The 72089-nt window shown below is 35.9% G+C and overlaps 2 protein-coding genes across 2 annotated transcripts; both read right to left on the bottom strand.

Moving 5' to 3' along the window:
* Positions 1-42845: 42845 nt before the first annotated feature.
* Positions 42846-46346, bottom strand: LOC132704348 (uncharacterized). Its single transcript, XM_060674292.1, has 6 exons — positions 46281-46346; positions 43746-43829; positions 43517-43688; positions 43303-43469; positions 42993-43247; positions 42846-42941 (listed from the first exon to the last, which is right to left on the bottom strand). Exons 1-6 carry the CDS (start codon positions 46344-46346, stop codon positions 42846-42848), a joined length of 840 nt encoding a protein of 279 aa, XP_060530275.1.
* A 17365-nt stretch (positions 46347-63711) lies between these two features.
* LOC132704347 (estradiol 17 beta-dehydrogenase 5-like) lies at positions 63712-67190 on the bottom strand. Its single transcript, XM_060674291.1, has 6 exons — positions 67106-67190; positions 66258-66418; positions 64367-64507; positions 64169-64303; positions 63859-64113; positions 63712-63807 (listed from the first exon to the last, which is right to left on the bottom strand). Exons 1-6 carry the CDS (start codon positions 67188-67190, stop codon positions 63712-63714), a joined length of 873 nt encoding a protein of 290 aa, XP_060530274.1.
* Positions 67191-72089: the final 4899 nt, after the last annotated feature.

Below are 72089 nucleotides of genomic sequence, written 5' to 3'. Positions count from 1 at the left end.
TCGGTTAAGGCGTCTGACTAGAAATCAGATTCTCTATTACAGCGTAGTTTCGAAACTTACCTGCTGCAAACGACCATTATTTTGCTTGAAATATAATTTTTGTAATTAACAGCTCAGCCAAGAAAATTTTGTCAATTATGGGGATTGACTGCATAAATTTATAACAATATAATGCCCTTATATTTCAAATGGCACATCACCAGAAATAGTTTGACTTTAAAACAGATTTAGCCCTGGTTCGGTTAAGGCATCTGACTAGAAATCAGATTCTCCATGGCAGCGTAGGTTCGAAACCTACCTGCTTCAAACCACCATTGTTTTGCTTGAAATATAATTTTTGTAATTAGCAGCTCAGCCCAGAAAATTTTGTCAATTATGGGGATTGAGTGCATAAATTTAAAACAATATAATGCCCTTATATTTCAAATGGCACATCGCCGGAAATAGTTCTACTTTCAAACAGATTTAGCCCTGGTCTGTCGGTTAAGGCGTCTGACTAGAAATCAGATTCTCTATGGCAGCGTATGTTCGAAACCTATCTAGTGCAAACGGCCATTGTTTTGCTTAAAATATATATTTTTTAATTAACAGCTCAGCCCAGAAACTTTTCTCAAATATGGGGATTGACTACATAAATTTAAAACAATATAATGCCCTTATATTTCAAATGGCACATCGCCGGAAATAGTTCTACTTTCAAGCAGATTTAGCCCTGGTCTGTCGGTTAAGGCGTCTGACTAGAAATCAGATTCTCTATGGCAGCTTATGTTCGAAACCTACCTACGGCAAACGGCCATTGTTTTGCTTGAAATATATATTTTTTAATTAACAGCTCAGCCCAGAAACTTTTCTCAAATATGGGGATTGACTACATAAATTTAAAACAATATAATGGCCTTATATTTCAACGCATGGCACATCAACAGAAATAGTTCGAGTTTCAAACAGATTTAGCCTTGGTCTCTCGGTTAAGGCGTCTGACTAGAAATCAGATTCTCCATCAGCATAGTTTCGCTACTGCAAAGGACCATTGTTTTGCTTGAAATATAATTTTCGTAAATAGCAGCTTTTCCCAGAAAATTTTGTCAATTATGGGGATTGAGTTCATAAATTTAAAACAATATAATGCCCTTATATTTCAAATAACACATCGCCGCAAATAGTTCTACTTTCAAACAGATTTAGCCCTGGTCTGTCGGTTAAGGCGTCTGACTAGAAATCAGATTCTCTATGGCAGCGTATGTTCGAAACCTACCTACTGCAAACGCCCATTGTTTTGCTTGAAATATATATTTTTTAATTAGCAGCTCAGCCAAGAAAATTTTGTCAATCATGTTTATTGAGTTCATAAATTTAAAACAATATAATGCCCTTATATTTCAAATGGCACATCACCGGAAATAGTTCCAGTTTCAAACAGATTTAGTCCTGGTCTATCGCTTAAGGCGTCTGACTAGAAATCAGATTCTCCATGGCAGCGTAGGTTCAAGACATACCTGCTGCAAACGACCATTTGTTTTGCTTGAAATATAATTTTTGTAATTAGCAGCTCAGTCCAGAAAATTTTGTCAATTATGGGGATTGAGTGCATACATTTAAAACAATATAATGCCATTATATTTCAAATTGCACATCACCAGAAATAGTTCCACTTTCAAACAGATTTAGTCCTGGTCTGTCGATTAAGGCGTCTGACTAGAAATCAGATTCTAAATGGCAGCGTACGTCCGAAACCTACCCACTGCAAACGGCCATTGTTTTGCTGTAAATATATATTTTTTAATTAACAGCTCAGCCCAGAAACTTTTCTCAAATATGTGGATTGAGTACATAATTTTATAAAAATATAATGGCCTTATATTTCAACGCATGGCACATCACCAGAAATAGTTCGACTTTCAAACAAATTTAGCCTTGGTCTGTCGGTTAAGGCGTCTGACTAGAAATCAGATTCTCTATCAGCATAGGTTCGCTACTGCAAACGACCATTGTTTTGCTTGAAATATAATTTTCGTAAATAGCAGCTTATCCCAGAAAATTTTGTCAATTATGTGGATTGAGTTCATAAATTTAAAACAATATAATGCCCTTATATTTCAAATGGCACATCACCCGAAATAGTTCGACTTTCAAACAGATTTAGCCTTGGTCTGTCGGTAAAGGCGTCTGACTAGAAATCAGATTCTCTGTGGCAGCGAAGGTTCGAAACCTACCTGCTGCAAACGACCATTGTTTTGCTTGAAATATAATTTATGTAATTAGCAGCTCAGCCAAGAAAATTTTGTCAATTATGTTTATTGAGTTCATAAATTTAAAACAATATAATGCCCTTATATTTCAAATGGCACATCGCCGGAAATAGTTCTACTTTCAAACAGATTTAGCCCTGGTCTGTCGGTTAAGGGGTCTGACTAGAAATCAGATTCTCTATGGCAGCGTATGTTCGAAACCTATCTACTGCAAATGGCCATTGTTTTGCTTAAAATATATATTTTTTAATTAACAGCTAAGCCCAGAAACTTTTCTCAAATATGGGGATTGACTACATAAATTTAAAACAATATAATGGCCTTATATTTCAACGCATGGCACATCACCACAAATAGTTCGACTTTCAAACAGATTTAGCCTTGGTCTGTCGGTTAAGGCGTCTGACTAGAAATCAGATTCTCTATCAGCATAGGTTCGCTACTGCAAACGACCATTGTTTTGCTTTAAATACAATTTTCGTAAATAGCAGCTTATCCCAGAAAATTTTGTCAATTATGGGGATTGAGTTCATAAATTTAAAACAATATAATGCCCTTATATTTCAAGTGGCACATCACCGGAAATAATTCGACTTTCAAACAGATTTAGCCCTGGTCTGTCGGTAAAGGCGTCTGACTAGAAATCAGATTCTCCATGGCAGCGTAGATTCGAAACCTACCTGCTGCAAACGACCATTGTTTTGCTTGAAATATAATTTTTGTAATTAGCAGCTCAGCCAAGAAAATTTTGTCAATCATGTTTATTGAGTTCATAAATTTAAAACAATATAATGCCCTTATATTTCAAATGGCACATCACCGGAAATAGTTCCACTTTCAAACAGATTTAGTCCTGGTCTATCGCTTAAGGCGTCTGACTAGAAATCAGATTCTCCATGGCAGCATAGGTTCAAGACATACCTGCTGCAAACGACCATTTGTTTTGCTTGAAATATAATTTTTGTAATTAGCAGCTCAGTCCAGAAAATTTTGTCAATTTTGGGGATTGAGTGCATACATTTAAAACAATATAATGCCATTATATCTCAAATTGCACATCACCAGAAATAGTTCCACTTTCAAACAGATTTAGTCCTGGTCTGTCGATTAAGGCGTCTGACTAGAAATCAGATTCTAAATGGCAGCGTACGTCCGAAACCTACCCACTGCAAACGGCCATTGTTTTGCTGTAAATATATATTTTTTAATTAACAGCTCAGCCCAGAAACTTTTCTCAAATATGGGGATTGACTACATAAAGTTAAAAAAATATAATGGCCTTATATTTCAACGCATGGCACATCACCAGAAATAGTTCGACTTTCAAACAGATTTAGCCTTGGTCTGTCGGTTAAGGCGTCTGACTAGAAATCAGATTCTCTATCAGCGTAGGTTCGCTACTGCAAACGACTATTGTTTTGCTTGAAATATAATTTTCGTAATTAGCAGCTCAGTCCAGAAAAATTTGTCAATTATGGGGATAGAGTGCATACATTTAAAACAATATAATGCCCTTATATTTCAAATGGCACATCAAAAGAAATAGTTCTACTTTCAAACAGATTTAGCCCTGGTCTGTGGGTTAAGGTGTCTGACTACAAATTAGATTCTCCATGGCAGCGTAGGTTCGAAACCTACCTGCTGCAAACGACCATTTGTTTTGCTTGAAATATAATTTTTGTAATTAGCAGCTCAGTCCAGAAAATTTTGTCAATTATGGGGATTGAGTGCATACATTTAAAACAATATAATGCCCTTATATTTCAAATGGCACATCAAAAGAAATAGTTCTACTTTCAAACAGATTTAGCCCTGGTCTGTCAATTAAGGCGTCTGACGAGAAATCAGATTCTCCATGGCAGCGTAGGTTCGAAACCTACCTACTGCAAACGGCCATTTGTTTTGCTTGTAATATAATTTTTATAATTAGCAGCTCAGTCCAGAAAATTTTGTCAAATATGGGGATTAAGTACATAAATTTATAAACATATAATGGTGTTATATTTCAACGCATGGCACATCACCAGAAATAGTTCGACTTTCAAACAGATTTAGCCCTGGTCTGTCGGTTAAGGCGTATGACTAGAAATTAGATTCTCTATGGCAGCGTAGGTTCGAAACCTAACTGCTGCAAACGACCATTATTTTGCTTGAAATATATTTTTTGTAATTAACAGCTCAGCCAAGAAAATTTTGTCAATTATGGGGATTGAGTGAATAAATTTATAACAATATAATGCCCTTATATTTCAAATGGCACATCACCAGAAATAGTTTGACTTTAAAACAGATTTAGCCCTGCTTCGGTTAAGGCATCTGACTAGAGATCAGATTCTCTATCAGCATAAGTTCGCTACTGCAAACGACCATTGTTTTGCTTGAAATATAATATTCGTAAATAGCAGCTTATCCCAGAAAATTTTGTCAATTATGGGGATTGACTTCATAGATTTAAAACAATATAATGCCCTTACATTTCAAATGGCGCATCACAGGAAATAGTTTTACTTTCAAACAGATGTAGCCCTGGTTTTTCGGTTAAGGCGTCTAAGTAGATATCAGATTCTCTATGGCAGCGTAGCTTCGAAACCTCCCTGCTGCAAGCGACCATTGTTTTGCTTGAAATATAATTTTTGTAATTAGCAGCTCAGCCAAGAAAATTTTGTCAATTATGAAAATTGAGTGCATAAATTTATAAGAATGTAATGCCCTTATATTTCAAATGGCACATCACCAGAAATAGTTTTCCTTTCAAACAGATTTAGCCCTGGTCTGTTGGCTGAGGCATCTGACTAGAAATCAGATTCTTCATGGCAGCGTAGGTTCGAAACCTACCTGCTGCAAACCACCATTGTTTTGCATGAAATATAATTTCTGTAATTAGCAGCTCAGCCCAGAAAATTTTGTCAATTATGGGGATTGAGTGCATAAATTTAAAACAATATAATGCCCTTATATTTCAAATGGCACATCACCAGAAGTAGTTCTACTTTCAAACAGATTTAGCGCTTGTCTGTCGGTTAAGGCGTCTGACTAGAATTCAGATTCTCTATGGCAGCGTATGTTCGAAACCTACCTACTGCAAACGCCAATGTTTTGCTTGAAATATATATTTTTTAATTAACAGCTTAGCCCAGAAGCTCTTCTCAAATATGGGGATTGACTACATTAATTTAAAAAAATATAATGGCCTTATATTTCAACGCATGGCACATCACCAGAAATAGTTCGACTTTCAAACAGATTTAGCCTTGGTCTGTCGGTTTAGGCGTCTGACTAGAAATCAGATTCTCTATCAGCATAGGTTCGCTACTGCAAACGACCATTGTTTTGCTTGAAATATAATTTTCGTAAATAGCAGCTTATCCCAGAAAATTTTGTCAATTATGGGGATTGAGTTCATAAATTTAAAACAATATAATGCCCTTATATTTCAAATGGCACATCACCGGAAATAGTTCTACTTTCAAACAGATTTAGCCCTGGTCTGTCGGTTAAGGCGTCTGACTAGAAATCAGATTCTCTATGGCAGCGTAAGTTCGAAGCCTACCTACTGCAAACGGCCATTATTTTGCTTGAAATATATATTTTTTAATTAACAGCTAAGTCCAGAAACTTTTCGCAAATATGGGGATTGACTACATAAATTAAAAAAAATATAATGGCCTTATATTTCAACGCATGGCACATCACCAGAAATAGTTCGACTTTCAAACAGATATAGCTTTGGTGTGTCGGTTAAGGCGTCTGTCTAGAAATCAGATTCTCTATCAGCATAGGTTCGAAACCTACCTACTGCAATCGACCATTTGTTTTGCTTGAAATATAATTTTTGTAATTAACAGCTTAGCCCAGAAAATTTTATCAATTATGGGGATTCAGTGCATAAATTTAAAACAATATAATGCCCTTATATTTCAAATGGCACATCACCAGAAATAGTCCTACTTTCAAACAGATTTAGCCCTGGTCTGTCGGTTAAGGCGTCTGACTAGAAATCAGATTCTCTATGGCAGCGTAGGTTCGAAACCTACCTACTGCAAACGGCCATTATTTTGCTTGAAATATATATTTTTTAATTAACAGCTAAGCCCAGAAACTTTTCGCTAATATGGGGATTGACTACATAAATTAAAAAAAATATAATGACCTTATATATCAACGCATGGCACATCACCAGAAATAGTTCGACTTTCAAACAGATTTAGCCCTGGTCTGTCGGTTAAGTCGTCTGACTAGAAATCAGAATCTCTGTGGCAGCGTAGGTTCGAAACCTACCTGCTGCAAACGACCATTGTTTTGCTTGAAATATAATTTTTGTAATTAGCAGCTCAGCCAAGAAAACTTTGTCAATTATGGGAATTGAGTGCATACATTTATTGTTGAACATGTGTTCGGCTACACTTGATTTATCTAGTCTACCAAATTTTAAATGAGCTAAATGTTCCTTAAATCTAACATTAATTGATCTTTTGGTTTGCCCTACATATGACTTGTCACAATCGTTACAACATATTTCGTAAATTTCCGACTTTTTTTTTTTTAAAAAAAAAAAAAAAAAAAAAAAAAAAAAAAAAAAAAAAAAAAAAAAAAAAAAAAAAAAAAAACGAAGACCTGCGGCCCTGAAGACTCTATCAAGTACACCTGTATATTGGGGAGAGAAAGGAATTGAGACTACTTTTAAATTTTCCTTATCAGCTTGAAAAGTCATTGATTTTTGCAGGATTCCAGTCGGAGTTCAACGAGCGAACGGATGATATCCCGGAATATAGTGTCATCATACATATATATATATATATATATATATATATATATATATATATATATATATATATATATATATATATATATATATATATATATATATATATATATTTTCGGAAATCATACATTCCTGAACCTTCGATAGTAAAACTTATTAACAAACCTGAACCACGTTGACAATCCTGAACCTGTATATTGGATCAGGATTGTTTTCTTGTCATATTTCACGTAAACTTTGATATTTTTAGATATAATACAAACTAGAATTAGAGGCGCCATCGGGTCGCAAAAGTGGCTAACTTTTGTTTCAGTGGCTCAATTGGAACCTTATAGAAATCTATTTTTATGGTGGTTCAGGATCGTATGGTATATCTAGTATTTTAGTTCAACTCTTTGGCCGTTTTTGGCGCTGCAGACAATTTCAAAATTATACACGTTTCTCTGTGTATATCTTACCATTAGTCCAATCCTGATCCACACTACATGGCAACACTGTTAGTTATTTTTTTGAGGCAGTGAGATGGCAAACTAAGTTTTATAGAATTGGAATTTTGTATACCGTGGTTCAGGTTTGTCATCGTTCTTGCGTCGGCCTCGCGTCGGTCGTCGGTTTGAAAATGAATAATAGCGGCCGTTGCAAATTAATGGTTGATTTGTGTTTAGCGAAAGGTAAGTTATTGTCTCTTTCTCCTTTTTCTCTTTCTACACAAAAAGTATTTTTTCGAGGATCCACTTTAAAACAATAAAATTTTTAGAAAAGAAAACGACAGAAGTTAGTGATAATTGTTCGAATATTTCCGAAAATTATTTGTCACGACCTCCATCAGAAATAAATAAATTAAATAAAGATTCGCCTTTAAATGTGAAATCTCATTCTTCAAATTCAAATATTTGTTTTCAAAATGATGAAAATGTAAAAGAAGAGGATGGAAGTTCTGTAATTGATCAAGTTGTGGCTGATGTGTATTTAATGAATAGGAATAGTAAGTACTTATTCAAATCTTTCATATTATCGATTTATTCATGGAATAAGTTTGTTTATTTTTCCCATCCTACTAGAAAAAAAGTTGCACCTAACACGTGTGTAAAGTGCATATTCGCACTTAATTGCTGTCTGAACTGCGCTTCACGTAGTACGGCCATGTGCAATCGTGTGCGGAAAAGGAGAACTTTCTACACGTGTTAGGTACAACTTTTTTGGTACGAGTGGTGCAATAATCCAAAGACTTCTAAATGGCAAACAATATATATTCGCGATAAAATATTGTTATTGTATGTATTTTTAGATCAGAAAATAAGAAGCTCTGATACTGCTTGCTGTAATACTCACAAAAATAATTTATCACCTGCAAAAATACAGATCATTGAAGATTGGCTTTTGGGTGTAAAGCCTAAATGTATATATTCAAAACTTTCTTCTCAAAATGATCAGTCAGGTATAGAAGAGGATCACGAAAACGAAAAAAAAAGAAACCGAAAACATAACGGTGATGTCAGATCTACAGATGATCAAACTAAAGGATTACCAGATGAACGGGAGTCCTGTGTGAATAGTGCTGATATTGAAAATGACGACGATTCTGTAGAAGATCCTGATTATATTCCAGATGATTACCCAGCTAAAAAAAAAAGGGTGCGCTATTCGCTTAATTCTTTTTGAATTTGATTAAGCTTTAAAATTGCAGTTTTTCAATTTAAAAAAGCTACCAAAAAACCTCTTAGCCACTGATTGTCAACCACGGATACTTGGAGAATTGCAAGATGAAAGCAGAAGCGATAATGTAGCTCAACAAATTTCAGATCTTGCTCTAGAAAATGAGGTAACCTACTATTTTTACGTAATGTAGGTAAAAAATAATTTCGCTACTAAAATGTTTGTTAATTAAACAATTTCGTCGGAAAAGAAAAAATTTCAGTTACAACTGTCCTATAATACAAAAAGGAATAAATATTGCTTCATCCCTTATTTAGGAATACAAGTTAAAGAAAGCAGATAGTTTAACTATGTTATTGTCATAGCTCTATTGAAAGGTTGCAGTTTAATTGAAAATCATTTTGTTGACGATGTTTTGTCTGCATTTAAGATTAAGATTATACTTAAATTTTATTTAAAATTTGAAACAAACATTTTTCGATCTATACAACTCTAGTAATTAAATTTGTGACTATTTCTAAGTTTTCACCATTTCTTTCAGCCAATGGTGGAAAAAGCATTAAGAAAGAACTACAAAGATCGGAGAGATTTTTGCCTCTATTGCGAAAAAGATGTATCGCATTTTGCTAGACATGTTTCTAAATGGCACTCCGAGGAGATTGATGTAGTCAGACTACTTTGTCATCATGTTAATTCAAAGGAGAGGCGACTGGCTTTATCAAACTTAAAAAAAAAGGAAATTTTATCAAAAATAGGGCAGATACTGTAGTAAGACCTGTCAAGAGATTAAAAATTACTGAAAAATTTTCAACCTCAGACGAGTATCTTCCCTGCAAATATTGTTTAGGTTACTATAAAAAAAAAAGTTTATATAGGCACACCAAAATATGTCCATCTAATTATGATAAAGAAAACAAAAGAAGACAAACTTCCCAAAGCGATGGACAAACTGCTTTACTTTTACAAGATTTTAAACAAGACGATTTATTGAAAACTAAAATTTTCTGTAGAATGCGCGCAGACGACATAAGCCTTATAGCTAAAAAAGATACTTTAATTTGTCAATATGCATTTTCCTATATAAAGGGCCGCCAAAGTAAAGGTAATATTGACTTGGTAAGACAAAATATGCGAAGACTTGCAAAACTTTTGCGGTGTGCTAGAAAAGAGAATTCCGACGTTCAGAATCTTATAGATATTCTCCGACCAAAGCACTTTAAACTAATAATATCTGGAGTTAATAAAATTGCAAAATATAATACGCAAACAGAAAATTATGAATCTCCAACTTTGGCTATTAATTTTGGAACACTTATAACAAAATGTTGTGACCTCGCATATATTAATCTCGTTCAAATGGAAAACACAAGCGATCAACGAAAAGATCTTAAAATATTAAAGAACCTAATAGAATCTCAATGGTGTAATGAAGTTTCTGCGCAAGCATGTACTAATTTAAATGAAAGTAAATGGAACAAAGAAGAATTATTGCCTCTTACTAGCGACCTAAAGAGGTTTAATATTTTTTTGCAAAATGCTGCAGAGCAATCATTTAACAGTTTGAAATCAAATGAACACGATTTCAAAGCCTATAATTCATTAAAAGAAATATTGTATTCCCAAGTTATTCTTCTTAACAGAAGGCGACCAGCTGAGGTAGCTCAGCTAAAAGTCCAAACTTTTAAATCAATTAATTTAGAAAGTGATTCCAATAACGAATTTGAAAAATGTTTAACAGAATCCGAAAAGATTTTATTAAAAACCTACAGTCGTTTAGTTATAAGAGGAAAGCATGGAAGAGGGGTACCCATATTATTCTCACCAATAATGAAAACGCATTTCGAATGTATTTTGCAAACTAGAGATAACTTTGCAATTCAAAGTGATTTTGTGTTTCACACAACTGGTCGAGGGTTTGTTGATGGAACTAAAATTATTCACAAATATGCCAAGAAATGCCAACTGGAGAAAGCTGCCAATATAACAGCAACAAAACTTCGAAAGCATTTAGCTACCATCACTCAACTTCTTCAGTTTTCAAATAACGATATGGAGCAATTAAGCAAATTCATGGGTCACACATTACAAACTCATTCAAACTTTTACCGTATGTCCGATAAAGTGTATCAAACAGCTAAAATTTCAAAACTTTTACTTTTAATGATGGAAGGCGGAGCCGACAAATACAAATCTAAAACACTAGATGAAATTGATATTGATTTATCCCCTGTTTTTGATAATGAAGAAATGGAAACAATCTATGCAAGTAACAATAATCTGAACATTGACTGCGAGATGCCATCCACTTCAAATAATTCTGAAATACCAACAAAAGCGATAAAACCAAAAAAGCCAATCCCCATTAACGAACGACAATCATGGACAAACTTACAAAAAACAAAAATTTCGGAATATTTTTCTAATCATATTAAAAAAAGAAAAACTCCGAATCGGCAGGAAGTTACTGAATTCTCTAATCAATATCCTGAATTATTTAAAGACAGAAAATGGACAAGCATAAAAGCTGTAGTTTATAATATGTACAGTGGAAAACTTAAATATTAAGACGTTGAGATGTTAAATTTTATTTTTTACGCTCTATTTCTAGAATCTTTTATATATTTGATTCATTACTTTGTATTCTTGAGCTGATTTTGTTTTTAGTTTAGTATTAAGCCAACTTAGTTTTTAAAATACATATTTTTTACTTATGTTTTATTTTAACTTCACAATAAAAGTGTATCATGTAACTTCTAAATTATGTTTCACAAATAGGCTGTTATTTTGTCTTTCTCAAGAGATACGCTTTATTATTACTTGATTTGTATGAATAACTTTACGTCAGTTTTGTTTTTAACAATAAATTAATAACGGTACCCTGGCAGTGCATTTTTTGAAAATTTAACCACGGAACAATAACATGAACTTGGCCGGTTCTATAGGATTTAAGCAAAGAATTCTCTAAAATACTCACTTATTCACCGCTATAAACGCCACTTTTGCTATCTACAGCTGCAGGCCAATTCCGACATTTTAAGTTATATTGGTCCCGGGTTTGATGATTTCGGAGATAATAGGATTGGTTAGTCTTTTGTCGGTTGTCAGTTTTAACGGTCCCTAAGTAAATGTATTCGTATTGTATGCAACAAGTTCCATAAATTTCTTTACTCACTCGATCATTGCACTTGTTGCAATATATATATATATATATATATATATATATATATATATATATATATATATATATATATATATATATATATATATATATATATATATATATATATATATATATATATATATATATATAGTGAGGTGCATCTTTAATTCTATTTTGTCCTTAAAAATAATTGTTTCGTGGAAGTCAATTTGCGATAGTTACATAAAAAGTTGAGGAAATTAAAAAGGAGACTGTACACATAACCAAAAACATTTTACCTTCTGACAAAATTTCTGTAATTTTGATATGTAATTAGTTAAAACTGAAAAGTATTTTTGGTGACTTTCATACTCAATTTATTTTATGTATGTTACAAGAAGGGCTAAGTAAACAAAAATTTTCTTAGCATTTTCCTATTCACCTTAAAATTGGCAACCCAAAATTGGCAACCCTGCGCAGGTTCAGCTTTGCCGCATATATGTGTATTTTGGCTCAGGATTGTGTGAAATAACAAAGGGTTCAGGATGACATCAATAATATTAAAAATCCTTAAATATACAACTCTGAAATTGTTGAATAAATCTCATGTATATACACATTTTTGGAACGCCCGCCTCAAAAAAGGCTTAAATACACCACGTAGGCAACTGTAACTACTCTAGAAATGGGAGGTTCAGGATTGTACGATATGTCTAATGGTTCAGCTTTGTTAGAAGGATGTAAATATATATATATATATATATATATATATATATATATATATATATATATATATATATATATATATATATATATATATATATATATATATATATTAGCTTTTGGTTCTTTTGTTATAGGTCTTTGTATTAAAAGCGATTAAAATTTTTTTTGTCCATATATTGACGTTTCGGTCTTCTATGACCTTCCTCAGAAAGGGGTACAGTCTAAAATTATGTTATAGTACAGTTCTTTTTTTTTTTTTACATATACACAACGGAATTACAAAGAACCTTACCAAAAAGAGACAAACACAAATCTTAAAATTGAAGAGGTAGCATCATATGGAAGTTTATACTTTAAAAGCGTTTGGTTTTGTCATAGTGCCTAGAAATATTATTGTTTTGGTTTTTTCCAACTATGAGAATAAAAAAGTCATACCCTTGATAAAAGATAAAAGTCCAACCAAAAATGATTTGTATACGGCACTCACACACATAGTACACACAAATTTAACGAAACAGTTAAAAAATATATAAGAGTTTAAAATAATAATAATAATAATAATTCCGATACGCGAGGTTTGCTCGCGTCGACGTTACTGTAAAAACATCGTACGATGCACGATTGTTTTGGTGCAAGGTTCAGAGGATATACAGAGTGTTTTTGTTAATTTATAATTTTTTTCTTTTATTTATTTTAAATTATTTTTATATATTATAATTTTATATTAATATATCCCTATGTTGTTACTTTCATTGTTGTTTAATTTCAGAATGTTGCAATATAACTTACTGAGATTGTTGGTGTCTGTTTTCGAATTTATAGAGTTCTTATTTTTTTGGATCTCAACCATTTCCAGAATTTCCCTTTTTTTTGTATTATTTTCGGTTTTTAGAATTTATACTTTCGCAAAGTTGAAAGAATGCTTGGTTTCCGCGCAATGACTCTTCAGGGCAGTCGTATTTTTTTTGTCGTATTTCGCAATATATATATATATATATATATATATATATATATATATATATATATATATATATATATATATATATATATATATATATATATATATATATATATATATATATATATATATATATATATATATATATATATATATATATATATATATATATATATATATATATATATATATATATATATATATATATATATATATATATATTTACGTATACGGACGCAGAATGGTTTCCCTGCCTTAAACACATGACCGCAATTTTTGCCGACATCTATATTCCAATAGCTAAAGGTATGTAATAAGCTTTAGAACACATCACTAACTTAACCCAGTTAGTAGTAATATATTTTTTCTGGGACGCCGAAAAGTTGGTAAGATGTATAGACATATACATCCATAGTTCAAGGTTTTTGCCACCGTCGCGCGATCGTCGGGCTGACGTATATCTGACTTGTATATTTCAAATTTTTTTTACCGATGTTTAGGCGTCCTGAGAATTGACAACAGTGCTTTTATGTGTACACGTTGCTTGTATTTCGCTTATGTCGCATCGAGACTAATTTTACAAAATATTATGAATACGAGAACGCAAAAATTAGTGTTAATGGCACTCGAACGGCCAAATATTGAGACACTATCTTTTTCCTCTGAAAGTAGCTTTGATATCTCGGAAAAGATCGCAGAAGAGTTTCGTAAGGAAGTAAGAGAAATTAAAGTGGACTCCTCTTCAGGTATGAATGGTATGCCTTAAAATTAAGTTGTTTATTTTTTACTATTATTTAGTTTAATATAGTTTGTCCTTTGTTCTCAAACTAATCTCCTACTTTAAAGTAAATTTAATTGGGCTGCGGACTGTAATTCTATTACATTTAAGCGGCAGCAGGCGGCTCTAGCCTGCTGAGATTTGTTGGACAAGGATATTATTAAAATTCAATACTTTTTTAATTTTTCAAAGAAACTTCCACGGGCTACTGTAATACTTTTTATTAAACTTCTGGATTCCTCCTGCGTCGTTTTTTGTTGAGTTGAACTAGCTAAGTAGTTTTAGTTAAGCTCTGAAGAAGTCAACAAGATGATTGGCCAAACGTTAGCTAGTTCGACTCAACAAAAACGGACGCAAGAGGAATCCAGAAGTTTCATAAAATGTAAAATTCAATACTTTTTGTCTCTTTAATTCAACTATCGTTAAAAGTAATAACTAAATAATATCCAGTTTGTTTTAAAAATAAACAGCGTATTTATTTCATGGCTAAACGTTCCTAAATGTGTGTCCGGAAGTAACTACTTTAAGAAATGATTCTACATGAATAAATAAAAAAAAATTCATATGAACATACTCCGAAAATGAATTTGCAAGACACAGGATGGCAAACTTAAAAAAAAGGATGTTTAATAAATATCTTGTGTTAAAATTTGGGAGCGTTGTTTGTTGTCACAAGAGTCTTAGTTGAAATTAATGAAACTTCGTGTTCGTTTTTATTACATGTCCCTAATTGGACCAAATCTAATCACAGCACAGGAGCATATGGTGTTTACAAAGTAACCAAAAGTTGTGTTAAATAATATTTATTAAAAACGGAAAAAAAATGACACCTTGTATCTCGAAAACTATATATACCCATGTTCATATTAAAAAGAAATCTTATTTTCTAATGCAGAATAACCATTTAAACTATTCGAAATTTAATTGAATTAATTTTATTTTCTTTTTGAAATAAATGGGACTTTAAAACTAATAACTTGACTTTAATTAGCTAGTTTAGCATTGATTAGACTGAAACCCACTAAGCAATATATAAATCGCATTTTGTTGAAATTTGTTAAGTGCATATTTAATTAATTTTTCACAGAGACTTCCACAGGCTACTGTAATGCTTTTTACAAAACTTCTGGATTCCTCCTGCGTCGGTTTTTGCAAAGTCGAAATTGCTGACGTGTCGCCAACCGTCCTGTTGGCTTCTTTAGTTTCAGTGAAGCTCTGAAGAAGCCAACAGGATGGTTGGCGAAACGTCAGCAATTTCGACTAAGCAAAAACCGACGCAGGAGGAATCCATTAGTATTGTAAAAATGCATATTCAATTTTAAGAATGTAGAGATTTTATGGAGAAAGGACATGTTTATAAATATGATTGTATTGAAATTATATTATCATTTTAGATAATTTCGAATTGTCATCGAACTCAGACGAAGACCCCACATATTATCCGTCGGACTCAAATTCCGAAATCGAACTTGTAAGATTGTCATTTCATTTTTGTCAACTTTTAAAAACTTTGAAAATGTTATCCTTTACGCCTTAACACTTAACATTTATTATCTATTTCCAGGAAACAAGATCCAAATATATCGACTCATTAGATAAAGCTACTGATTTGCAATATTCTTAAGTTTCGGTAATCTATGGTTTACAATTTAAATAACAATTCAAAAATTGAATTATTTATTCTAGACATCTCCCGATGCTAAACAGTCCTGTTCAAGTAACTTATTGTTAACATCACCTAAGGTAAATATAAACCGAATGATTAGTTTTGAAAGACAGTCGCAACAATATCAACATTAAATGCCATTTCATTTCAACGTTTTAAAATTAAATAAATATAAATAAAAGATTAAGCATTTTGCTGTGTAGCAAAAACGTTGAAGTTCTAATACTTATTTTTCTTTGCATAACTTCTGGTTCTAAATAAATGATATTTTGTCATCAATTGTTGATTAAAATAGTTTCTTATTATTATAGTTATTTATTGAAATATTAAGTTTAAAGCAAACAATCAAAAAACAAAAAAATAGTGTAAATGTTTATATTTTATCGCGAAAAGCAAAATTATTCCAAATTTCGACTACGACATGAGTAGATATATAGTACCGATATAAGAAGCAAAAACCGCACATAACCTCAATTTCCTAACCCCCCCGCAGCGGGGGCTCCCGCGCGTGGCGGTCCGGCCAGTCCTAGTGTCCCCCCTGGCTACCAGAGTACGCTCCGCCCCCCACCCAGCTTGTGTAGCGTCCTGTTTTGCCCCGGTTCCGCCCGTCGCTGCTAGATGTCGCGCGCTCCGACCGTCGTAGGCCCCCCCGGTAGAGGGCGGTGACGGTGCGGCGCAGAGACGGTGTGGCGCGGTGACGCGGGGGATCGGGTTGACGGTAAACAAGTCGAGTGACTTATACAGAGTGTCTCAATAATCACGCTTTAATAAAAGAAAAACTACAGATACAATAACAAATATTTATTAGCTCATATGTAGACAACGTAATGCTTCGTACAAGCGGTGTTTCTGGTCCATGAGATTTTCTACTTCATCGCGGTCGAGGATAATTTCGTCGCCATGGTCCTGTTTCAGTATCAACTCACAGCTCTCTTCTTCGTTCGAATAGGTCACCTCGATACTGCCACCGATGTAGACTGTTATGTCGTTCCAGAACATGATTTCTCCCACCTCGTCCTCCAGAAAGAACAAAAAATCCCAAAAATCCTGGACTTGAAAATCTATGTGCTTGTTCTTGAAGATGAAACGGACACCTGAATTCTTTATTTCGAAAATCGTTTTTTCATCGATAGTGACCACTTTGTTACACATTTTGACAAACAGACTGACTTCGGTATCAAATTCAAATGTACTGCACTATCGGTGTAATAAAGCGAGATATTTACATTTAGTCAATTTGAATAAGCATTTTGCCAAAAGAAGCACACAAGCGCACGTAGTTACATATAGCAGGATTAAAATAGTTTTTCGATTTGCCGAGATGTTGTATTCGTTACCGCAATTGCCGTTAACGCCGCCGCTGGTGTTATTGGAATTCTTGATAGCGATCGTTTGCCATTTGCCGTGGTCTTCGTAGCTCCGGTTCGCGAAAACCAAACGTACCTTAGTAGATGGATGAAGGGACTTTCAGCCGAACCTAACCTCACTTTTTGGCTTCCCGGAAGCGAAATCAAGGTTTTGACCCATCACAGAATGATTATTGTTTATACTTTAAATTGAATAAAAACAACATATTATTTGTATTGTTATATGTTGATGATCTTTTAATATTATGTACAGATGACAGCGAATTAGATAGGTTAAAGCTAGTTTTAAATGAAAATTTTCATTTGAAAAATTTAGGAGTTATTTCAAATTACTTAGGTATAGAAGTTAAACAGACTAAATGAAGGACTTACTGAAATAGGAGCAAAAAGAATATCTAAAAAATGTGTTAACTCGTTTTGGTATGCAGGATTGTAAATCCATAAACACTCCTTCAGACAGTAATATAGATTTGAAAATCTTTAAATGTGAAAAAGTTGACCTGGCATTGCAAAAATTATGCAGACGTATTGTGGGAAGTTTAATGTACGCCGCAATGTGGTCTAGACCTGATTTATGTCAGAGCATTAATTTGTTAGGTCGATTTCAAGACGAAGCAAACAAAAACTTATACAAAGCTTTAAAAAGGGTTTTGCGTTATGTGCAGGGCACACTAGATTTAAAACTAATGTTTAAGCCAGATGACAAAAATTTGTTAATAGGATATGTTGATTCCGATTGGGGTGGAGATACGATTGATCGCAAATCCAGTACAGGTTTTATATTTAAGATGTTTAATTGTACTATCGCCAGGGCCAGCAAGAAGCAGCAAACAGTAGCCATATTATCAACAGAGTCAGAATACATAGCGTTGAGTCTAGCAGTAACAGAAGCATGTTGGCTGAGAAAAATAATGTATGATTTTGGTTTTCATGTTGATAGCCCAGCAACAATATATGAAGATAATCGATCAGCAATTTGTATAGCTCAAATTCCTGAAAACAATAAACGAGTAAAAAATATTGATGTTAAGTTTTACTTTATCAAAGAAAAGATCGATGATGGTATTGTAACTGTAACATATGTTAAAAGTGAAAATGAACTGGCATATTTGTTTACAAAACCATTAACATACGTAAAATTTAAAACATTACGTTTGGGTTTAGGTTTAGAATAGAAAAGCTAAAATAAGTGTTATTTGTTATGGACCATAACCTTGTAAGGAATTATTTTATTGAGGGGCGTGTTGGTAATCGTAAAACGAACCAATAAAATATATCCTACATCTATGGTCCGAGGAACGAATGTAGACTAGGGTCTAGTTAAGAAGAAGGTTATGTCAGAATAAGAGACGCGTGGTTACTTTGTACTTTTGGATTCATCTTTTTTCATGTTGCGTTTTGTAGTGTCAATATATTGTTGAGTTTCGGACTTGTTTGAATATCCCGAATTGACAATTTCCTACAACAGAAACACTGGAGATATACTTCAAGAGTGCCCTGCAATATGAGGAAAAGCGCTGAAACACTTACCCTTCAAGGTGGTGTACACTATCAACAACTTATTCAGTTTTTATGTTATAACTTAGTTTCAAAAAGCTTGTTATGAATTTAATAATGGACGATTAAGTATAAAAATTATTAACAGCAGGTTGTGTTTTTTTTTAAATGAGAATCACTTAAAAACACAAACTAGTTTCTCTGAACGCTGTCATATTAACGATATTGTTATGAACACGCAGATAAGAGGTTTTTTTAAGCGAAAACCGTTCATCAGATTGAAAAATATTAAAAAAATAAATTTCTGCAGTGTTTCTCATATTAAATTTTGTTTGTGAAATGGAAACATTCAATTAGAATACAGCCTGTACAATTTTTGTTAATACATATCAATTCGTATCAACTTTTCTCCTTTGTTCCTCTGTTTCCTTCGCTTTTCTTCAGCTTATCTAACCTAATGCCAATTGCGATCGCCGAAGGACTAAAAATTACCTTTAAAATTTTCGTTTCAATCCCAACTTTAAAATCGATCACCTACGCTAAGTTGATACGCATTCTAGTTAGAAAGGGCAAGAGAGGAAAATTTAAATTAGATACGAGTTTGTCTATTTTAACAAATATAATATTATACTAAAATATAAAGGAATAATTTTCAATCGTACAACATAATTGATCCATTGAGTGGAAAAAGGTATGTGAACAACGGAAAAACAAGGATTTCATTGCATTTTAAAAAATATCTTTACAGAAGATTATTAGGAGAACTTAAATGGTCCGAATTCGGGAGAGAGTTTTTAAAAAGATTTATTAGCACAGAAAGCGAAACAAGACTGGTACAGAGGCTGGAATAATTAAAAGCACTTTTACAATATAAGAAGCGAATATATCTCTCTTTTAGCGGGGAGTCAGCAAGGGGTTATTTTCACTATGGGCTTCGTCTGTGGTCCGGGTACATAACTGAGACGCCTTTTTTTGTACATTGAGTTGTTCATTACTTGTATAATTAAAAAACGAAAAAGCTTAAATCAAAAAATCTATTATTGTGTTAAACGACCCATTGATTTTTTGGTACAGTTTAATATTCATAACTAAGTACTCTATCGTATAGGTCGGTGTGACAAAAAAACACTGGAGACTGCTTTGGAAGTAGGTTACGTTAGTTAAGTTAGTTAATCTTATCACTAGTTTTAATCTAACAGTAGTTTTTACGTAACAAAACTGAGTTTAAGTTTTAGTCACAAGCGTTTTATAGTTGAGCTGTAATGAATATCGTTCATTGGAACATTTGCGGGGCTGAAAAAAATAAAGATGCTATCATTAGAGTTATATGGGATTTTAAGGTACAGATCTTATTGCTCAATGAAACCTTGCTCAAACCCAACACTAACTTTAAAATATCAGGGTTTTCTTCTGTAAGAGCTGATAAACCTAATGTTGCAGATAGTATAGCAATTTTCTTGAAAAACAAAATAAAATATAATGTCATCGACTTAAGCAGAATTAATATACCAGAGAGGTGTCAGGTTATTCTTGCAGAGCTTGTCGATTTTTTTAATTGTTATGTTTACAACCCTCCAGATATTTGTTTGGTCAGGGCAAGCCTCAATTCAATTTTCGATCTAACCCGTAATAAACCGGTCCTCTTTATGGGAGACCTTAATGCCCATAATCCAATATGGGGTTCCCAGGTCAGTTACTCACGGGGAATTAGAAGTGGGAACATTCCTTATGATTTCATTAAGGATCACGATTTGTGGGTACGAAACGTTGGATCAGCTACTCGGCTCACACGCCCAGGCGTACACAGCGCTCCAGATGTAGCTTTTTGCTCCCAGAGACTGTCTGGACTTACTGACTGCAGGGTTCTCCAGGATAGAGTGAATAGCGATGATTTTCCTATTTTGTGCATCATCGGAAATAACCGTTGCAACTCAGGTTCGACAAGAAACTACACTAGGAAATATAATTTCAACAAGGCAGACTGGGAGAAATTTTCCGATTTAATCCCCACGAAATTTAGAACTTCACCCCGTATAAATTATGATGACTTTATGAATATAATTTTCCTATCTATTGCAGAATCTGTTCCAATGCATAAACACTCATTAAACTACGGGTTACCTTGGTGGGATAATGAGTGCACCAACGCTATTAAAAGGAAAAGACAAGCATTCAGAGATTATAAAAACAACCCCTCTGAGACCAACTTCCTGGAATCATTAAGAACCCGGGCACAAACAAGACAGCTGCTACGTAAGAAGAAAAAGGAAGGCTTTGTCAAATTTTGTGAGAATCTATTTCCAAATACTAGTGCAAAAGAAGTTTGGAGCAGTATTAGAAGGTTTGCTAAAGGTATCAGGTACCAAAATTATCATTTTCCCTTGAATTTCTCAATCCCACAAGATATGTTTGATCTTTTGACGCAACTTCCTTCTATGTTGCGTAACATCCCCGAATGTCGCTTCTCATCAGAATATACTTCCATATCTCAGAATTTGTCGCGGTTGTTAAAGGTCGGAAGAGCAAGAGTCTCGGTGTGGATAAAGTACCTTTCAGTGTGCTCAGCCATCTCCCTGTTGAAGGAGCAGTCTTTCTAATCAAATTTTTTGACAAAATACTTCGGAGGGAAACTACCATTCCAGAGATGTGCAAAACCCAAATGGTGATTGCAATTCCTAAACCGGGGAGAGACCCCTCAGCGTTATCGTCCTACAGGCCCATTAACCTAGCTTCTTGCATAAGCAAAACTTTTGAAATTATGATCAAAAACCGACTGGAATGGTTCGTAGAGAACCAACGTTTAATAGACGTGGCAGTTATCTCCTCAGAGGTCCTCTGCCATTTGGCTCGCAATCAACTAGCAGCAATGGTGACTTTGGACATATCCAATACGATAATATAAATGTTGACTTATTGACCTCGGAGTTGGCCAAAATTGGAATCGCCAGAGATTTGACTTTGATCATTAAAGATTTTCTCACGAACAGGAAGATACAAGTTAAAGATCCATCTACTAATACATTCGTGTCAGGCAGAAACACCAGCAAGGGAGTTCCCCAAGGTTCCCCTCTTTCTCCATTACTATTTAATATTTACATCAATTCAATTAAAGAAACAATTCCTGAGAACATAAGACTTTTACAGTTTGCGGACGATACCGCCTTGCTGAGTACTGGGACTGATGCCAAAACAATAGTGAACAATTTGAATAGAACTTTGCAAAATATACATATTTGGTCTTTGAATGTAGGACTTGAGATTAACCCCAATAAATCTGCATCTATATTTTTTTCCAGGAAGAGTTACAAGGTTAATTATCTCCCCAGACTTCACCTCAACACTCGAACCATTGCATGGAGAAATTCCATCACATATCTAGGAGTGATTTTTGATCCAAAACTGTCATGGGAGCCACAAATTAGAAATATGATACAGAAAGCTTCAGGTGGGTTCAATATGATGCGATTTATAAGTAGAATCTGGTGGGGGGCACATCCCTCTACCCTTCTAACTTTTACAAAGCTTATGGCAGGCCCCATTTGGAATATGGAGCCTCTTTTTTGGGTGGTAGCTCAAGAAAGTCTATTGCTCAACTTAACAAAATTCAATTTGAGGCACTGAGAATAGCTCTGGGATATATGAAGTCCACACCTACTAACATTCTTCTAGGGGAAGCAAGTGAAATGGATTTAGAACACAGAAGATACATGCTAGCGACTAAATCATTATTGAAAGCTGCCAGTTTAGTGGACAGTGAAACCTTAGCTGCGGTTGGATGGTTATATATCACCTATAATGAAAACTATTACTTTTTTCGGAAAAAGAGTATTCCTGCACTTGTGGATGCTTTTGAAAGAGTTGATTCACTGTTAGATACACTTTACAGGAGCCCAGTTTATCCCTGTTTCTCTTGTCCACTGCCGAACCTTTTAAGCTCTGTTCAAATCCAAGACTTAAAACTAAAGAAAGATAATAATAACTCCAAATTATTTGAAATTAAGAAGAGCGAGACTTGGACCTCAGATTTTCATTTAATTTTTACAGACGCCTCAAAAGATAAAGAAGGCCGAGTAGGTTTTGGCGTTTACAACAACAATACGAACCTAAAAATGGGACAAGGCCTACCAAGTGAACTATCCATTTGCTCTGCCGAGATTTATGCTATTGGTCAAGCTCTTGATTGGATTGAATTCAAGGACATCAACAAAGCAGCAGCATCAGTCATCCTTTCAGACTCCAAAAGTGCCCTCGAAGATATCAATAAAACTGGGATGGATGCAAAGTCTAACTACCTAACCTTGCAGGTTAAGAATAAACTATTTACCTTAATAAAAACGCAAAATAAGGACATCCAATTATGCTGGATACCAAACCATACCAATATAAAAGAAAACGATATTGCGGACCAGATCGCCAATGCTGCACGCCTCGAACCACAGGAAAATATAAAATTGAGCTTTAGGGAATTCTTCCCTAAATTAAAGCATAACATCTGGAATGCTTGGAGCGACAGATTGAAACATATAGGATTAGGGAAAGGAATTAATTTCACCTCACATTATTCTACTCCGCCAGCTAAACCCTGGTTTCATAAGCTCGACCTGAATAGAAGAGAAATCACAACTATGTATAGACTGAGAAGCAACCATTGCTGTTTTCCGGCTCACCTAAATAGAATCAAAGTCCAACTCTCCGGAGACTGTGAATGTGGAGAACTGGGCGATTTAAGTCATGTGCTGTTTGATTGTGCTCTTCATTGGGAAAAATCACAACAGTTGTGTGGGTCACTCATTAGTGCTAATTTTCCTTCGCCTCATATTAATTCCATTTTATTTCACCGCACTCAGTTGGATTTTGCTGCTAGAATTGATGCATGTGGATTAAAACTTTGAATATTGTTTTCACATATTCTAATTCTTTCGTCCATTTTTTTTTCCTGTATAGCCGTCCAGCAGGATGATGGTATCACCCAGACCCTCTTTACGGAGGCATCCTTCATGGAAATAGTTTATTGCACACCACTACCGAGAAGCTGGCCGAATTGCCTTAGCAGCAGTGGCCAAATAAAGCGTAATTAAAAAAAAAAACCCCAGCTGACTCCCCGCTAAAAGAGAGATATATTCGCTTCTTATATTGTAAAAGTGCTTTTAATTATTCCAGCCTCTGTACCGGTTTTGTTTCGCTTTCTGTGCTAATAAATCTTTTTGAAAACTCTCTCCCGAATTCGGACCATTTAAGTTCTCCTAATATTCTTCTGTAAAGATATTTTTTAAAATGCAATGAAATCCTTGTTTTTCCGTGGTTCACATACCTTTTTCCACTCAATGGATCAATTATGTTGTACGATTGAAAATTATTTCTTTATATTTTAGTATAATATTATATTTGTTAAAATAGACAAACTCGTATCTAATTAAAATTTTCCTCTCTTGCCCTTTCTAACTAGAATGCGTATCAACGTAAGGGCTTTGTTCTTAGCGTAGGTGATCGATTTTAAAGTTGGGATTGAAACGAAAATTTTAAAGGTAATTTTTAGTCCTTCGGCGATCGCAATTGGCATTAGGTTAGATAAGCTGAAGAAAAGCGAAGGAAACAGAGGAACAAAGGAAAAAAGTTGATACGAATTGATATATATTAACAAAAATTGTACAGGCTGTATTCTAATTGAATGTTTCCATTTCAAAAAGAAAATTTAATATGAGAAACACTGCAGAAATTTTTTTTTTTATTTTTTTCAATCTGATGTACGGTTTTCGCTTAAAAAACCTCTTATCTGCATGTTCATAACAATATCGTTAATATGACAGCGTTCAGAGAAACCAGTTTGTGTTTTTAAGTGATTCTCATGTAAAAAAAAACACTACCTGCTGTTAATAATTTTTATACTTAATCGTCCATTATTAAATTCATAACAAGCTTTTTGAAACTAAGTTATAAGATAAAAACTAAATAAGTTGTTGATAGTGTACACCACCTTGAAGGGTAAGTGTTTCAGCGCTTTTCCTCATATTGCAGGGCACTCTTGAAGTATACCTCCAGTGTTTCTGTTGTAGGAAATGGTCAATTCGGGATATTCAAACAAGTCCGAAACTCAACAATATTTTGACACTACAAAACGCAACATGAAACAAGATGAATCCAAAAGTACAAAGTAACCACGCGTCTCTTATTCTGACATAACCTTCTTCTTAACTAGACCCTAGTCTACATTCGTTCCTCGGACCATAGATGTAGGATATATTTTATTGGTTCGTTTTACGATTACCAACACGCCCCTCAATAAAATAATTCCTTACAAGTTTATGGTCCATAACAAATAACACTTATTTTAGCTTTTCAATTCTAAACCTAAACCTAAACGTAACGTTTTAAATTTTACGTATGTTAATGGTTTTGTAAACAAATCTGCCAGTTGATTTTCACTCTTAACATATGTTACAGTTACAATACCATGATCGATCTTTTCTTTGATAGAGTAAAACTTAACATCAATATGTTTTACTCGTTTATTGTTTTCAGGAATTTGAGCTATACAAATTGCTGATCGATTGTCTTCATATATTGTTGTTGGGCTATCAACATGAAAAAAAAAATCATACATTATTTTTCTCAGCCAACGTGCTTCAGTTACTGCTAGACTCAACGCTATGTATTCTGACTCTGTTGATGATATGGCTACTGTTTGCTGCTTCTTGCTGGCCCTGGCGATAGTACAATTAAACATCTTAAATATAAAACCTGTGGTGGATTTGCGATCAATCGTATCTCCACCCCAATCGGAATCAACATATCCTATTAACAAATTTTTGTCATCTGGCTTAAACATTAGTTTTAAATCTAGTGTGCCCTGCACATAACGCAAAACCCTTTTTAAAGCTTTGTATAAGTTTTTGTTTGCTTTGTCTTGAAATCGACTTAACAAATTAATGCACTCACATAAATCAGGTCTAGACCCCATTGCGGCGTACATTAAACTTCCCACAATACGTCTGCATAATTTTTGCAATGCCAGGTCAACTTTTTCACATTTAAAGATTTTCAAATCTATATTACTGTCTAAAGGAGTGTTTATGGATTTACAATCCTGCATACCAAAACGAGTTAACACATTTTTTAGATATTCTTTTTGTCCTAATTCAGTAAGTCCTTCATTTAGTCTCTGTTTAACTTCTATACCTAAGTAATTTGAAATAACTCCTAAATCTTTCAAATGAAAATTTTCATTTAAAACTAGCTTTAACCTATCTAATTCGCTGTCATCTGTACATAATATTAAAAGATCATCAACATATAACAATACAAATGATTTGCTGTTTTTATTCAATTTAAAGTATAAACAATAATCATTCTGTGATCGGTCAAAACCTTGATTTCGCATGAAAGAGTCAAATTTTTTTTTCCAACATTATGGAGAATTTTTTAGACCATACAGCGACTTATTTAGCCTACATACTGTATTACTATTACTTTTATTTTTACCTGGTAACACCATGAATACCTGTTCTTCTATATCTCCATACAAAAAGGCGCTTCTCGCATCCATTTGGTGTATTGGTCTACCCATCTTGCTGCTTACTACCAGTAAGATGCGGAAAGTTGTTAACTTTGCTACAGGAGCATATATGTCATACAACTCAGGATCACTTCTTTGTTGAAAACCGCGCGCAACAAGTCTTGCTTTATATTCTCGGTCACCTTTTTTTTTAAACACCCACTTACTATCTATGACGTTTTTATTCACGGGCTAAGGCACTTCAGTCCACGTATTGTTTTTACGAAACACTGCCAATTCTTTTTCCATCGCATTCTTCCATTTTTCACTATCTGTACTGGTTGTGGCTTCTTCGAAGGTCATAGGTTCTTCTATTTCGGTGTAGAAGGTCACATCATAGCCTCTCATCCAATCTGGTCTTCTAACTCTTCTCTTTTCCAACTGTTCATTCTCTTTTCTTTCTTCTGCATTCTCTATGTCTATTTCAAATTCTGATTCTTGTATTGGTTTATCTTCACTGTTTATGTCTGTGTCCAAATCTAACAAAACTACGTTAACTTCATTTTTCTTCTCTTTTCGGTCAGCCTCCTCACTATCTGGTATAAACACTACATCTCTGTGGATTTCTACTTCCCCTCTTTGTGGAAATAAAATTCGATACCCTTTAGTTGTCTGTCCATATCGTACCAAATTTCCAAGTTTGCTCTTTGAATCCAATTTCTTTCTTTTGTTTTTAATTATGTGCACCGCTACTTTGGAACCAAATTCATAAGGTATTTTGTTCGGAATGGAACTACATCCAATTCTATTTAACACAAAAACTGAAGTGTTAATAGCTTCTGCCAACAGATTTTTGTTCAAACGTTTACTTTTGCATTTTTTTCATCGCTTTCTGCATTACCACCTTCTTCCTTTTTCTTCTTATTTTTGTTAAACCAAAAGTCTTTAATTAAGTGTCCCTCTTTTCTGCAGCAGTGACATATTTTCTTGGTCTTTTCTGGACAATTCCTCTTTATATGACACTTTTTATTGCACTGAAAACATACTATATCTTTCCGTTGTTGTTGAAACTTGTTTGACCTAAATGTTTTTGTGACTAAAGCTGTCCCTGAACTACTAGGTTTGTTTCTTTCTTCTTCTACTAACAATCTTGACATCAGTTCTACAAAGTTTGTTTGTCTTCTGGCATGGATTCCCACGCTGAAACAAAGTACTTTAAAGTTTCGGGTAGAGACATAAGTATCTTTGTGATTGCCATTTTATCGCTTATTTCATCTTCTTGTAGTTTCAGATTTCCTTGAATTTCTTCAATTTTCGATATCAACCCAGCTATGCCAAGTTCGCCGTACTCCAAGCCAAAAACCTTCTGCTGCAATAAATGTGCACTTATCTGAGATCTATTTTCATAGATTGTCACCAATTTTTGCCACATTTCCGCTGCTGTGGTACATGCCAATACATGGATAAGGGCTTTTCTTCCAGTCTACACACAATTATTTCTTGAGCCTTTGCATCTTTCATAATCCATTCTGTAACTTTCTTATCCGTTTCGTCGCCAGGCGGTTTTACAGCAGCCTTGTTAACAACTTCAAACAGTCCCTTGGATTTTAAACACACCAATGTTTGAAATTTCCAAAGTGTCCAATTTTCTCTATTCAACTTCACGACTTGCAATCCTTCTGCCATCACTATTATTTGTGGCGTTCGCTTTTATGCCAAACTCTTTAACGTTCCCAAATAACTTGGTATTGCTTTTTTTTCTCTTTCGACTACGTTTTAGAAACGTATATTTTAACTTTTACGACTCCCGAATTCTTATTCACACAGCATGTCTGGGCCCATAACCTGTTGTAGGAAATGGTCAATTCGGGATATTCAAACAAGTCCGAAACTCAACAATATATTGACACTACAAAACGCAACATGAAAAAAGATGAATCCAAAAGTACAAAGTAACCACGCGTCTCATTCTGACATAACCTCCTTCTTAACTAGACCCTAGTCTACATTCGTTCCTCGGACCATAGATGTAGGATATATTTTATTGGTTTTTTTTTTAATTACGCTTTATTTGGCCACTACTGCTAAGGCAATTCGGCCAGCTTCTCGGTAGTGGTGTGCAATAAACTATTTCCATGAAGGATGCCTCCGTAAAGAGGGTCTGGGTGATACCATCATCCTACTGGACGGCTATACAGGAAAAAAAATGGACGAAAGAATTAGAATATGTGAAAACAATATTCAAAGTTTTAATCCACATGCATCAATTCTAGCAGCAAAATCCAACTGAGTGCGGTGAAATAAAATGGAATTAATATGAGGCGAAGGAAAATTAGCACTAATGAGTGACCCACACAACTGTTGTGATTTTTCCCAATGAAGAGCACAATCAAACAGCACATGACTTAAATCGCCCAGTTCTCCACATTCACAGTCTCCGGAGAGTTGGACTTTGATTCTATTTAGGTGAGCCGGAAAACAGCAATGGTTGCTTCTCAGTCTATACATAGTTGTGATTTCTCTTCTATTCAGGTCGAGCTTATGAAACCAGGGTTTAGTTGGCGGAGTAGAATAATGTGAGGTGAAATTAATTCCTTTCCCTAATCCTATATGTTTCAATCTGTCGCTCCAAGCATTCCAGATGTTATGCTTTAATTTAGGGAAGAATTCCCTAAAGCTCAATTTTATATTTTCCTGTGGTTCGAGGCGTGCAGCATTGGCGATCTGGTCCGCAATATCGTTTTCTTTTATATTGGTATGGCTTGGTATCCAGCATAATTGGATGTCCTTATTTTGCGTTTTTATTAAGGTAAATAGTTTATTCTTAACCTGCAAGGTTAGGTAGTTAGACTTTGCATCCATCCCAGTTTTATTGATATCTTCGAGGGCACTTTTGGAGTCTGAAAGGATGACTGCTTTGTTGATGTCCTTGAATTCAATCCAATCAAGAGCTTGACCAATAGCATAAATCTCGGCAGAGCAAATGGATAGTTCACTTGGTAGGCCTGGTCCCATTTTAAGGTTCGTATTGTAGTTGTAAACGTCAAAGAGGCTCCATAATCCAAATGGGGTCTAACATAAGCTTTGTAAAAAGTTATAAGGGTAGAGGGATGTGCCCCCCACCAAATTCTACTTATAAATCGCATCATATTCAACCCACCTGAAGCTTTCTGTATCATATTTCTAATTTGTGGCTCCCATGACAGTTTTGGATCAAAAATCACTCCTAGATATGTGATGGAATTTCTCCATGCAATGGTTCGAGTGTTGAGGTGAAGTCTGGGGAGATAATTAACCTTGTAACTCTTCCTGGAAAAAAATATAAATGCAGATTTATTGGGGTTAATCTCAAGTCCTACATTCAAAGACCAAATATGTATATTTTGCAAAGTTCTATTCAAATTGTTCACTATTGTTTGGGCATCAGTCCCAGTACTCAGGAGATAACTGCAAGATTGTCGAAAGTTCCCTTACCCTTTCTGAAACCAGTTTGGTGAACGTCTATTAAACCTTGGTTCTCTACGAACCATTCCAGTCGGTTTTTGATCATAATTTCAAAAGTTTTGCTTATGCAAGAAGCTAGGTTGATGGGCCTGTAGGACGATAACGCTGAGGGGTCTCTCCCCGGTTTAGGAATTGCGATCACCATTTGGGTTTTCCACGTCTCTGGAATGACGGTTTCCCTCCGAAGTATTTTGTTGAAAAATTTGATAAGAAAGACTGCTCCTTTAACAGGGAGATGGCTGAGCACACTGAAAGGTACTTTATCCACACCGGGACTCTTGCTCTTCCGAACTTTAACAGCCGCGACAAATTCTGAGATATGGAAGTCTTCTGTATATTCTGATGAGAAGCGACATTCGGGGATGTTACGCAACATAGAGGGATGTTGCGTCAAAAGATCAAACATATCTTGTGGGATTGAGAAATTCGAGAGAAAATGATAATTTTCGTACCTGATACCTTTAGCAAACCTTCTAATATTGCTCCAAACTTCTTTTGCACTAGTATTTGGAGATAGATTCTCACAAAAGTTGACAAAGCCTTCCTTTTTCTTCTTACGTAGCAGCTGTCTTGTTTGTGCCCGGGTTCTTAATGATTCCAGGAAGTTGGTCTCAGAGGGGTTGTTTTTATAATCTCTGAATGCTTGTCTTTTCCTTTTAATAGCGTTGGTGCACTCATTATTCCACCAAGGTAACCCGTAGTTTAATAAGTGTTTATGCATTGGAACAGATTCTGCAATAGATAGGAAAATTATATTCATAAAATCCTCATAATTTATAGGAGGTGAAGTTCTAAATTTCGTGGAGATTAAATCGGAAAATTTCTCCCAGTCTGCCTTGTTGAAATCATATTTGCTAGTGTAGTTTCTTGTCGAACCTGAGTTGCAACGGTTATTTCCGATGATACACAAAATAGGAAAATGATCGCTATTCACTCTATCCTGGAGAACCCTGCAGTCAGTAAGTCCAGACAGTCTCTGGGAGCAAAAAGCTACATCTGGAGCGCTGTGTACGCCTGGGAGTGTGAGCCGAGTAGCTGATCCATCATTTAGTACCCACAAATCGTGATCCTTAATGAAATCATAATGAATGTTCCCACTTCTAATTCCCCGTGAGTAACTGACCTGGGAACCTCATATTGGATTATGGGCATTAAAGTCTCCCATAAAGAGGACTGGTTTATTACGGGTTAGATCGAAAATTGAATCGAGGCTTGCCCTGACCAAACAAATATCTGGAGGTTTGTAAACACAACAAATAAAAAAATCGACAAGCTCTGCAAGAATAACCTGACACCTCTCTGGTATATTAATTTTGTTTAAGTCGATGATATTATATTTTATTTTGTTTTTCAAGAAAATTGCTATACCATCTGCACCATTAGGTTTATCAGCTCTTACAGAAGAGAACCCTGATATTTTAAAGTTAGTGTTGGGTTTGAGCAAGGTTTCATTGAGCAATAAGATCTTTAGCTTAAAATCACTTATAACTCTAATGATAGCATCTTTATTTTTTTCAGCCCCGCAAATGTTCCAATGAACGATATTCATTATAGCTCAACTATAAAACGCTTTTGACTAAAACTTAAACTTAGTTTTGTTACGTAAAAGCTACTGTTAGATTAAAACTAGTGATAAGATTACCTTTTCTTTTTCTAACCCCTGTAGGTCAACCGCTGCCATCGCAGCCGCCCCCCCCACTGTAGGTCAAATGAACCAAAATATTGTTTGATATTGTTGACACAATTTTCATCCATACCCTTTATTGACATAACGTCTTTTTTGAAAGCTTCAAACTTGTTGCATACTTCCTCCCAGCCATTTCCTACAGGAGTTACTTCCATTTCCGACTCTGATGTCGAGTTTTCACCTACTTGTATAGATGAGACTTTTCTTCTTACACTTGAGGGTAACAAACTTTGTTCATGGGCTACTTTATCATACCCTTTGATAAATTGGGTGTCAGGCCGTTTTCTTTTAAGTACTGATGTTTATGAGGAACAGCCCTGAGGACTTGTTGGATGAGGAGTTTTATTCTGAGATTTTTTATTTAAACTAGGAAAATCTTCTGGTTTTCGGGTAAAGCCTTGGTTTGCATTAATTAGCCGTGGATGCAGTTTAGTTGCTTCATAAAAAGAAAGGTTGTAGATCATGTAGGCTCATGGTTTCGTTAATTTGTTTTTGCCGTTTGTATTCGGGACATCCCCTGTCAGTAGCAGTGTGGTGTCCCTTGCAATTTACGCAGCTTGGTTTTGGATTTACTTCACCATTTGGAATTTTACACGTTTTAGTCAGATTGTTAAGATGATATGCAGGGCATTTCATTTTTTTCATTGTGTTCCGTCCAGTCGCAATTGTTTTGTTTAATTTTTCCTTTTTAATTTTTGTAATTGGGGAATTTTTATATCGAGCAAATTGAAATTGGTTTTCTTTTAATTAATTGCTGCGGTTATATTCTCCGCGTATTTTGGTGACAATCTCACTGGGTATACGGCCAGAAAAACTCATATGTCGCTTGGGTGTCGTACTCCGCTGTGATCGGGACTAGTACGACTCAGGCAGAGACCAACGTGAGAGCATTTTTCCGCGTGCCAGAATTAATATCTCGAGTGCCGTCAAGTATTGCGAAATTGTGCCGGTCAACAGCCAGAGCTACATCAAGGTAGGCCAAGAAGAAAAGAGATTGTCATTTTTCAATCAATATATTATTTTTTGAATCGCCCCGTTATTTCTAGCTTCAATTAAACAAAAAATTACAGTCCATTGCTCTTTCTGGTCCATTTTTTTGGTCCAATCGATCACGGATATTTAATTAATCGCGAAAATAACGTGGCCAAATTTCAGTTTGCTCTTTTCAAAAGGAACAGAATTTAAAAATTTGAAATTTTTTGTGGTTCCATTCGGACAGCTACCGAACTCGCACCGATTTAACCTAGACGTCGCCGTCGCATCCGTATTTTCAAAATTTTTTTGTAGCATAAGGAAGATTATTATTTCGGCGTTGTATATTTTTTGTTTAGCATTTAATTGTCGCATTCTTTTAAATATTCTCTCAAATACTCTAATTAAAATATTAGCTCGTTAATCAAAAAATTTACACGCCACTCTACTCTCGCTCTCTCCCCCCGTCCCCCCGTCCCCCCGTCACACCGATGTTTGCAAGCGTTTATATAGGAGTGCCTATAGTCCACTACTAACTAAAATATTTTAAATTAATTTATTTATTGATTATTATTATTGTGATCATTATAGGAAATTGTAGAGTTCAGCTTGTTGTATTTTGGCTCAGTTAGCTGACCGTAATTGATATAATCTATCTATATAATCTTCTAGTCGTTTGAGCGAAATGTTCGCAGTGGCTACTCGAGCTTTAACAGATAATGCAATTCACATGGAGTTCAAGGTTCGTTATATGCATTTACCAGCTATTCTTACGGACTTTGAAACCCAACATGGAGCTATTTTAAATATTTTGGCAACGGTTGACGATAGTGACCTGGACGAACAGAGACATATTAGGAAAGTTTTTGGTGACACATATTACAAGATTGCCGCTACTTATTCCCAATTGTTTGATGGTACTAAAATTAACCCCAGTACTCCAAGTCACATCAAGCTGCCTAAATTAGAATTGAAAAAATTTGATGGTTCATTGCGCAATTGGAAGACATTCATCGACCTTTTTAATTCTATGATTCACAATAACTTAACTCTTTCAAATGTTGAAAAGTTTACATACCTCATAAATTCCTTAGAAGGGCCCCCATTGAGCATTGTACAGTGCAATCCTTTAACTGAAGGTAACTATATCATTGCTTATAAGACATTGACTGAGCGCTATGAGAACTCTCGCTTGATTTCTGTCAGTCATTGGCGTGAAATAGAAAAAATAAAACCCCTCCAGAGTGAAACGGACGTGAAGGTCCTGCAGTCATTATTAGATAAATTTTCCTGACATTTATCAGCCCTCGACAACTTAGGTCATCCTACTAAACAGTGGGACTTTGTTCTCTTTTATTATTATTTATATTAACTACAAAAACAAACATTGTGATGTTTTGTTAAACTTTCTCAAAAAACAATGCGTTGCTCTAGATACTGTCTCCCACTCTTCTGATTCCAAGATAACGGAAAAGGAAAACCCTCTAAATCGCAGAAAAGAACCTTTCTTTTAAATTCTGACTCCTGCAATTGTCCAGTTTGTCATAAATGAGGCCATTTAATTTATAGTTGCCCAGAGTTTTTAGAAAAGGATTCTGCTAACAGATATAAGTTGGTAAAGATCAAAAACTGGTGCACTAATTGCCTAGGTTTAAAACATACAGCATTCAAATGCTCATCTCGTGTACGTTGTGGAAAATGCTCAAAGCCACATCATACTTTATTACATCATGATAAACAGCTCAGCCCTGGTCATAATCCTTCCACCAGTTCAAATAATTTTATTAACAAATGTGATGCAGGAACACAGTGAGTTGCTTTAACGAACATTGATTCTAGCCCTGATGGTAGAGATTCTTCAGTTCTTCTAGCTATCGCTCAAATCAAAGTTTTAGACTCGCTTGGTTACTACAGACCTGTTCGAGCTTTACTTGATAGTGGCAGTCAAGTGAACTTTGTAACATCTAAATGTTCTAATAGGCTTGGACTTACTCGGAAGCCTCTCTCACTTTTTGTAAAAGGCTTATTAAATACCACCTCGAACGTTTCTCAAGAGGTTACTTGCACGTTTATCCATCGAATGTCCAGTGAACCCCGAATAACCCTTGATTTCGCAGTAATACCCCAAATTTGTGATAACATGCCCAGCTCTGATTTACCGGATGTTAGCTTTAGTAAATTTTCCCACTTAGACCTTGCCGATGATAAATTTAATATTTCAAGTCATATTGACATGCTTCTTGGTTGCGATGCATTTGGATTTCTCTTTAAGGAAGGCTCTATTTCTCACTCTATCAATGAACCTGTGGCTATTAATACACATCTGGGTTGGATTATTACAGGTCGAGTACCAACATCACCACCAACTCTCTCAAACAATACAATTTGTTGCACCTCTACACTTTCACTCGAAGAGGTTGTTAATAAATTCTGGCATCTCGAACAGATTCCTCAAATAAACGCCCACTCCCTTGAAGATCTGGCTGCAGAAAAAATCTTCGTTGAAACTTACTCTCGAGATAATACTGGTCGATACATTCTTCATCTCCCGTTTAAATTCTCTTCTCTACCGGTATTCGATCATTCAAGAGACATTGCCTTACGTAGGTTTTATTCACTTGAACGACGACTCTTGCATAATCCAGAACTCCGCAAAGAATATAACCTATTCATGCAAGATTATTTGTATTCCGGTCATATGGAACTTGTTAAACCTTTGCCACATACTAATCATCAATACTATATACCTCACCATTGTATACTTAGACCTGAAAGTGTAACTACTAAACTTCGCGTTTTCTTTGACGCTTCGGCAAAGGCGGCTAATAACTTATCTCTTAACGACTGTTTGCTAGTTGGACCCAAACTTCAACAAGATATATTCTCTCTACTCCTCCAATTTCGCACTCACTCTGTCGTTATTACGACCGATATAAAGCAGATGTTTAGGCAGATACTGATGTCGGAACCTCACAGAGATTATCAGCGGATTGTCTTCAGATTCTCCAAAGACGATCCTATTCAAGATTATAGGCTTAATACTGTCACTTACGGAATCTCTTCCTCCCCCTTTTATGCCATTAGAACTTTAATCCAATTGGCTCAGGACCACAAAGATCAATTTCCTCGAGCTTCAAAGGTTATAAAAACCAACGTTTATGTTGATAACATATTGTCAGGTGCTGATTCTGTCGAAGCAGCTTTGAGCCTTCAAAAGGAGTTGATCGATTTCCTTGCCTTAGGGGGTTTTCAACTCCGGAAATGGGGTAGTAATAATCCCCTTCTTATTTCCAATTTAGATAAATCGATCTCCCAAGTTCCGGTTTAGCTAGACAAAGAAAGTGATCAAATTATTAACATTTTGGGTCTGCAATGGTGTCCCACCTCAGATACATTCACTTATAAAATTGATCCCAGACAGCATGCATGTACTAAACGTAACTTACTGTCCGATTTGGCACGAATATTCGATCCTCTCGAGTTCTTAGCTCCCGTTACTGTCTTTATCAAATTACTAATTCAAAAACTATGGTCTTCTGGAATAGAATGGGACGAACTGGCTCCAGAGTCGGTGTCGTCCGCTTGGGCCATATACAAGGAGAATCTGCCACTCTTGTTCTCTTTATCTATTCCTCGAAAGGTTACCTTCGATGACATGAAATTCTGCGAATTCCATGGATTCTGTGATAGTTCTGAAAGTGCCTACGCCGCTGTAATTTATGCTAGGTAACCAAGCAAAAACTTTCTTCTTGTGTGCCAAATCAAGAATAGCCCCACTCAAGAAAATTTCAATTCCTCGTTTAGAGCTATGCTCGGCTGTACCCTTAGCAGATTTGATCGAAATTGTGATGCAGTCGTATCGAAATATGTTACCCATCACCTCAGTCTTCGCATGGTCTGATTCAACTGTTACGCTTTCGTGGATTCAATCTTCACCCCATAAGTGGGCAACATTTGTGAGCAACAGGGTTACCCATATTCAGGAAAAAGTATCTCCTAGTCAATGGTCTCATGTGTCTACACAAGAAAATCCTGCTGACTGTGCTACCCGCGGCATTGTACCCTGCGAATTACTCCACTTAGAAAAATGGTGGGCGGGGCCATCATTCCTAACTTCCCATTGTGACCCTTGGTCAAACGAGTCTCTAAAGATCAACGAAGTGACATTAGAAAGACGAAAGACGACTCTTACTATTTCGACTACAGAGAGATGTTGCTGGGATAACCTAATAGACCGGTTCTCATCTTTATCAAAATTGAATCGCATTTGCGCTTACATAATGCGCTTCATCTCAAAGACTAAAAATCCAACGCTGTTGCTAAATGAATGTTTTTCTCTATCTGAACTCGACCAAGCCCTCTTAATTTTAATCAAGCAAATTCAAAGATTTTATTATAACTAAGAAATAACTGCACTCTCTAAAAAAGACTCGTATAATTTGAAGTCCTTCCCGAAATATTTTCGCAATCTCACTCCCTTTCTTGACCAAGATGGTATTCTCAGGGTGGGCGGACGTTTACATCACTCTTCTATTCCATATAGTAATAAACACCAGTGTTTACTTCCAAGTGATCATAGGCTGACTCGTCTGGTTGTGGAGCATACACATGTTAAGTACTTACACGTTGGGCTACAAACTACCCAATATTTACTTAGCCAAAGATATTGGATCCCGTCCTCTAAAAGAGTGATACGAAAGGTCATCTCTTCTTGCGTTCGTTGTTTTAAATGTAACCCCTGTTCTTCTCCTCCGGTAATGGGTAACTTACCTGCAGTGCGAGTAAATGAATTAAAATGCTTCACCAAATGTGGGGTTGATTTCGGTGGTCCATTCCAAGTAACGATGGGCAAAATGCGAAGCTCGAAAAGTTATAAGACTTATATTTGTCTTTTCGTATGCTTGGCCACCAAGGCTCTGCATTTAGAACTCGCTACTGAATTGTCTACCGATGCATTCCTTGCGGTGTTAAGACGGTTTATTTCTCGGCGTTGTCTTGTCACGGACATCTACAGTGATTGTGGCACTAATTTTATTGGAGCCGCCAAACAACTCGCTCAAAAGATGCATAATGCTTCCACACGAGAAGGCAAAAGGTGGCACTTTTACCCTCCTTCGGCGTCAACTTTTGGTGGAATTTGGGAGAGTAACATCAAGTCAGTGAAAACCCATATTGTTCGGGTAGTAGGAACCCATATTTTAACCTACGAAGAGTTCATCACAGTTCTGACCGCAATTGAAGCGATTCTAAATTCTAGGCCATTGTGCCCTGTTAGTTCCGGCCCTAACGATCTAAGCGTTCTAACTCCTAGTCATTTTCTAAATCTTCAACCTCTTAACACATTTATTGAATCAGATTTAACCGAAGTTAAATTGGCAAGACTCTCGCGTTGGCAGTTATTACAGCGCATGCATCAGGATTTTTGGAAAAGGTGGCATCGTGAGTATCTTCACACCCTTAACCAAAAATCCAAGTGGTATGATCCCTCCACTGATATTAAAATTGACACCCTGGTGTTAATTAAATAAAATCTCTCTCCTCCATTGGCTTGGCATTTGGGGCGCGTAACAGAAGTCGATGGACGGAGTGGTGAGAGTAGTCTCTATTAAAACGGCAAAGGGTATTCTCAAACGCCTAGTTTTAAAGGTTTGTCCTTTGCCAATATATTAGTTATTAATGTTTTCCAATATATTAATTTTTAATTTTAAGCTTAGAATTCGCGTGGGTATCGGAATTGTTATTGCGGTTTTTGTTAATTATTTTCTTTTTTTTGGATTCATTAATAAAATGTTGCCATTTTAGGTGGGCGGTATGTTCCGTCCAGTCGGAATTGTTTTGTTTTATTATTCCTCTTTAATTTTTGTAATTGGGGAATTTTTATATCGAGCAAATTGAAATTGGTTTTCTTTTAATTAATTGCTGCGGTTATATTCTCCGCGTATTTTGGTGACAATCTCACTGGGTATATGGCCAGAAAAACTGGTATGTCGCTTGGGTGTCGTACTCCGCTGTGATAGGGACTAGTAGGACTCAGGCAGAGACCAACGTGAGAGCATTTTTCCGCGTGCCAGAATTAATATCTCGAGTGCCGTCAAGTATTGCGAAATTGTGCCGGTCAACAGCCAGAGCTACATCAAGGTAGGCCAAGAAGAAAAGAGATTGTCATTTTTCGTCTCGTTACATCAATATATTATTTTTTAAATCGCCCCGTTATTTCTAGCTTCAATTAAACAAAAAATTACAGTCCATTGCTCTTTCTCGTCCACATTGCTTGCTCTCTTTTTTCACAACCAAACATAAGATGATCTTCTGTACAAAAACCGCAACGAGGCTTGCCTCTACAATTATTTTTGACATGTCCAAATCTGTAACAATTGACGCACATTATAACCGGGTTAACATATTTTTCCACTTCTCTTTCATTATTAAAAATATTTACAGTTTGGGGTAATGATTTTCCTTCAAATGTTACAATATAATCATTTGTGGGGATGGTTTTCATTACTGTTTCACCAGAAATAGCAAGTATTTTCTTCCTTCTTAAGACTCTTTTTACATTTAATATCTTAATCGACCTGGCCCGGGATCCTTCTCCTCTATAAGCTATCGCTTCTGAGTAAAAATCCTCTTCCGTAATTTGGTCCCCTACATCCTTGATTAGTCCTCTACAAGTGACAAGACGTTGTGGAATGTACCTATTATAGCGTCTAGCAGAACTGAAACTTTCATTTGACAAAAACTGATTAGCATACTCTGATGTTCTGAATTCAATTAAAATTTTATTAGCTCCTTTTCTATTGATTTTTGTTATACCTTGTACTCCAGCTCTGTGCAAAATTTTTCCAATATTCATCGGGTGAATGTTTCCAACTTGAGAAGTTATTCCCTCCATTATGATAAGAAATGGTCCCTGGTCGGTAAGTTCATATTTATACTTTCGGTTAAGTGTTCTCCTTATGTTGACTGAAATTCTTGCAATTTCGTTTAGGGCATCCTGATCTTCCACGAAGACAGATTTAAGCTTTTGTAACTCTGTCTCCACTAAATCTATTTCCTCCTTAGTGGGTACTAAGAAGTATTGATGCTGAGCGATAGCATGTGCTGCTTTCTTAGCTAAAGGCGAAAGCGTCAAGGCTGATGAATAACCACTGCTAGAGAAGGTAGAAGCTTGGGACAAGTTTAGTTGAGCTTGAAAGGAATCAAAATCATTTGCGTACACTATCGGATTATTAACTACGATACGATCGTTTCTATCAGGGGGGTCTTTACCCCCCGAAGCACATGTCATGATATGAAAAGCGCTAAATTATTGCGAACTGCGACACCAAACCAAAGCAAATATTTACTGCTGACTAAATATAAAACTCACCCAGACCGAAAAATTCAGTTGACGACTAGAATTACTTCAAAAAAATGAAAATTTTCTCGGATCGAGGTAAAATTGTGCCCACCACTTCACCTGGTTGAACAAAAAAAAAAAGCGTCTCTTATTCTGACATAACCTTCTTCTTAACTAGACCCTAGTCTACATTCGTTCCTCGGACCATAGATGTAGGATATATTTTATTGGTTCGTTTTACGATTACCAACAGTTTCTTATACGATCCTTCAGCTCTACTACAGTGTTAACTGGGTTGCGATAAACTAGACTTTTAAGATGTCACCATTAGGAAATTTATCAAAACCTATCGACCGAGTCGGTAATTGGCGAATGCAATTAGCCAATTTGCTCACGTTACGACGAAAACGAAGAAAAAGGAGAAATGTTTAGGACTTCGAATTAACTATGGTCACAAAACTGATCATATTTGATCTAAGCGCCCTCTGGAGCAAAGTACAAAAACTAAATCTGCGTATTTGGGTCACATAACTACGATTAACTAAATTCCGTAATTTTGGTAGTCTCACTGGGATGTAAGATATTTTATTTAAAAATATTTAAATAATATAATATAACTGAGCTCTAAAATTCCACACTAACTTATACATACAGATACATCCCCCAATAATTTTTGTAGTTCTGGTTGAGCCTTAAGACTTTCAAATAATGTAATAATGTAATGCTATTAAAAACCGCCAAAAGGCGTAATTTTCCAATGAAATCAACGCGAAATCCACGCGATGTTTTAGAAGCTTCAAATGAAAAAAACGACGTCAAATAAAGTATGCCGCATTGCAAATATTCGAAAACTTGGTACCTCAAAACATGGGACAATATCTTTAAATGTGCCCGTTTAACGAAAGCACGCCTGTATTGCAGTTTGTCACTTTTTGAATTAGTCCCGAACAGATTCAGGAGTTTCTTGGACGCACCAGTATGGCAAAAAACAGTTAGTGAATTTTCGGTGAAAGATTTCATATGATTTTTTTGCCGTGTAGACCTACCAAGGTTCATTGGAACCTCTCGATTTTTGTCATCAAGTTCTTAGAGTGCTCTCGACGCCATCTACCCGCCTGCCAAATTTCAACCGTCTCCGACCAATTTCCTGTCTTTCCCTTACGTGTTAGAGAAAAGTTTACTGGACACAAAATGATCGTCTCGACGAGATCCACCTGCCTGCCAAATTTCAACCGCTCATGAACACTTTGAATTTTCCCAATTTCCACCCATTTCCTGGCTTTCCCTTACTAGTTGAGAGATTAGTTTATTGGGCACAAAAATGATGATCTAGACGCGATCTACCCGCCTGCCAAATTTTCAGGAGATTCTTTTAAATTTTTGGAGAATGCGCCAGAATAGTGAAATAGATAAAAATAGTTAAAATTTAAGTTACGTAGTAATTTTAAATTACTAAACAAATAAAAATCTCGAAAATATTAAAGATCTGTTACTTTTGTTTAAAACTTTGCTCAATCCTCATTTTCGTTTTCCTTGTTCGTGTTTATTAGTTAAGAACATTAAATTGAATAGCACATGTTTGAAAAGTGGTCAACTATGGTATTCCATTATTAAATGAAAATTTTTTAAGAAAAATAATTGCTAAACCTATATGTGGCTTTCTAATTGCACGTGCTTTACTTTTGGTAAACATACTTCTTATGCTAAAAGTTTAGACTGGGCTCGGTAACATTGAACCAATGCTGTTCATGGAGTGTAGTGTGATGTGTTAATTTTGAGTACGCTTGGAAATTTAACAAAACCTCTCGACTTAAGTCGGTAACGGGCAAATGCCCTTAGCCAATTTGCAAACGTTACGAGAAAAAAGAAGATGTTCAGGGCTTCGAATTAACTATGATCACAAAACTAACCATATTTGATCTAACCATATTTGATCTAAGCGCCCTCTGGAGCAAAGTACAAAAACTAAATTAGCATAATCTGGGTTACATAACTACGGTTAACTAAATTCCGTGATTATGGTAGTCTGTCACAACGATGTAAGAAATCTTATTTATAAATATTTAAATAATATAATATAACTGAGCTTTAAAATTCCACACTAGGTTTGGTACCTCCCTCAGTTATTTTTATAGTTCTGGTTGAGCCTTAAGACTTCCATATAATGTGCAGACTTCCTTGTTATTAGCTGTTGATATGGACGAGTTATTAAAGACCGTCGAACTGCCCTATGGAGAAAAGTACAAAAACTAAATCCGCGGAATGTGGGTTACCTAACTACGGTTAACTAAATTCTATTATTTTGGTGTCAGTTACTGGGATTGTAATAAATATTATTTAAAAAATTTGATATAACAGCTCTAGAATTATTCACTAGCTTTGATACCTCCCTCAGTTATTTTTGTAGATCTGGTTGAGCCTTAAAACTTTCTCATATTGTACAGACTACCAAGACATTGTTAGCTATTCATAGGGACATTTTATTATTTAGGCTGTATTGCCTTATAGAATGAGTCCCTGGTTTATTTAACACGGATTCAGATTGTTTTTTTCTAAAGAAAACATTGCATGTAAATATGATGGCAAATGTCTTAAAACTTTGGCCCTTTGACCGGCAGTATTAGAAGTCAGAAGTCTTTATTTTTAGAAGAAAAATTTAATCCAATTGGGTTGCCGGTTATAGTTCAAATTATCTGTGTTTTAATTTTGAATTAAATGTCTTAGTTTGGGAATAAAATGTTAATTTTTGCAACTTTGCATCATGAATAAACAATTTTCGTATCAGGATTTCTACTTATTACTGTAAACATGGGTAGCTTGGAAATTTGTTTAAACGCTGTACCGATTGATGATGGCAGTGGAAATTAAAGCACTTAGAGCATATATAATTAGAACTGGTTGTTAATTGCTTTTATTCCAACGATTTTATTAAAGAAAAAGTATTACAGAATGATGGAAAAACTGCAAGTAGTATTTAGCAAGACCATATGGTTGCAAACAATTTTTTTTAGTGAAGTGGAACGAAACAATTCTTGTGCGAAAGTCGTAAAAGATTATACATTTATATATTTTTTATTTGGCATATTACACAAATAAAGCCAGGTTAGTCGTCTCGTACAGGGTGAGGATATTCCGGATGATCTTGCAGCCTAAAACCATTATAAGTGATTTAACGGATGTCCAATACGCAATATACGTACTGTTTGAGGTAAGCCAATCTTGTCTCGTCGTTCTATCGGTCTAGAGCTTCCTAAAGAATAAAACGAAACTACAACGATTCCATTCGCTTGGAGGAATTCCATTAATTGCGTTTGAGGTAGATACACATTTAATTCGATTTGGTTGCAGACTGGTTTAATTTCTGCCTCTTTAAGAAGTCTCTCTACTTGTCTTTGATTGAAATTAGAGACGCCAATCGTTTTGGCGCGACCCGCCTTCACCTGTTTCTCCATTTCCTGCAAAATAATCCCTTCAATATTAGTTTCGTGCAAGTTTTTAGATAGGACTCACGCGCCAAACGCCTACATGATCCATAGACAATCCGTCTACGCCCCCACACCTGCCTCTCATTCGAATCGGGGAATGGACTAAATATAGGTCAACATAATTCATTTGTGGGGCCGCCAGGGACTCCTTAAGAAATTTCTCCACATTATGAAAAACAGAAGTTATAGCTCCTGCCATAATATTACCTTATTAGAATATTACCCTTCGGGATAGTTGCCGTGAAATGGCAATTTCGTAGTTATGAAAACATCGTCTCTCTTGAGTTTTCCAGATGAAAACCACTTGTTGAGGACCTTGCCGATGATATGTTCGTTGCCGTATACATATGCAGTGTCGAAATGTCTGTAACCTACTTCCAAAGCAGTCTCCAGTGTTTTTTTGTCAGTTACCTAAAAATTACACCGACCTATACGATAGAGTACTTAGTTATGAATATTAAACTGTACCAAAAAATCAATGGGTCGTTTAACACAATAATAGATTTTTTGATTTAAGCTTTTTCGTTTTTTAATTATACAAGTAATGAACAACTCAATGAACAAAAAAAGGCGTCTCAGTTATGTACCCGGACCACAGACGAAGCCCATAGTGAAAATAACCCCTTGCTGACTCCCCGCTAAAAGAGAGATATATTCGCTTCTTATATTGTAAAAGTGCTTTTAATTATTCCAGCCTCTGTACCGGTTTTGTTCCGCTTTCTGTGCTAATAAATCTTTTTAAAAACTCTCTCCCGAATTCGGACCATTTAAGTTCTCCTAATATTCTTCTGTAAAGATATTTTTTAAAATGCAATGAAATCCTTGTTTTTCCGTGGTTCACATACCTTTTTCCACTCAATGGATCAATTATGTTGTACGATTGAAAATTATTTCTTTATATTTTAGTATAATATTATATTTGTTAAAATAGACAAACTCGTATCTAATTAAAATTTTCCTCTCTTGCCCTTTCTAACTAGAATGCGTATCAACGTAAGGGCTTTGTTCTTAGCGTAGGTGATCGATTTTAAAGTTGGGATTGAAACGAAAATTTTAAAGGTAATTTTTAGTCCTTCGGCGATCGCAATTGGCATTAGGTTAGATAAGCTGAAGAAAAGCGAAGGAAACAGAGGAACAAAGGAAAAAAGTTGATACGAATTGATATATATTAACAAAAATTGTACAGGCTGTATTCTAATTGAATGTTTCCATTTCAAAAAGAAAATTTAATATGAGAAACACTGCAGAAATTTTTTTTTTTATTTTTTTCAATCTGATGTACGGTTTTCGCTTAAAAAACCTCTTATCTGCATGTTCATAACAATATCGTTAATATGACAGCGTTCAGAGAAACCAGTTTGTGTTTTTAAGTGATTCTCATGTAAAAAAAAACACTACCTGCTGTTAATAATTTTTATACTTAATCGTCCATTATTAAATTCATAACAAGCTTTTTGAAACTAAGTTATAAGATAAAAACTAAATAAGTTGTTGATAGTGTACACCACCTTGAAGGGTAAGTCTTTCAGCGCTTTTCCTCATATTGCAGGGCACTCTTGAAGTATACCTCCAGTGTTTCTGTTGTAGGAAATGGTCAATTCGGGATATTCAAACAAGTCCGAAACTCAACAATATTTTGACACTACAAAACGCAACATGAAAAAAGATGAATCCAAAAGTACAAAGTAACCACGCGTCTCTTATTCTGCACTAACCTTCTTCTTAACTAGACCCAAGTCTACATTCGTTCCTCGGACCATAAATGTAGGATATATTTTATTGGTTCGTTTTACGATTACCAACACGCCCCTCAATAAAATAATTCCTTACAAGGTTATGGTCCATAACAAATAACACTTATTTTAGCTTTTCTATTCTAAACCTAAACCTAAACGTAACGTTTTAAATTTTACGTATGTTAATGGTTTTGTAAACAAATCTGCCAGTTGATTTTCACTCTTAACATATGTTACAGTTACAATACCATCATCGATCTTTTCTTTGATAGAGTAAAACTTAACATCAATATGTTTTACTCGTTTATTGTTTTCAGGAATTTGAGCTATACAAATTGCTGATCGATTGTCTTCATATATTGTTGTTGGGCTATCAACATGAAAAAAAAAATCATACATTATTTTTCTCAGCCAACATGCTTCAGTTACTGCTAGACTCAACGCTATGTATTCTGACTCTGTTGATGATATGGCTACTGTTTGCTGCTTCTTGCTGGCCCTGGCGATAGTACAATTAAACATCTTAAATATAAAACCTGTGGTGGATTTGCGATTAATCGTATCTCCACCCCAATCGGAATCAACATATCCTATTAACAAATTTTTGTCATCTGGCTTAAACATTAGTTTTAAATCAAGTGTGCCCTGCACATAACGCAAAACCCTTTTTAAAGCTTTGTATAAGTTTTTGTCTGCTTTGTCTTGAAATCGACTTAACAAATTAATGCTCTCACATAAATCAGGTCTAGACCCCATTGCGGCGTACATTAAACTTCCCACAATACGTCTGCATAATTTTTGCAATGCCAGGTCAACTTTTTCACATTTAAAGATTTTCAAATCTATATTACTGTCTAAAGGAGTGTTTATGGATTTACAATCCTGCATACCAAAACGAGTTAACACATTTTTTAGATATTCTTTTTGTCCTAATTCAGTAAGTCCTTCATTTAGTCTCTGTTTAACTTCTATACCTAAGTAATTTGAAATAACTCCTAAATCTTTCAAATGAAAATTTTTATTTAAAACTAGCTTTAACCTATCTAATTCGCTGTCATCTGTACATAATATTAAAAGATCATCAACATATAACAATACAAATGATTTGCTGTTTTTATTCAATTTAAAGTATAAACAATAATCATTCTGTGATCGGTCAAAACCTTGATTGACACTATGGAGATTTTTTTAGACCATACAGCGACTTATTTAGCCTACATACTGTATTACTATTACTTTTATTTTTACCTGGTAACACCATGAATACCTGTTCTTCTATATCTCCATACAAAAAGGCGCTTCTCACATCCATTTGGTGTATTGGTCTACCCATCTTGCTGCTTACTACCAGTAAGATGCGGAAAATTGTTAACTTTGCTACAGGAACATATATGTCATACAACTCAGGATCACTTCTTTGTTGAAAACCGCGCGCAACAAGTCTTGCTTTATATTCTCGGTCACCTTTTTTTTTAAACACCCACTTACTATCTATGACGTTTTTATTCACGGGCTAAGGCACTTCAGTCCACGTATTGTTTTTACGAAACACTGCCAATTCTTTTTCCATCGCATTCTTCCATTTTTCACTATCTGTACTGGTTATGGCTTCTTCGAAGTTCATAGGTTCTTCTATTTCGGTGTAGAAGGTCACATCATAGTCTCTCATCCAATCTGGTCTTCTAACTCTTCTCTTTTTCAACTGTTCATTCTCTTTTCTTTCTTCTGCATTCTCTATGTCTATTTCAAATTCTGATTCTTGTATTGGTTTATCTTCACTGTTTATGTCTGTGTCCAAATCTAACAAAACTACGTTAACTTCATTTTTCTTCTCTTTTCGGTCAGCCTCCTCACTATCTGGTATAAACACTACATCTCTGTGGATTTCTACTTCCCCTCTTTGTGGAAATAAAATTCGATACCCTTTAGTTGTCTGTCCATATCCTACCAAAATTCCAAGTTTGCTCTTTGAATCCAATTTCCTTCTTTTGTTTTTAATTATGTGCACCGCTACTTTGGAGCCAAATTCATAAGGTATTTTGTTCGGAATGGAACTACATCCAATTCTATTTAACACAAAAACTGAAGTGTTAATAGCTTCTGCCGACAGATTTTTGTTCAAACGTTTGCTTTTGCATTTTTTTCATCGCTTTCTGCATTACCACCTTCTTCCTTTTTCTTCTTATTTTTGTTAAACCAAAAGTCTTTAATTAAGTGTCCCTCTTTTCTGCAGCAGTGACATATTTTCTTGGTCTTTTCTGGACAATTCCTCTTTATATGACACTTTTTATTGCACTGAAAACATACTATATCTTTCCGTTGTTGTTGAAACTTGTTTGACCTAAATGTTTTTGTGACTAAAGCTGTCCCTGAACTACTAGGTTTGTTTCTTTCTTCTTCTACTAACAATCTTGACATCAGTTCTACAAAGTTTGTTTGTCTTCTGGCATGGATTCCCACGCTGAAACAAAGTACTTTAAACTTTCGGGTAGAGACATAAGTATCTTTGTGATTGCCATTTTATCGCTTATTTCATCTTCTTGTAGTTTCAGATTTCCTTGAATTTCTTCAATTTTCGATATCAACCCAGCTATGCCAACTTCGCCGTACTCCAAGCCAAAAAACTTCTGCTGCAATAAATGTGCACTTATCTGAGATCTATTTTCATAGATTGTCACCAATTTTTGCCACATTTCCGCTGCTGTGGTACATGCCAATACATGGATAAGGGCTTTTCCTCCAGTCTACACACAATTATTTCTTGAGCCTTTGCATCTTTCATAATCCATTCTGTAACTTTCTTATCCGTTTCGTCGCCAGGCGGTTTTACAGCAGCCTTGTTAACAACTTCAAACAGTCCCTTGGATTTTAAACACACCAATGTTTGAAATTTCCAAAGTGTTGAATTTTCTCCATTCAACTTCACGACTTGCAATCCTTCTGCCATCACTATTATTTGTGGCGTTCGTTTTTATGCCAAACTCTTTAACGTTCCCAAATAACTTGGTATTGCCTTTTTTTCTCTTTCGACTACGTTTTAGAAACGTATATTTTAACTTTTACGACTCCCGAATTCTTATTCACACAGCATGTCTGGGCCCATAACCTGTTGTAGGAAATGGTCAATTCGGGATATTCAAACAAGTCCGAAACTCAACAATATATTGACACTACAAAACGCAACATGAAAAAAGATGAATCCAAAAATACAAAGTAACCACGCGTCTCATTCTGACATAACCTCCTTCTTAACTAGACCCTAGTCTACATTCGTTCCTCGGACCATAGATGTAGGATGTATTTTATTGGTTTTTTTTTAATTACGCTTTATTTGGCCACTACTGCTAAGGCAATTCGGCCAGCTTCTCGGTAGTGGTGTGCAATAAACTATTTCCATGAAGGATGCCTCCGTAAAGAGGGTCTGGGTGATACCATCATCCTACTGGACGGCTATACAGGAAAAAAAAATGGACGAAAGAATTAGAATATGTGAAAACAATATTCAAAGTTTTAATCCACATGCATCAATTCTAGCAGCAAAATCCAACTGAGTGCGGTGAAATAAAATGGAATTAATATGAGGCGAAGGAAAATTAGCACTAATGAGTGACTCATACAACTGTTGTGATTTTTCCCAATGAAGAGCACAATCAAACAGCACATGACTTAAATCGCCCAGTTCTCCACATTCACAGTCTCCGGAGAGTTGGACTTTGATTCTATTTAGGTGAGCCGGAAAACAGCAATGGTTGCTTCTCAGTCTACACATAGTTGTGATTTCTCTTCTATTCAAGTCGAGCTTATGAAACCAGGGTTTAGTTGGCGGAGTAGAATAATGTGAGGTGAAATTAATTCCTTTCCCTAATCCTATATGTTTCAATCTGTCGCTCCAAGCATTCCAGATGTTATGCTTTAATTTAGGGAAGAATTCCCTAAAGCTCAATTTTATATTTTCCTGTGGTTCGAGGCGTGCAGCATTGGCGATCTGGTCCGCAACATCGTTTTCTTTTATATTAGTATGGCTTGGTATCCAGCATAATTGGATGTCCTTATTTTGCGTTTTTATTAAGGTAAATAGTTTATTCTTAACCTGCAAGGTTAGGTAGTTAGACTTTGCATCCATCCCAGTTTTATTGATATCTTCGAGGGCACTTTTGGAGTCTGAATTCAATCCAATCAAGAGCTTGACCAATAGCATAAATCTCGGCAGAGCAAATGGATAGTTCACTTGGTAGGCCTGGTCCCATTTTAAGGTTCGTATTGTAGTTGTAAACGCCAAAACCTACTCGACCTTCTTTATCTTTTGAGGCGTCTGTAAAAATTAAATGAAAATCTGGGGTCCAAGTCTCGCTCTTCTTAATTTCAAATAATTTGGAGTTATTATTATCTTTCTTTAGTTTTAAGTCTTGGATTTGAACAGAGCTTAAAAGGTTCGGCAGTGGACAAGAGAAATAGGGATAAACTGGACTCCTGTAAAGTGTATCTAACAGTGAATTCAACTATTTCAAAAGCATCCACAAGTGCAGGAATACTCTTTTTCCGAAAAAAGTAATAGTTTCCATTATAGGTGATATAACCATCTAACCGCAGCTAAGGTTTCACTGTCCACTAAACTGGGAGCTTTCAATAATGATTTAGTCGCTAGCATGTATCTTCTGTGTTCTAAATCCATTTCACTTGCTTCCCCTAGAAGTATGTTAGTATGTGTGGACTTTATATATCCCAGAGCTATTGTCAGTGCCTCAAATTGAATTTTGTTAAGTTGAGCAATAGACTTTCTTGAGCTACCACCCAAAAAAGAGGCTCCATAATCCAAATGGGGTCTAACATAAGCTTTGTAAAAAGTTAGAAGGGTAGAGGGATGTGCCCCCCACCAAATTCTACTTATAAATCGCATCATATTGAACCCACCTGAAGCTTTCTGTATCATATTTCTAATTTGTGGCTCCCATGACAGTTTTGGATCAAAAATCACTCCTAGATATGTGATGGAATTTCTCCATGCAATGGTTCGAGTGTTGAGGTGAAGTCTGGGGAGATAATTAACCTTGTAACTCTTCCTGGAAAAAAATATAGATGCAGATTTATTGGGGTTAATCTCAAGTCCTACATTCAAAGACCAAATATGTATATTTTGCAAAGTTCTATTCAAATTGTTCACTATTGTTTTGGCATCAGTCCCAGTACTCAGCAAGGCGGTATCGTCCGCAAACTGTAAAAGTCTTATGTTCTCAGGAATTGTTTCTTTAATTGAATTGATGTAAATATTAAATAGTAATGGAGAAAGAGGGGAACCTTGGGGAACTCCCTTGCTGGTGGTTCTGCCTGACACGAATGCATTAGTAGATGGAACTTAAACTTGTATCTTCCTGTTCGTGAGAAAATCTTTAATGAGCAAAGTCAAATCTCTAGCGATTCCAATTTTGGCCAACACCGAGGTCAATAAGTCAACATTTATATTATCGTATGCATTGGATATGTCCAAAGTCACCATTGCTGCTAGTTGATTGCGAGCCAAACGGCAGAGTACCTCTGAGGAGATAACTGCAAGATTGTCGAAAGTTCCCTTACCCTTTCTGAAACCAGTTTGGTGAACGTCTATTAAACCTTGGTTCTCTACGACAAATTCCAGTCGGTTTTTGATCATAATTTCAAAAGTTTTGCTTATGCAAGAAGCTAGGTTGATGGGCCTGTAGGACGATAACGCTGAGGGGTCTCTCCCCGGTTTAGGAATTGCGATCACCATTTGGGTTTTCCACGTCTCTGGAATGACGGTTTCCCTCCGAAGTATTTTGTTGAAAAATTTGATAAGAAAGACTGCTCCTTTAACAGGGAGATGGCTGAGCACACTGAAAGGTACTTTATCCACACCGGGACTCTTGCTCTTCCGACCTTTAACAGCCGCGACAAATTCTGAGATATGGAAGTCTTCTGTATATTCTGATGAGAAGCGACATTCGGGGATGTTACGCAACATAGAGGGAGGTTGCGTCAAAAGATCAAACATATCTTGTGGGATTGAGAAATTCGAGAGAAAATGATAATTTTCGTACCTGATACCTTTAGCAAACCTTCTAATATTGCTCCAAACTTCTTTTGCACTAGTATTTGGAGATAGATTCTCACAAAAGTTGACAAAGCCTTCCTTTTTCTTCTTACGTAGCAGCTGTCTTGTTTGTGCCCGGGTTCTTAATGATTCCAGGAAGTTGGTCTCACAGGGGTTGTTTTTATAATCTCTGAATGCTTGTCTTTTCCTTTTAATAGCGTTGGTGCACTCATTATCCCACCAAGGTAACCCGTAGTTTAATAAGTGTTTATGCATTGGAACAGATTCTGCAATAGATAGGAAAATTATATTCAAAAAATCCTCATAATTTATAGGAGGTGAAGTTCTAAATTTCGTGGAGATTAAATCGGAAAATTTCTCCCAGTCTGCCTTGTTGAAATCATATTTGCTAGTGTAGTTTCTTGTCGAACCTGAGTTGCAACGGTTATTTCCGATGATACACAAAATAGGAAAATGATCGCTATTCACTCTATCCTGGAGAACCCTGCAGTCAGTAAGTCCAGACAGTCTCTGGGAGCAAAAAGCTACATCTGGAGCGCTGTGTACGCCTGGGCGTGTGTGCCGAGTAGCTGATCCATCATTTAGTACCCACAAATCGTGATCCTTAATGAAATCATAAAGAATGTTCCCACTTCTAATTCCCCGTGAGTAACTGACCTGGGAATCTCATATTGGATTATGGGCATTAAAGTCTCCCATAAAGAGGACTGGTTTATTACGGGTTAGATCGAAAATTGAATCGAGGCTTGCCCTGACCAAACAAATATCTGGAGGTTTGTAAACACAACAAATAAAAAAATCGACAAGCTCTGCAAGAATAACCTGACACCTCTCTGGTATATTAATTTTGCTTAAGTCGATGATATTATATTTTATTTTGTTTTTCAAGAAAATTGCTATACCATCTGCACCATTAGGTTTATCAGCTCTTACAGAAGAGAACCCTGATATTTTAAAGTTAGTGTTGGGTTTGAGCAAGGTTTCATTGAGCAATAAGATCTTTAGCTTAAAATCACTTATAACTCTAATGATAGCATCTTTATTTTTTTCAGCCCCGCAAATGTTCCAATGAACGATATTCATTAAAGCTCAACTATAAAACGCTTTTGACTAAAACTTAAACTTAGTTTTGTTACGTAAAAACTACTGTTAGATTAAAACTAGTGATAAGATTACCTTTTCTTTTTCTAACCCCTGTAGGTCAACCGCTGCCATCGCAGCCGCCCCCCCTCTGTAGGTCAAATGAACCAAAATATTGTTTGATATTGTTGACACAATTTTCATCCATACCCTTTATTGACATAACGTCTTTTTTGAAAGCTTCAAACTTGTTGCATACTTCTTCCCAGCCATTTCCTACAGGAGTTACTTCCATTTCCGACTCTGATGTCGAGTTTTCACCTACTTGTATAGATGAGACTTTTCTTCTTACACTTGAGGGTAACAAAGTTAGTTCATGGGCTACTTTATCATACCCTTTGATAAATTGGGTGTCAGGCCGTTTTCTTTTAAGTACTGATGTATATGAGGAACAGCCCTGAGGACTTGTTGGATGAGGAGTTTTATTCTGAGTTTTTTTATTTAAACTAGGAAAATCTTCTGGTTTTCGGGTAAAGCCTTGGTTTGCATTAATTAGCCGTGGATGCAGTTTAGCTGCTTCATAAAAAGAAAGGTTGTAGATCATGTAGGCTCATGGTTTCGTTAATTTGTTTTTGCCGTTTGTATTCGGGACATCCCCTGTCAGTAGCAGTGTGGTGTCCCTTGCAATTTACGCAGCTTGGTTTTGGATTTACTTCACCATTTGGAATTTTACACGTTTTAGTCAGATTGTTAAGATGATCTGCAGGGCATTTCATTTTTTTCATTGTGTTCCGTCCAGTCGCAATTGTTTTGTTTAATTTTTCCTTTTTAATTTTTGGGGAATTTTTATATCGAGCAAATTGAAATTGGTTTTCTTTTAATTAATTACTGCGGTTATATTCTCCGCGTATTTTGGTGACAATCTCACTGGGTATACGGCCAGAAAAACTCATATGTCGCTTGGGTGTCGTACTCCGCTGTGATCGGGACTAGTACGACTCAGGCAGAGACCAACGTGAGAGCATTTTTCCGCGTGCCAGAATTAATATCTCGAGTGCCGTCAAGTATTGCGAAATTGTGCCGGTCAACAGCCAGAGCTACATCAAGGTAGGCCAAGAAGAAAAGAGATTGTCATTTTTCAATCAATATATTATTTTTTGAATCGCCCCGTTATTTCTAGCTTCAATTAAACAAAAAATTACAGTCCATTGCTCTTTCTCGTCCATTTTTTTGGTCCAATCGATCACGGATATTTAATTAATCGCGAAAATAACGTGGCCAAATTTCAGTTTGCTCTTTTCAAAAGGAACAGAATTTAAAAATTTGAAATTTTTTGTGGTTCCATTCGGACAGGTACCGAACTCGCACCGATTTAACCTAGACGTCGCCGTCGCATCCGTATTTTCAAAATTTTTTTGTCGCATAAGGAAGATTATTATTTCGGCGTTGTATATTTTTTGTTTAGCATTTAATTGTCGCATTCTTTTAAATATTCTCTCAAATACTCTAATTAAAATATTAGCTCGTTAATCAAAAAATTTACACGCCACTCTACTCTCGCTCTCTCCCCCCGACCCCCCGTCCCCCCGTCCCCCCGTCACACCGATGTTTGCAAGCGTTTATATAGGAGTGCCTATTGTCCACTACTAACTAAAATATTTTAAATTAATTTATTTATTGATTATTATTATTGTGATCATTATAGGAAATTGTAGAGTTCAGCTTGTTGTATTTTGGCTCAGTTAGCTGACCGTAATTGATATAATCTATCTATATAATCTTCTAGTCGTTTGAGCGAAATGTTCGCAGTGGCTACTCGAGCTTTAACAGATAATGCAATTCACATGGAGTTCAAGGTTCGTTATATGCATTTACCAGCTATTCTTACGGACTTTGAAACCCAACATGCAGCTATTTTAAATATTTTGGCAACGGTTGACGATAGTGACCTGGACGAACAGAGACATATTAGGAAAGTTTTTGATGACACATATTACAAGATTGCCGCTACTTATTCCCAATTGTTTGATGGTACTAAAATTAACCCCAGTACTCCAAGTCACATCAAGCTGCCTAAATTAGAATTGAAAAAATTTGATGGTTCATTGCGCAATTGGAAGACATTCATCGACCTTTTTAATTCTATGATTCACAATAACTTAACTCTTTCAAATGTTGAAAAGTTTACATACCTCATAAATTCCTTAGAAGGGCCCCCATTGAGCATTGTACAGTGCAATCCTTTAACTGAAGGTAACTATATCATTGCTTATAAGACATTGACTGAGCGCTATGAGAACTCTCGCTTGATTTCTGTCAGTCATTGGCGTGAAATAGAAAAAATAAAACCCCTCCAGAGTGAAACGGACGTGAAGGTCCTGCAGTCATTATTAGATAAATTTTCCGAACATTTATCAGCCCTCGACTACTTAGGTCATCCTACTAAACAGTGGGACTTTGTTCTCTTTTATTATTATTTATATTAACTACAAAAACAAACATTTTGATGTTTTGTTAAACTTTCTCAAAAAACAATGCGTTGCTCTAGATACTGTCTCCCACTCTTCTGATTCCAAGATAACGGAAAAGGAAAACCCTCTAAATCGCAGAAAAGAACCTTTCTTTTAAATTCTGACTCCTGCAATTGTCCAGTTTGTCATAAATGAGGCCATTTAATTTATAGTTGCCCAGAGTTTTTAGAAAAGGATTCTGCTAACAGATATAAGTTGGTAAAGATCAAAAACTGGTGCACTAATTGCCTAGGTTTAAAACATACAGCATTCAAATGCTCATCTCGTGTACGTTGTGGAAAATGCTCAAAGCCACATCATACTTTATTACATCATGATAAACAGCTCAGCCCTGGTCATAATCCTTCCACCAGTTCAAATAATTTTATTAACAAATATGATGCAGGAACACAGTCAGTTGCTTTAACGAACATTGATTCTAGCCCTGATGGTAGAGATTCTTCAGTTCTTCTAGCTACCGCTCAAATCAAAGTTTTAGACTCGCTTGGTTACTACAGACCTGTTCGAGCTTTACTTGATAGTGGCAGTCAAGTGAACTTTGTAACATCTAAATGTTCTAATAGGCTTGGACTTACTCGGAAGCCTCTCTCACTTTTTGTAAAAGGCTTAGGAAATACCACCTCGAACGTTTCTCAAGAGGTTACTTGCACGTTTATCCCTCGAATGTCCAGTGAACCCCGAATAACCCTTGATTTCGCAGTTATACCCCAAATTTGTGATAACATGCCCAGCTCTGATTTACCGGATGTTAGCTTTAGTAAATTTTCGCACTTAGACCTTGCCGATGATAAATTTAATATTTCAAGTCCCATTGACATGCTTCTTGGTTGCGATGCATTTGGATTTCTCTTTAAGGAAGGCTCTATTTCTCACTCTATCAATGAACCTGTGGCTATTAATACACATCTGGGTTGGATTATTACAGGTCGAGTACCAACATCACCACCAACTCTCTCAAACAATACAATTTGTTGCACCTCTACACTTTCACTCGAAGAGGTTGTTAATAAATTCTGGCATCTCGAACAGATTCCTCAAATAAACGCCCACTCCCTTGAAGATCTGGCTGCAGAAAAAATCTTCGTTGAAACTTACTCTCGAGATAATACTGGTCGATACATTCTTCATCTCCCGTTTAAATTCTCTTCTCTACCGGTATTCGATCATTCAAGAGACATTGCCTTACGTAGGTTTTATTCACTTGAACGACGACTCTTGCATAATCCAGAACTCCGCAAAGAATATAACCTATTCATGCAAGATTATTTGTATTCCGGTCATATGGAACTTGTTAAACCTTTGCCACATACTAATTATCAATACTATATACCTCACCATTGTATACTTAGACCTGAAAGTGTAACTACTAAACTTCGCGTTTTCTTTGACGCTTCGGCAAAGGCGGCTAATAACTTATCTCTTAACGACTGTTTGCTAGTTGGACCCAAACTTCAACAAGATATATTCTCTCTACTCCTCCAATTTCGCACTCACTCTGTCGTTATTACGACCGATATAAAGCAGATGTTTAGGCAGATACTGATGTCGGAACCTCACAGAGATTATCAGCGGATTGTCTTCAGATTCTCCAAAGACGATCCTATTCAAGATTATAGGCTTAATACTGTCACTTACGGAATCTATTCCTCCCCCTTTTATGCCATTAGAACTTTAATCCAATTGGCTCAGGACCACAAAGATCAATTTCCTCGAGCTTCAAAGGTTATAAAAACCAACGTTTATGTTGATAACATATTGTCAGGTGCTGATTCTGTCGAAGCAGCTTTGAGCCTTCAAAAGGAGTTGATCGATTTCCTTGCCTTAGGGGGTTTTCAACTCCGGAAATGGGGTAGTAATAATCCCCTTCTTATTTCCAATTTAGATAAATCGATCTCCCAAGTTCCGGTTTAGCTAGACAAAGAAAGTGATCAAATTATTAAAATTTTGGGTCTGCAATGGTGTCCCACCTCAGATACATTCACTTATAAAATTGATCCCAGACAGCATGCATGTACTAAACGTAACTTACTGTCCGATTTGGCACGAATATTCGATCCTCTCGGGTTCTTAGCTCCCGTTACTGTCTTTATCAAATTACTAATTCAAAAACTATGGTCTTCTGGAATAGAATGGGACGAACTGGCTCCAGAGTCGGTGTCGTCCGCTTGGGCCTTATACAAGGAGAATCTGCCACTCTTGTTCTCTTTATCTATTCCTCGAAAGGTTACCTTCGATGACATGAAATTCTGCGAATTACATGGATTCTGTGATAGTTCTGAAAGTGCCTACGCCGCTGTAATTTATGTACGAGCGGTGCTAGGTAACCAAGCAAAAACTTTCTTCTTGTGTGCCAAATCAAGAATAGCCCCACTCAAGAAAATTTCAATTCCTCGTTTAGAGCTATGCTCGGCTGTACCCTTAGCAGATTTGATCGAAATTGTGATGCAGTCGTATCGAAATATGTTACCCATCACCTCAGTCTTCGCATGGTCTGATTCAACTGTTACGCTTTCGTGGATTCAATCTTCACCCCATAAGTGGGCAACATTTGTGAGCAACAGGGTTACCCATATTCAGGAAAAAGTATCTCCTAGTCAATGGTCTCATGTGTCTACACAAGAAAATCCTGCTGACTGTGCTACCCGCGGCATTGTACCCTGCGAATTACTCCACTTAGAAAAATGGTGGGCGGGGCCATCATTCCTAACTTCCCATTGTGACCCTTGGTCAAACGAGTCTCTAAAGATCAACGAAGTGACATTAGAAAGACGAAAGACGACTCTTACTATTTCGACTACAGAGAGATGTTGCTGGGATAACCTAATAGACCGGTTCTCATCTTTATCAAAATTGAATCGCATTTGCGCTTACATAATGCGCTTCATCTCAAAGACTAAAAATCCAACGCTGTTGCTAAATGAATGTTTTTCTCTATCTGAACTCGACCAAGCCCTCTTAATTTTAATCAAGCAAATTCAAAGATTTTATTATAACTAAGAAATAACTGCACTCTCTAAAAAAGACTCGTATAATTTGAAGTCCTTCCCGAAATATTTTCGCAAGCTCACTCCCTTTCTTGACCAAGATGGTATTCTCAGGGTGGGCGGACGTTTACATCACTCTTCTATTCCATATAGTAATAAACACCAGTGTTTACTTCCAAGTGATCATAAGCTGACTCGTCTGGTTGTGGAGCATACACATGTTAAGTACTTACACGTTGGGCTACAAACTACCCAATATTTACTTAGCCAAAGATATTGGATCCCGTCCTCTAAAAGAGTGATACGAAAGGTCATCTCTTCTTGCGTTCGTTGTTTTAAAAGTAACCCCTGTTCTTGTCCTCCGGTAATGGGTAACTTACCTGCAGTGCGAGTAAATGAAATAAAATGCTTCACCAAATGTGGGGTTGATTTCGGTGGTCCATTCCAAGTAACGATGCGCAAAATGCGAAGCTCGAAAAGTTATAAGACTTATATTTGTCTTTTCGTATGCTTGGCCACCAAGGCTCTGCATTTAGAACTCGCTACTGAATTGTCTACCGATGCATTCCTTGCGGTGTTAAGACGGTTTATTTCTCGGCGTTGTCTTGTCACGGACATCTACAGTGATTGTGGCACTAATTTTATTGGAGCCGCCAAACAACTCGCTCAAAAGATGCATAATGCTTCCACACGAGAAGGCAAAAGGTGGCACTTTTACCCTCCTTCGGCGTCAACTTTTGGTGGAATTTGGGAGAGTAACATCAAGTCAGTGAAAACCCATATTGTTCGGGTAGTAGGAACCCATATTTTAACCTACGAAGAGTTCATCACAGTTCTGACCGCAATTGAAGCGATTCTAAATTCTAGGCCATTGTGCTCTGTTAGTTCCGACCCTAACGATCTAAGCGTTCTAACTCCTAGTCATTTTCTAAATCTTCAACCTCTTAACACATTTATTGAATCAGATTTAACCGAAGTTAAATTGGCAAGACTCTCGCGTTGGCAGTTATTACAGCGCATGCATCAGGATTTTTGTAAAAGGTGGCATCTTGAGTATCTTCACACCCTTAACCAAAAATCCAAGTGGTATGATCCCTCCACTGATATTAAAATTGACACCCTGGTGTTAATTAAATAAAATCTCTCTCCTCCATTGGCTTGGCATTTGGGGCGCGTAACAGAAGTCCATCCGGGTACGGACGGAGTGGTGAGAGTAGTCTCTATTAAAACGGCAAAGGGTATTCTCAAACGCCTAGTTTTAAAGGTTTGTCCTTTGCCAATATATTAGTTATTAATGTTTTCCAATATATTAATTTTTAATTTTAAGCTTAGAATTCGCGTGGGTATCGGAATTGTTATTACGGTTTTTGTTAATTATTTTCTTTTTTTTGGATTCATTAATAAAATGTTGCCATTTTAGGTGGGCGGTATGTTCCGTCCAGTCGGAATTGTTTTGTTTTATTTTTCCTCTTTAATTTTTGTAATTGGGGAATTTTTATATCGAGCAAATTGAAATTGGTTTTCTTTTAATTAATTGGTGCGGTTATATTCTCCGCGTATTTTGGTGACAATCTCACTGGGTATACGGCCAGAAAAACTCGTATGTCGCTTGGGTGTCGCACTCCGCTGTGATCGGGACTAGTAGGACTCAGGCAGAGACCAACGTGAGAGCATTTTTCCGCGTGCCAGAATTAATATCTCGAGTGCCGTCAAGTATTGCGAAATTGTGCCGGTCAACAGCCAGAGCTACATCAAGGTAGGCCAAGAAGAAAAGAGATTGTCATTTTTCGTCTCGTTACATCAATATATTATTTTTTAAATCGCCCCGTTATTTCTAGCTTCAATTAAACAAAAAATTACAGTCCATTGCTCTTTCTCGTCCACATTGCTTGCTCTCTTTTTTCACAACCAAACATAAGATGATCTTCTGTACAAAAACCGCAACGAGGCTTGCCTCTACAATTATTTTTGACATGTCCAAATCTGTAACAATTGACGCACATTATAACCGGGTTAACATATTTTTCCACTTCTCTTTCATTATTAAAAATATTTACAGTTTGGGGTAATGATTTTCCTTCAAATGTTACAATATAATCGTTTGTGGGGATGGTTTTCATTACTGTTTCACCAGAAATAGCAAGTATTTTCTTCCTTCTTAAGACTCTTTTTACATTTAATATCTTAATCGACCTGGCCCGGGATAATTCTCCTCTATAAGCTATCGCTTCTGAGTAAAAATCCTCTTCCGTAATTTGGTCCCCTACATCCTTGATTAGTCCTCTACAAGTGACAAGACGTTGTGGAATGTACCTATTATAGCGTCTAGCAGAACTGAAACTTTCATTTGACAAAAACTGATTAGCATACTCTGATGTTCTGAATTCAATTAAAATTTTATTAGCCCCTTTTCTATTGATTTTTGTTATACCTTGTACTCCAGCTCTGTGCAAAATTTTTCCAATATTCATCGGGTGAATGTTTCCAACTTGAGAAGTTATTCCCTCCATTATGATAAGAAATGGTCCCTGGTCTGTAAGTTCATATTCATACTTTCGGTTAAGTGTTCTCCTTATGTTGACTGAAATTCTTGCAATTTCGTTTAGGGCATCCTGATCTTCCACGAAGACAGATTTAAGCTTTTGTAACTCTGTCCCAACTAAATCTATTTCCTCCTTAGTGGGTACTAAGAAGTATTGATGCTGAGCGATAGCATGTGCTGCTTTCTTAGCTAAAGGCGAAAGCGTCAAGGCTGATGAATAACCACTGCTAGAGAAGGTAGAAGCTTGGGACAAGTTTAGTTGAGCTTGAAAGGAATCAAAATCATTTGCGTACACTATCGGATTATTAACTACGATACGATCGTTTCTATCAGGGGGGTCTTTACCCCCCGAAGCACATGTCATGATATGAAAAGCGCTAATCTATTGCGAACTGCGACACCAAACCAAAGCAAATATTTACTGCTGACTAAATATAAAACTCACCCAGACCGAAAAATTCAGTTGAAGACTAGAATTACTTCAAAAAAATGAAAATTTTCTCGGATCGAGGTAAAATTGTGCACACCACTTCACCTGGTTGACCGAAAAAAAAAAAGCGTCTCTTATTCTGACATAACCTTCTTCTTAACTAGACCCTAGTCTACATTCGTTCCTCGGACCATAGATGTAGGATATATTTTATTGGTTCGTTTTACGATTACCAACAGTTTCTTATACGATCCTTCAGCTATACTACAGTGTTAACTGGGTTGCGATAAACTAGACTTTTAAGATGTCACCATTAGGAAATTTATCAAAACCTATCGACCGAGTCGGTAATTGGCGAATGCCCTTAGCCAATTTGCTCACGTTACGACGAAAACGAAGAAAAAGGAGAAATGTTTAGGACTTCGAATTAACTATGGTCACAAAACTGATCATATTTGATCTAAGCGCCCTCTGGAGCAAAGTACAAAAACTAAATCTGCGTATTTGGGTCACATAACTACGATTAACTAAATTCCGTAATTTTGGTAGTCTCACTGGGATGTAAGATATTTTATTTAAAAATATTTAAATAATATAATATAACTGAGCTCTAAAATTCCACACTAACTTATACATACAGATACATCCCCCAATAATTTTTGTAGTTCTGGTTGAGCCTTAAGACTTTCAAATAATGTAATAATGTAATGCTATTAAAAACCGCCAAAAGGCGTAATTTTCCAATGAAATCAACGCGAAATCCACGCGATGTTTTAGAAGCTTCAAATGAAAAAAACGACGTCAAATAAAGTATGCCGCATTGCAAATATTCGAAAACTTGGTACCTCAAAACATGGGACAATATCTTTAAATGTGCCCGTTTAACGAAAGCACGCCTGTATTGCAGTTTGTCACTTTTTGAATTAGTCCCGAACAGATTCAGGAGTTTCTTGGACGCACCAGTATGGCAAAAAACAGTTAGTGAATTTTCGGTGAAAGATTTCATATGATTTTTTTGCCGTGTAGACCTACCAAGGTTCATTGGAACCTCTCGATTTTTGTCATCAAGTTCTTAGAGTGCTCTCGACGCCATCTACCCGCCTGCCAAATTTCAACCGTCTCCGACCAATTTAATATTTTCCCATTTTCCACCCATTTCCTGTCTTTCCCTTACGTGTTAGAGAAAAGTTTACTGGACACAAAATGATCGTCTCGACGAGATCCACCTGCCTGCCAAATTTCAACCGCTCATGAACACTTTGAATTTTCCCAATTTCCACCCATTTCCTGGCTTTCCCTTACTAGTTGAGAGATTAGTTTATTGGGCACAAAATGATGATCTAGACGCGATCTACCCGCCTGCCAAATTTTCAGGAGATTCTTTTAAATTTTTGGAGAATGCGCCAGAATAGTGAAATAGATAAAAATAGTTAAAATTTAAGTTACGTAGTAATTTTAAATTACTAAACAAATAAAAATCTCGAAAATATTAAAGATCTGTTACTTTTGTTTAAAACTTTGCTCAATCCTCATTTTCGTTTTCCTTGTTCGTGTTTATTAGTTAAGAACATTAAATTGAATAGCACATGTTTGAAAAGTGGTCAACTATGGTATTCCATTATTAAATGAAAATTTTTTAAGAAAAATAATTGCTAAACCTATATGTGGCTTTCTAATTGCACGTGCTTTACTTTTGGTAAACATACTTCTTATGCTAAAAGTTTAGACTGGGCTCGGTAACATTGAACCAATGCTGTTCATGGAGTGTAGTGTGATGTGTTAATTTTGAGTACGCTTGGAAATTTAACAAAACCTCTCGACTTAAGTCGGTAACGGGCAAATGCCCTTAGCCAATTTGCAAACGTTACGAGAAAAAAGAAGATGTTCAGGGCTTCGAATTAACTATGATCACAAAACTAACCATATTTGATCTAACCATATTTGATCTAAGCGCCCTCTGGAGCAAAGTACAAAAACTAAATTAGCATAATCTGGGTTACATAACTACGGTTAACTAAATTCCGTGATTATGGTAGTCTGTCACAACGATGTAAGAAATCTTATTTATAAATATTTAAATAATATAATATAACTGAGCTTTAAAATTCCACACTAGGTTTGGTACCTCCCTCAGTTATTTTTATAGTTCTGGTTGAGCCTTAAGACTTCCATATAATGTGCAGACTTCCTTGTTATTAGCTGTTGATATGGACGAGTTATTAAAGACCGTCGAACTGCCCTATGGAGAAAAGTACAAAAACTAAATCCGCGGAATGTGGGTTACCTAACTACGGTTAACTAAATTCTATTATTTTGGTGTCAGTTACTGGGATTGTAATAAATATTATTTAAAAAATTTGATATAACAGCTCTAGAATTATTCACTAGCTTTGATACCTCCCTCAGTTATTTTTGTAGATCTGGTTGAGCCTTAAAACTTTCTCATATTGTACAGACTACCAAGACATTGTTAGCTATTCATAGGGACATTTTATTATTTAGGCTGTATTGCCTTATAGAATGAGTCCCTGGTTTATTTAACACGGATTCAGATTGTTTTTTTCTAAAGAAAACATTGCATGTAAATATGATGGCAAATGTCTTAAAACTTTGGCCCTTTGACCGGCAGTATTAGAAGTCAGAAGTCTTTATTTTTAGAAGAAAAATTTAATCCAATTGGGTTGCCGGTTATAGTTCAAATTATCTGTGTTTTAATTTTGAATTAAATGTCTTAGTTTGGGAATAAAATGTTAATTTTTGCAACTTTGCATCATGAATAAACAATTTTCGTATCAGGATTTCTACTTATTACTGTAAACATGGGTAGCTTGGAAATTTGTTTAAACGCTGTACCGATTGATGATGGCAGTGGAAATTAAAGCACTTAGAGCATATATAATTAGAACTGGTTGTTAATTGCTTTTATTCCAACGATTTTATTAAAGAAAAAGTATTACAGAATGATGGAAAAACTGCAAGTAGTATTTAGCAAGACCATATGGTTGCAAACAATTTTTTTTAGTGAAGTGGAACGAAACAATTCTTGTGCGAAAGTCGTAAAAGATTATACATTTATATATTTTTTATTTGGCATATTACACAAATAAAGCCAGGTTAGTCGTCTCGTACAGGGTGAGGATATTCCGGATGATCTTGCAGCCTAAAACCATTATAAGTGATTTAACGGATGTCCAATACGCAATATACGTACTGTTTGAGGTAAGCCAATCTTGTCTCGTCGTTCTATCGGTCTAGAGCTTCCTAAAGAATAAAACGAAACTACAACGATTCCATTCGCTTGGAGGAATTCCATTAATTGCGTTTGAGGTAGATACACATTTAATTCGATTTGGTTGCAGACTGGTTTAATTTCTGCCTCTTTAAGAAGTCTCTCTACTTGTCTTTGATTGAAATTAGAGACGCCAATCGTTTTGGCGCGACCCGCCTTCACCTGTTTCTCCATTTCCTGCAAAATAATCCCTTCAATATTAGTTTCGTGCAAGTTTTTAGATAGGACTCACGCGCCAAACGCCTACATGATCCATAGACAATCCGTCTACGCCCCCACACCTGCCTCTCATTCGAATCGGGGAATGGACTAAATATAGGTCAACATAATTCATTTGTGGGGCCGCCAGGGACTCCTTAAGAAATTTCTCCACATTATGAAAAACAGAAGTTATAGCTCCTGCCATAATATTACCTTATTAGAATATTACCCTTCGGGATAGTTGCCGTGAAATGGCAATTTCGTAGTTATGAAAACATCGTCTCTCTTGAGTTTTCCAGATGAAAACCACTTGTTGAGGACCTTGCCGATGATATGTTCGTTGCCGTATACATATGCAGTGTCGAAATGTCTGTAACCTACTTCCAAAGCAGTCTCCAGTGTTTTTTTGTCAGTTACCTAAAAATTACACCGACCTATACGATAGAGTACTTAGTTATGAATATTAAACTGTACCAAAAAATCAATGGGTCGTTTAACACAATAATAGATTTTTTGATTTAAGCTTTTTCGTTTTTTAATTATACAAGTAATGAACAACTCAATGAACAAAAAAAGGCGTCTCAGTTATGTACCCGGACCACAGACGAAGCCCATAGTGAAAATAACCCCTTGCTGACTCCCCGCTAAAAGAGAGATATATTCGCTTCTTATATTGTAAAAGTGCTTTTAATTATTCCAGCCTCTGTACCGGTTTTGTTCCGCTTTCTGTGCTAATAAATCTTTTTAAAAACTCTCTCCCGAATTCGGACCATTTAAGTTCTCCTAATATTCTTCTGTAAAGATATTTTTTAAAATGCAATGAAATCCTTGTTTTTCCGTGGTTCACATACCTTTTTCCACTCAATGGATCAATTATGTTGTACGATTGAAAATTATTTCTTTATATTTTAGTATAATATTATATTTGTTAAAATAGACAAACTCGTATCTAATTAAAATTTTCCTCTCTTGCCCTTTCTAACTAGAATGCGTATCAACGTAAGGGCTTTGTTCTTAGCGTAGGTGATCGATTTTAAAGTTGGGATTGAAACGAAAATTTTAAAGGTAATTTTTAGTCCTTCGGCGATCGCAATTGGCATTAGGTTAGATAAGCTGAAGAAAAGCGAAGGAAACAGAGGAACAAAGGAAAAAAGTTGATACGAATTGATATATATTAACAAAAATTGTACAGGCTGTATTCTAATTGAATGTTTCCATTTCAAAAAGAAAATTTAATATGAGAAACACTGCAGAAATTTTTTTTTTTATTTTTTTCAATCTGATGTACGGTTTTCGCTTAAAAAACCTCTTATCTGCATGTTCATAACAATATCGTTAATATGACAGCGTTCAGAGAAACCAGTTTGTGTTTTTAAGTGATTCTCATGTAAAAAAAAACACTACCTGCTGTTAATAATTTTTATACTTAATCGTCCATTATTAAATTCATAACAAGCTTTTTGAAACTAAGTTATAAGATAAAAACTAAATAAGTTGTTGATAGTGTACACCACCTTGAAGGGTAAGTCTTTCAGCGCTTTTCCTCATATTGCAGGGCACTCTTGAAGTATACCTCCAGTGTTTCTGTTGTAGGAAATGGTCAATTCGGGATATTCAAACAAGTCCGAAACTCAACAATATTTTGACACTACAAAACGCAACATGAAAAAAGATGAATCCAAAAGTACAAAGTAACCACGCGTCTCTTATTCTGCACTAACCTTCTTCTTAACTAGACCCAAGTCTACATTCGTTCCTCGGACCATAAATGTAGGATATATTTTATTGGTTCGTTTTACGATTACCAACACGCCCCTCAATAAAATAATTCCTTACAAGGTTATGGTCCATAACAAATAACACTTATTTTAGCTTTTCTATTCTAAACCTAAACCTAAACGTAACGTTTTAAATTTTACGTATGTTAATGGTTTTGTAAACAAATCTGCCAGTTGATTTTCACTCTTAACATATGTTACAGTTACAATACCATCATCGATCTTTTCTTTGATAGAGTAAAACTTAACATCAATATGTTTGTCTTCATATATTGTTGTTGGGCTATCAACATGAAAAAAAAAATCATACATTATTTTTCTCAGCCAACATGCTTCAGTTACTGCTAGACTCAACGCTATGTATTCTGACTCTGTTGATGATATGGCTACTGTTTGCTGCTTCTTGCTGGCCCTGGCGATAGTACAATTAAACATCTTAAATATAAAACCTGTGGTGGATTTGCGATTAATCGTATCTCCACCCCAATCGGAATCAACATATCCTATTAACAAATTTTTGTCATCTGGCATAAACATTAGTTTTAAATCTAGTGTGCCCTGCACATAACGCAAAACCCTTTTTAAAGCTTTGTATAAGTTTTTGTTTGCTTTGTCTTGAAATCGACTTAACAAATTAATGCTCTCACATAAATCAGGTCTAGACCCCATTGCGGCGTACATTAAACTTCCCACAATACGTCTGCATAATTTTTGCAATGCCAGGTCAACTTTTTCACATTTAAAGATTTTCAAATCTATATTACTGTCTAAAGGAGTGTTTATGGATTTACAATCCTGCATACCAAAACGAGTTAACACATTTTTTAGATATTCTTTTTGTCCTAATTCAGTAAGTCCTTCATTTAGTCTCTGTTTAACTTCTATACCTAAGTAATTTGAAATAACTCCTAAATCTTTCAAATGAAAATTTTTATTTAAAACTAGCTTTAACCTATCTAATCCGCTGTCATCTGTACATAATATTAAAAGATCATCAACATATAACATTACAAATGATTTGCTGTTTTCATTCAATTTAAGGTATAAACAATAATCATTCTGTGATCGGTCAAAACCTTGATTTCGCATGAAAGAGTCAAATTTTTTTTTCCAACAATATGGACATTTTTTTAGACCATACAGCGACTTATTTAGCCTACATACTGTATTACTATTACTTTTATTTTTACCTGGTAACACCATGAATACCTGTTCTTCTATATCTCCATACAAAAAGGCGCTTCTCACATCCATTTGGTGTATTGGTCTACCCATCTTGCTGCTTACTACCAGTAAGATGCGGAAAGTTGTTAACTTTGCTACAGGAGCATATATGTCATACAACTCAGGATCACTTCTTTGTTGAAAACCGCGCGCAACAAGTCTTGCTTTATATTCTCGGTCACCTTTTTTTTTAAACACCCACTTACTATCTATGACGTTTTTATTCACGGGCTAAGGCACTTCAGTCCACGTATTGTTTTTACGAAACACTGCCAATTCTTTTTCCATCGCATTCTTCCATTTTTCACTATCTGTACTGGTTATGGCTTCTTCGAAGGTCATAGGTTCTTCTATTTCGGTGTAGAAGGTCACATCATAGTCTCTCATCCAATCTGGTCTTCTAACTCTTCTCTTTTCCAACTGTTCATTCTCTTTTCTTTCTTCTGCATTCTCTATGTCTATTTCAAATTCTGATTCTTGTATTGGTTTATCTTCACTGTTTATGTCTGTGTCCAAATCTAACAAAACTACGTTAACTTCATTTTTCTTCTCTTTTCGGTCAGCCTCCTCACTATCTGGTATAAACACTACATCTCTGTGGATTTCTACTTCCCCTCTTTGTGGAAATAAAATTCGATACCCTTTAGTTGTCTGTCCATATCCTACCAAAATTCCAAGTTTGCTCTTTGAATCCAATTTCCTTCTTTTGTTTTTAATTATGTGCACCGCTACTTTGGAACCAAATTCATAAGGTATTTTGTTCGGAATGGAACTACATCCAATTCTATTTAACACAAAAACTGAAGTGTTAATAGCTTCTGCCCACAGATTTTTGTTCAAACGTTTGCTTTTGCATTTTTTTCATCGCTTTCTGCATTACCACCTTCTTCCTTTTTCTTCTTATTTTTGTTAAACCAAAAGTCTTTAATTAAGTGTCCCTCTTTTCTGCAGCAGTGACATATTTTCTTGGTCTTTTCTGGACAATTATTCTTTATATGACACTTTTTATTGCACTGAAAACATACTATATCTTTCCGTTGTTGTTGAAACTTGTTTGACCTAAATGTTTTTGTGACTAAAGCTGTCCCTGAACTACTGGGTTTGTTTCTTTCTTCTTCTACTAACAATCTTGACATCAGTTCTACAAAGTTTGTTTGTCTTCTGGCATGGATTCCCACGCTGAAACAAAGTACTTTAAACTTTCGGGTAGAGACATAAGTATCTTTGTGATTGCCATTTTATCGCTTATTTCATCTTCTTGTAGTTTCAGATTTCCTTGAATTTCTTCAATTTTCGATATCAACCCAGCTATGCCAACTTCGCCGTACTCCAAGCCAAAAAACTTCTGCTGCAATAAATGTGCACTTATCTGAGATCTATTTTCATAGATTGTCACCAATTTTTGCCACATTTCCGCTGCTGTGGTACATGCCAATACATGGATAAGGGTTTTTCTTCCAGTCTACACACAATTATTTCTTGAGCCTTTGCATCTTTCATAATCCATTCTGTAACTTTCTTATCCGTTTCGTCACCAGGCGGTTTTACAGCAGCCTTGTTAACAACTTCAAACAGTCCCTTGGATTTTAAACACACCAATGTTTGAAATTTCCAAAGTGTCCAATTTTCTCCATTCAACTTCACGACTTGCAATCCTTCTGCCATCACTATTATTTGTGGCGTTCGTTTTTATGCCAAACTCTTTAACGTTCCCAAATAACTTGGTATTGCTTTTTTTTCTCTTTCGACTACGTTTTAGAAACGTATATTTTAACTTTTACGACTCCCGAATTCTTATTCACACAGCATGTCTGGGCCCATAACCTGTTGTAGGAAATGGTCAATTTGGGATATTCAAACAAGTCCGAAACTCAACAATATATTGACACTACAAAACGCAACATGAAAAAAGATGAATCCAAAAGTACAAAGTAACCACGCGTCTCATTCTGACATAACCTCCTTCTTAACTAGACCCTAGTCTACATTCGTTCCTCGGACCATAGATGTAGGATATATTTTATTGTTTTTTTTTAATTACGCTTTATTTGGCCACTACTGCTAAGGCAATTCGGCCAGCTTCTCGGTAATGGTGTGCAATAAACTATTTCCATGAAGGATGCCTCCGTAAAGAGGGTCTGGGTGATACCATCATCCTACTGGACGGCTATACAGGAAAAAAAAATGGACGAAAGAATTAGAATATGTGAAAACAATATTCAAAGATTTAATCCACATGCATCAATTCTAGCAGGAAAATCCAACTGAGTGCGGTGAAATAAAATGGAATTAATATGAGGCGAAGGAAAATTAGCACTAATGAGTGACTCATACAACTGTTGTGATTTTTCCCAATGAAGAGCACAATCAAACAGCACATGACTTAAATCGCCCAGTTCTCCACATTCACAGTCTCCGGAGAGTTGGATTTTGATTCTATTTAGGTGAGCCGGAAAACAGCAATGGTTGCTTCTCAGTCTACACATAGTTGTGATTTCTCTTCTATTCAAGTCGAGCTTATGAAACCAGGGTTTAGTTGGCGGAGTAGAATAATGTGAGGTGAAATTAATTCCTTTCCCTAATCCTATATGTTTCAATCTGTCGCTCCAAGCATTCCAGATGTTATGCTTTAATTTAGGGAAGAATTCCCTAAAGCTCAATTTTATATTTTCCTGTGGTTCGAGGCGTGCAGCATTGGCGATCTGGTCCGCAACATCGTTTTCTTTTATATTAGTATGGCTTGATATCCAGCATAATTGGATATCCTTATTTTGCGTTTTTATTAAGGTAAATAGTTTATTCTTAACCTGCAAGGTTAGGTAGTTAGACTTTGCATCCATCCCAGTTTTATTGATATCTTCGAGGGCACTTTTGGAGTCTGAAAGAATGACTGCTTTGTTGATGTCCTTGAATTCAATCCAATCAAGAGCTTGACCAATAGCATAAATCTCGGCAGAGCAAATGGATAGTTCACTTGGTAGGCCTGGTCCCATTTTAAGGTTCGTATTGTAGTTGTAAACGCCAAAACCTACTCGGCCTTCTTTATCTTTTGAGGCGTCTGTAAAAATTAAATGAAAATCTGGGGTCCAAGTCTCGCTCTTCTTAATTTCAAATAATTTGGAGTTATTATTATCTTTCTTTAGTTTTAAGTCTTGGATTTGAACAGAGCTTAAAAGGTTCGGCAGTGGACAAGAGAAACAGGGATAAACTTGGCTCCTGTAAAGTGTATCTAACAGTGAATCAACTATTTCAAAAGCATCCACAAGTGCAGGAATACTCTTTTTCCGAAAAAAGTAATGGTTTTCATTATAGGTGATATATAACCATCTAACCGCAGCTAAGGTTTCACTGTTCACTAAACTGGCAGCTTTCAATAATGATTTAGTCGCTAGCATGTATCTAAATCCATTTCACTTGCTTCCCCTAGAAGTATGTTAGTATGTGTGGACTTCATATATCCCAGAGCTATTGTCAGTGCCTCAAATTGAATTTTGTTAAGTTGAGCAATAGACTTTCTTGAGCTACCACCCAAAAAAGAGGCTCCATAATCCAAATGGGGTCTAACATAAGCTTTGTAAAAAGTTAGAAGGGTAGAGGGATGTGCCCCCCACCAAATTCTACTTATTAATCGCATCATATTGAACCCACCAGCTTTCTGTATCATATTTCTAATTTGTGGCTCCCATGACAGTTTTGGATCAAAAATCACTCCTAGATATGTGATGGAATTTCTCCATGCAATGGTTCGAGTGTTGAGGTGAAGTCTGGGGAGATAATTAACCTTGTAACTCTTCCTGGAAAAAAATATAGATGCAGATTTATTGGGGTTAATCTCAAGTCCTACATTCAAAGACCAAATATGTATATTTTGCAAAGTTCTATTCAAATTGTTCACTATTGTTTGGGCATCAGTCCCAGTACTCAGCAAGGCGGTATCGTCCGCAAACTGTAAAAGTCTTATGTTCTTAGGAATTGTTTCTTTAATTGAATTGATGTAAATATTAAATAGTAATGGAGAAAGAGGGGAACCTTGGGGAACTCCCTTGCTGGTGGTTTTGCCTGACACGAATGTATTAGTAGATGGAACTTTAACTTGTATCTTCCTGTTCGTGAGAAAATCTTTAATGAGCAAAGTCAAATCTCTAGCGATTCCAATTTTGGCCAACACCGTGTTCAATAAGTCTACATTTATATTATCGTAGGCATTGGATATGTCCAAAGTCACCATTGCTGCTAGTTGATTGCGAGCCAAACGGCAGAGTACCTCTGAGGAGATAACTGCAAGATTGTCGAAAGTTCCCTTACCCTTTCTGAAACCAGTTTGGTGAACGTCTATTAAACCTTGGTTCTCTACGAACCATTCCAGTCGGTTTTTGATCATAATTTCAAAAGTTCTGCTTATGCAAGAAGCTAAGTTGATGGGCCTGTAGAACGATAACGCTGAGGGGTCTCTCCCCGGTTTAGGAATTGCGATCACCATTTGGGTTTTCCACGTCTCTGGAATGACGGTTTCCCTCCGAAGTATTTTGTTGAAAAATTTGATAAGAAAGACTGCTCCTTTAACAGGGAGATGGCTGAGCACACTGAAAGGTACTTTATCCACACCGGGACTCTTGCTCTTCAGACCTTTAACAGCCGCGACAAATTCTGAGATATGGAAGTCTTCTGTATATTCTGATGAGAAGCGACATTCGGGGATGTTACGCAACATAGAGGGAGGTTGCGTCAAAAGATCAAACATATCTTGTGGGATTGAGAAATTAGAGATAAAATGATAATTTTCGTACCTGATACCTTTACCAAACCTTCTAATATTGCTCCAAACTTCTTTTGCACTAGTATTTGGAGATAGATTCTCACAAAAGTTGACAAAGCCTTCCTTTTTCTTCTTACGTAGCAGCTGTCTTGTTTGTGCCCGGGTTCTTAATGATTAAAGGAAGTTGGTCTCAG

This window comes from Cylas formicarius, unplaced genomic scaffold, assembly GCF_029955315.1.
Source record: "Cylas formicarius isolate icCylForm1 unplaced genomic scaffold, icCylForm1.1 PGA_scaffold_7__23_contigs__length_41026272, whole genome shotgun sequence".
NCBI lineage: Eukaryota > Metazoa > Arthropoda > Insecta > Coleoptera > Brentidae > Cylas > Cylas formicarius.
Note: the sequence above shows the minus strand (reverse complement) of the source record. Positions and strands in the feature narration are given on the sequence as shown.

Coding starts and splice junctions, on each gene's coding strand:
- LOC132704348 (XM_060674292.1), bottom strand. CDS start 46,346: ATGGGTAGACCAATACACCAAATGGATGTGAGAAGCGCCTTTTTGTAT. Junction 43,470..43,516: donor TACGAAATTGCCATTTCACG/GCAACTATCCCG, acceptor ATATTATGGCAG/GAGCTATAACTTCTGTTTTT. Junction 42,942..42,992: donor AGATTGGCTTACCTCAAACA/GTACGTATATTG, acceptor TAATGGTTTTAG/GCTGCAAGATCATCCGGAAT.
- LOC132704347 (XM_060674291.1), bottom strand. CDS start 67,190: ATGGGTAGACCAATACACCAAATGGATGTGAGAAGCGCCTTTTTGTAT. Junction 64,304..64,366: donor CACGGCAACTATCCCGAAGG/GTAATATTCTAA, acceptor CATAATGTGGAG/AAATTTCTTAAGGAGTCCCT. Junction 63,808..63,858: donor AGATTGGCTTACCTCAAACA/GTACGTATATTG, acceptor TAATGGTTTTAG/GCTGCAAGATCATCCGGAAT.